This window comes from Lathyrus oleraceus, chromosome 5 (assembly GCF_024323335.1).
Source record: "Lathyrus oleraceus cultivar Zhongwan6 chromosome 5, CAAS_Psat_ZW6_1.0, whole genome shotgun sequence".
NCBI lineage: Eukaryota > Viridiplantae > Streptophyta > Magnoliopsida > Fabales > Fabaceae > Lathyrus > Lathyrus oleraceus.
This window is the reverse complement of record NC_066583.1, coordinates 222915749-222987837: the sequence shown is the minus strand read 5'-3', so window position 1 is coordinate 222987837 and position 72089 is coordinate 222915749. Positions and strand designations below refer to the sequence as shown.

The following is a 72089-nucleotide window of genomic DNA, read 5'->3' as shown; positions in this document are numbered from 1 at the left end:
CACATGTTGTCAGAGGAAGTTGAATATTTGTGGGATAATACATGTTAGAGACTGGAGGCTGTAGGTACCGAGATTACTTGGGTTATTTTTAGAGCGCGTTTTCTAGAGAAGTGATTTCTTGAAGACGTGCACAGTAAGAAGGAGATCGAGTTCCTTGAGCTGAAACAAGGGAATTTGAGAGTTTTTGAATATGTTATGATGTTTGAGGAGCTGATGAAGTTTTGTCCACACTATAGTGGTGCGGCTGCTGAGGGGTCGAAGTATATCAAGTTCGAGAGTGACTTGAGACTTGAGATTAAGCAAGATATTGGTTATCATGAGATTCTCTGATTTTTTGTGCTAGTGAATAAGTGTAGAATTTATGACGAGGATAGCAGAGCCCAATCTGCTCACTATAAGAGTTTTAGTGGGAAGAAAAGGAAGGATTAGAATCATGGGAAACCGTATAGTGCTCCAGCTAACAAACGGAAGCAGGAGGTTGATCAGAAAGATGCAGGTGGGAAAGTGCGAAATGGGGGAGAGGCTCTTACTTTTGTGAGATGTTTCAAGTGTAATGAGTTTGGATATTATGCTCCTGAGTGCAAGAGCACAACTGTGAATTGCTTTAAGTGTGGGAATCCAACTCACTGAGCTGCTGATTGTAGGAATAATAATTTGACTTGCTTTAATTATGAAAAGCAGGGTCATATTAGTACCCAGTGTGCGAAAACTAAGAGGCTCAGTCTGGAGAGAAAGTTTTTGCTTTGAGTGGAAAGAGACTATCACATATGATAATTTGATTTGAGGTACGTGTCTTATCAATAATATTCCTTTGATTACTATTATTCATATGGATGCGACACATTCATTTATATCTATTGAGTGTGTGTCGAGGTTGAATATGGAAGTGTTTGCTATGAGTGGTAGCATTGTCATTGATACCCCAGTTAATGGTTCAGTGACTACTTCGTTAGTGTGTCAGAATTGTCTTTTGACAAATTATGGTAGAGATTTTGGGATTAACTTGGTGTCTTTGCCTCTAATTCAACTTGATGTTATTCTGGGAATGAATTGGTTGGAGTTCAACCATGTGCATATCAATTATTTTGATAAGTCAGTACTGTTTCTTGAATCCAAAGAGAATGCGAGTCGAGTTCATGACCGTGAGACAACTAGAGATGTCATTGAGTGAGAGTGCTAAAGTGCTCATGGTGTTCACGTCCTTGAGTGGGGTAAGTGAGAGAATGATTACAAACCTACCTTTTGTGTGTGAGTTTCCTAAAGTGTTCCCAAATGACATTAATGATTTTCCACCAGAGCGTGAGGTGGAGTTTGTTATAGACTTAGTATCTGGTGCTAGTGTTGTACCAATGGCTCCTTATAATATGTCTGCTTTAGAGCTGAGTGAGCTGAAGAAACAATTAGAGGATTTGCTTGGAAATAAGTTTGTTCGATCGAGTGTTTCACTGTGGGGAGCGCTAGTGTTGTTAGTTAAGAAGAAGGATGCTAGCATGAGGTTGTGTATTGACTATCGATAGCTGAACAAGGTCATTATTGAGAATAAGTATCCACTTTTTAGGATTGATGATATGATGGATTAGTTGGTTGGTGCCTGCATATTTAGCACGATCAATTTGCATTTGGGTTATCATCAGATTCGTGTGAAGTCCGATGATATTCTGAAGACTGTGCTTAGGACGAGGTGTGGTCATTATAAGTATTATATGATGTCGTTTGTGTGTCTAATACATCTGGAGTGTTCATGGAGAACATGAATAGAATATTCCATTCGTACTTAGATCAGTTTGTGGTTGTGTTAATGGATGATATTTTGATATATTCCATGTCCGATGAACAACATACAGAACATCTGAGAGTTGTATTACAGACCTTGAAAGATAAGAAGTTGTATGCGAAGTTGACTAAGTGTGAGTTCTGGTTGAAAGAAGTGAGTTTCCTTGGTCACGTGATATCTAGTGGTGGTATCGTAATGGATCCATCGAAGATAAATGTTGTGTTGTAGTGGGAGACTCTAAAGTTTGTTACTGAGATCATAAGTTTTATGGTTTGGCTGGTTACTACAAGAGGTTTATCGAAGGCTTTTAGAAGTTAGCATTTCCTTGACTCGGTTGACTCGAAAGGGTTAAGCTTATGTGTGGAGCGTTCAATGTGATGAGAGTTTTCAGAAGCTCAAGAGGAAGTTGACGTCTACTCCAGTTTTGATTTTGCCAAGTCCAAGTGAATATTTTGTTGTGTATTGTGATGCTTAGAAGATGGGTCTAGGTGGCGTGTTAATGCAGAATGCTCAGGTTGTGGCCTATGCTTCTAGGCAGTTGAAAGTTCATGAAAAGAATTATCCTATGCATGATCTAGAGTTGGCAGTCGTAGTGTTCGTGTTGAAAATTTGAAGGCATTATTTGTTCGGTTCTAAATTTGAAGTTTTCGGTGATAACAAGAGTTTGAAGTACTTGTTCGATCATAAAGAGTTGAATATGAGACAAAGGAGATGGCTTGAATTTATGAAAGACTATGATTTTGGTTTGAGTTATCTTCATGGTAAGGCCAATGTCGTAGTTGATGCTTTGAGAAGAAATTTGTTGTATATGTCAACGTTTATGGTTCGGGAATTGGAATTGATTGAACAATTCAGAGACATGAGTTTGGTTTGTGAAGAGACCCCTAATAGTGTGAAGTTGGGCATGTTGAAGCTGACTAGTGGTATCTTTAAAGAGATCAGCGAAGGTCAGAAAGTCGATTTGGGATTGGTTGATTGAATAATGTTAGTCAATCAAGGTAAAGAAGGTGATTTCAGGATCAATGAGTATGATGTGATGAGATTCAGAGACAGAGTTTGCGTACCTGATGTTCTAGAGCTTAAGAAGAGTATTATTGAGAAAGGTCATGGGAGTGGTCTGAGTATTCATCTGGTGCTAGTAAAAATGTATCAAGACTTGAAGAGAATGTTTTGGTGGCCATGAATGAAGAATGAAGTAGTTGAGTTCATTTACGCTTGTTTGACTTTCTAAAAGTCAAGGGTTGAACATCAAAAGTCGTATGGTCTAATGCAACTGTTGAGTATTCTTGAGTGGACGTGGGACACCATTTCCATGAATTTTGTGACAAGTTTGTCGAGGACAACGAAGGGATGTGATTCCATATAGATTATTGTTGATAGACTGGCTAAGTCGGCTCATTTCATACCGATTAAGATCAGTTATCCTTTGTAGAAGTTTGTCGAGTTGTATATCGAGAAGATTGTTAGCCTACATGGTATTCCATCGAGTATTGTGTCAGAGTTTGCAATAAGCGATGGGTATGAAGCTCAAGATAAGTTATGCTTATCATATGCATATAGATGTTTTGACATGGAGGACTATTCAGTCTTTGGAGAATTTGCTGAGAGCGTGTGTCATGGAGCAGGGAGGTAATTAAGACAGTTATTTGTCGTTGGTTGAGTTCACCTACAACAACAATTTCCATTATAGTATTGGAATGACATCATTCAAGGCGTTGTATAGAGGGAGGTGTATGACACCTTTGTGTTGGTATGATTATAGTGAGAGTGTTGTGCTTGGACCTGAGATAGTTCAACAGACTACTGAGAAGACCAAGATGATTCATGAGAAGATGAAAGCTTTGTAGAGTCGTCAGAAGAGTTATCATGATAAGAGGAGGAAAATACTTGAGTTCCAAGAGGGAGACCATGAGTTCTTGAGAGTTATTCTGGTAACTGGTGTTAGTTGTGTGTTGAAGTCTAACAAACTTACGTCGCATTTCATTGGTCTGTTTCAGATTCTTCAGAGAGTAGAAGAGGTGGCCTACCGAGTGGCGTTGTCACCATATCTTTCAAATCTTGATGTGTTTCATATGTCTCAGCCGAGGAAGTAAATTTTTATTCTTTCTCATGTGACTCAGTTGGATGAGTACAAGTTAAAGAGAAGTTGACAATTAAGGATTTGCCGTTGAGGATTGAGGATCGTGAAGTGAAGCACTTGCGAAGCAAGGATATCGTTTCATTGAAAGTTAGTTGGGAAGGTCCTACTGGGGGTAGTGTGACATGTGAGCTCGATAGTAGGATGAGAGAGTCTTATCCAGGGTTTTTCCCGTCAGGTAATTTTTCAGGGCGAAATTTCTTTTAAGTGAGGGAGAGTTGTAACACTCCAACTTAATTAATCGCTTATTTATTTATTTATTTATTTGATTTAATGGAGTGATTTATTTGAATAGTTATTTGTGTGATTTTGTGTGGTTTGGCTAGTGAGTGATAATTTCAGAGAATTATGCTTAATTATTTAGTTTTAGTGAGACTTAATTAATTAAAAAATTAGAAATTAGTAATATATGAAGAGTTAGGCCAATTATGTAAATTGAGGGAAGTAAGTGATGAGTCGAGAGAAGTGGAGTTTTAGTTGGACAAAATAATAATTATGAGAAGAGAATTAAATTATTATATAATTAGAAAAATAGGGAAATAAGGATTATTGGGGAGTTGTTAGTGAACGTGAAAAGTTGGAGAGCAAGAGCATTGGAAGGGAGAACTAGGGCTTGAGAGAAGGAACCCATAAGAACTTACTTTTGTTGTTTTTGTTGGAATTATAAGGTAATGGAGGAGATTATTCATTTGAGGGTGCCTAGTTCATGAAAGGATAGAGAGGTTTTCCTTAACCTCTATTAGAATTTTGCTTCCTTTCCTTTGATTATGTTGTTGATGAATTATATGAATGCAATGTTGTTTTATGCCATGATTTGATTGCAAATTTGGGCTTGGTAATTTTTGTGATTGTTGCATATGCCAATTGTTCATAAACATGACGTTTGATATGAAATTAAGGGTTTTAAAGCATTACTGAAATTCTAAATTTTGTGATGTCAGATTAATAGGAAATAACATGTTAATGTGTGATAATCATATATGTGATGATTTTGGATTGTTTGGCAATGTTTGGGATTGAATTGGAGGGGTTTGGGAGGTTATGCAGAAGCAAAATCACGTTTTTAATTTTAAAGGTCTGAACGATCCCGCTTAGCGAGAGTGAGTTTTCTAAACGAGCTTCTATGTTCGCTGGAGCGAGGATAACATGGTGAGGGTTCTGGGTTTCTATGAGTCTCTCTTAGCAAGCGATTCGTCGCTCAGCGAGTAGAGGTCTTGCTTAGCGAGAGTGACAATGTAAAGTTGATGTTTTTGTGTCGAATCGTCGATCCGTTTCTGATTCCAGCGACTGTTAGTTGTTGTTTGGGTGTGTTCAATAAGAGAAGTTGACATGATTGAGTGTTACATGAATCTATGTTCAACGTGTGGATGTATGTTATGGATTGTATATATAATTGTATGAATTACTATACATGTTTCAATGATTTATAAGGCTAATGATTCAGAATGAGAATTACTCATATTGTGTTTAATGCATGATGAATTACAGTCAGAGTGAGGTTGTAGTCTTTGCTATGTTGTTGTGTGATAGTTTACAGTCATAATGGGGATGTATTTGTTGTTGTGTATTATCATTGCATTATGATATGACATGTGTCATATGTTGTTGTGTTGTGAAATATGCATGTTTTCTAGTTCAAAGTGGGGACTAGTGATTTATCCAAAGCTCATAGTGGGGGCTCGGGGTTCACATAGATTGGAACCCGCTTCGTATGAAGAACTAATTGTTGAGTTGGTACCGCATGCATATAGAGTTAAGTTGTGAGTCTGGTTCAGAGTAGGGACCATGATGAACATGAGTTAAGTCAACTGTCATATTGCATTATATTATGATTGTGAAAATGAGATGCTTGTGTGTTAATGAATAACCAGGTATGATTGTGAGAGTTAGACTTCCATGTGGGTGAGTTATGAATACATGATATTTGAGGTGCTTATCTCTACGTGTATAAATCTATAGTGTATGAATCTATCTGATAGATTATGCACCGTTTATTATTTGAATGTATTCTCACTCCCTTTTGTGTTGTTGCGGTTGTGCTCTTCCAGAGTAGAGATAATCAGGGTCCTGAGTAGGAGCTTAAGGTTGAGGACGGTGTTGTACCTCTTTAGTTTCTTATCGATCGAGTCTTATAGTTGGAGTCGCTCTAATACGTAACATGGGGGAACTGGTTGTTCTTTAGTTATTTATGTTACGTATCTTTTCCTTTGATGTTATTTTATGATGAACCACTTATCAAACTAATATTGTTGTTAAGGTTTTTATGTTGTGTATTTCATAATTCTGCTGCTTATCAAATGGTTTCAATTTTCAATTATGTGATTCAAATATGAGTTTTTTGTATGTCGAGTAACATTTTGCTTGATGGATTTATGTTTTATTTAATTATTTGTCGAATCGGGAAGTAGGGTACTATACATGAAATTATACCTTGTACGAAACAATCCTTATTTTCTTAATAATTGGGTAAGGACCAAAATATCTAGGAGCTAGTTTCTGATTAACTCTTCTTGCCACCGCTTGTTGTCGATGAGGTCTTAATTTCATAAACACCCATTCTCCCATTTCTAAAAATACATTTCTTCGCTTCTTATCGACACATTTTTCTTCATTTGTTGTTATTTCAATTGCCTTACTGCCTCATCTCTATCCACTAATTTAACTGCTATTGCATCCACTCTGGTTTCTCCCTACGAGAATCGAATTAACGGAGGGTGTTTCCTTCCATAAACAACCTCAAAGGGTGTTGCTCCAATGGAAATATGGTAGAAAGAATTATACCACAATTCTTCCCAAGAAACCCAATAACTCCAATTCTCGAGTTGCAGGGTGTTTCTCTAGTGGAAATATGGTAGGAAGCATCATACTACAATTATGCCCAAGAAACCCATTAACTTCAATTCTTGGGTTGCACTTCTTTTGATTCGCCTGAATGACATTACTAGAAACTCATAAATCCCTTCATGTGTACGAAACATCGTTGTATGTATATCTTCCCCCCTCACCCTTATTTGGTGGTACCCTGACTTCAAATCAATCTTAGAAAAATACCTTGCCTTGTGTAGCTCATCCAATAAATCCTCCACTACTGGAATAAGGTACTTATCAAGAATAGTCACCTTATTCAATTGTCGATAATCTACACACATTCTCCACGTATTATCTTTCTTTTTGACCAAGATTACCGGGCTTGAAAAAGCACTAGAACAATGTCTAATAATATCTTGTTTCAATATCCATTGAACTTGCTTCCTTATTTCATCCTTATGGTGATAAGGATACATATAGGGTCTAACACTCACCGACCCAAATCCTGGTTGTAGCTCAATAGAATGTGTCATCTGTCTATTTAGTGGAAACCCTTCTAACAAGTCCATCTTGGTTCCTATCAGTATATGATTGTAGTAGTTGGACAACAAAAGAAGTCTCCAATATGATTGTAGTAAAAAAAAATAGTTTGCCAATAAGGCTTCAAAGTTTGGCTTCATATTCATTAAGAGGTAAATTATGGTTATGAAGTTTTAGGAACATGTTGTTAGGAGTTATGACAGGTTTAGTAGCACGAAAGCATGTGTCTTCAAGAAGTTCAATAGTCTACTTTCTTTGGCTTGGAAAAGTTTCTTTAGTATTGTAGGTGTTTAATTGGCTGCATTATATGGTAAAACACTAATGTCTTGACTGATGTCATGACAGGTATATGTGACTACATTGTAGTTACTGCAGGACTAGCTAACACAGGATTATTGAATGCTGTGACATTCATACCTGTCAACAGATACTAAGGAACAGAAGTTCTGTTAGAACTTAGTATTCATTTGCAGTCTGGTTATCAAGGAAGAACCAGACCTGGCATAAGGCCTACTGACTGAATGTCAAACTGGATGTTGTGACATTCATCATTGACAGCAGCTACTGAAGATTAGGCAGAGTGGTGTTCAGCTATACTTCAGCATAAAACTTAGTTTGTTCTTCAAGAGAATAACAGAACTAACTTAAGGCCAAATGTATAAATGTTAAGTTGGACACTTTGACATTTATTAATGTAAGCTGTTACTGTAGTATGGTCATTTTGATCATGTACAGGTCAGCAAATTGTACAGTCTGTTTTCTGGAAAAACAGACTCAGCATATGGACCTTGATGTCAAGCTGAATGTCGTGACATTCGTGCCTGACAGCATATGCTAAATTGTAGGTTGTTCAGTTTTCTGTTTCAGCTTTTTCTCAGGCTATTCTTTAGGGATTCAACAGCTGAGAGAAAATCCAGGAAATCAACAACCAAGCTACATTCAATGAACCTAACAAATAGCCTATTTGTTAGCAACCTAAATGTTGAATTTGAGGGAACTTGTGTGACCTAAAATTCAGGAAAATACAGGTGCAAAAGCCCAGGTGCTGCAATATAAAAAGGAAGGCATTCCTTCATTCTTTTTCGGGGATTTTGAAGCGTGAAGAGTCAGTGTGTCCATCATACTTCACTGCTGTATTTTGTGAGTCTTGTATTAGACGTATCTTGTAAGCCAAGCCATTATCAAGTAGATGATTGCTTTGGCATAGGGTGTTCATTGAGTTGTAAGTGTTGTGTCACTCAAAGCTTTTAAGCGTGAGTGCTGTGTATCTTGATTTAAGCTGTGAAGCATAATCAAGAGTTGTTTTTGAAGTGTGACTTCAAAGTGTCTTTAATATCACTGAGGTGATTGAGGGGGAGTGAGTAGGAACTCTGATCTTAGGTTAAGATTGAAATTGCATTGGGTAGGGATTAAGTGATAAGTTGTAAACGGGTGAGTTTAGCTTTGAATTGATACTACTAATAGTGGATTTCCTCCCTGGCTTGGTAGCCCCCAGATGTAGGTCATGTTGGACTGAACTGGGTGAACAATTACTTGTGTTATTTACTGCACTTACTGTTAAGTTCTGCATAATCCCTGTCTGTGCAGAATTGGATGTCATAACAACCAGTGTGACATCCAAAGTCTGATAACTAGAATTTCAATTGGCATCAGAGCAGGCACCCTGCCTGTGAAGTTCTGGGTGAGATCTAGGGAAGTTACTTTCTAGTACCATGGACAAGGATTTAGGACACTCAAACAGACCACCCATGTTGGATGGATCTAATTATGATGACTGGAAGCCTCGCATGATAGCCTTCTTAAGGTCTCTAGACAGCAAAGTCTGGAGAGCTGTCAACAAGGGATGGGAACATCCAACGAGGACTGATGAAGATGGAGTCAGTGTGCAGATTCCCGAAGAAGATTGGGACAAGGAACAAGAGGCATTAGCTCTTGGAAACTCCAAAGCCTTGAATGCACTGTTCAATGGAATCACTAAAAACATCTTCAGGCTGGTGCACCATTGTGAACTAGCTAAGGAAGTTTGGGATACCCTCAAGGTAACTCATGAAGGTACTTCCAAGGTGAAGATGTCCAAACTTCAGATGTTGACAACCAAGTTTGAAAATCTGAGGATGAAAGAGGATGAGACTATTCATGACTTTCACATGAATATTCTTGAAATTGCAAACCCCTCTGGTGGACTAGGTGAGAAAATGACTGAAGAGAAACTTGTAAGAAAGATTCTCAGGTCCTTGCCTAAGAGGTTTGCTATGAAGGTCACTGCCATAGAGGAGGCTCAGGACATCAGCAATATGAAGGTAGATGAGCTCATTGGTTCTCTCCAAACCTTTGAAATGGGCTTAGGTGAGTATGCTGAGAAGAAGAAAAGCATAGCCTTTATATCTAATGCTGAAGAGGAGTCAGAAGAAGGATATACTGGAGGTGATGAAAGTATATCAGAAGCCTTAGCCATGCTTGGGAGACAGTTCAACAAGCTCATAAAGAAATTTGATCAGCAGGGTAGATCCAATGTCAAGAACGTCCCGTCTGACATAAAGAAAAGATCAACTCATGAAGTAAAGGCCAACCAAGGCAAGGGAATCCAGTGCCATGGATGTGAAGGATATGGTCATAGTAAGGCTGACTGTCCTACCCTTCTCATGAGGCAAAGAAAAGGGCTATCTGTCACCTGGTCAGAAGAAGACACTGAGAGTGAATCTGAAGGAGAATCGGCCAAACGAGTCACTGCTCTAGCCAGTGTTTGTGCCTCAGAGGATAACTCAAGTGGAGATGAACTCACATTGGATGAGCTTGCTGTCTCATATAAAGAATTATGTGTTAAAAGTGCAGAAGTTTGCATCCAAGGAGAAAAGCATAAGAAACTCATCAAAGAACTAGAAGCTGAGAAACTAGAGCAGCTGAAAGTCATAGAGGGCCTGAAGGGTGAGGTTTCGTTGCTGATCTCTAAGCTAGACCAAATGACCAAATCCATCAAAATGTTGAATAAGGGATCTGACACCTTGGAAGAAATCCTGAAAACAGGACAGAAGTCTGGAACCACATCTGGTTTAGGCTTTGGGAAAAGATCCTCAACTGAACGCAAACGCCCAAAGGCTAAAGTTCAGAAATCCAAAGGGAAGTCTCATCCAAAGTCACAACATCGAGGAACCAGAATGAACAATCATCAGAAGAAGAAATTCAAGAGATGGAAATGTCATTACTGTGGTAGATTCGGTCACATAAAACCATTCTGCTACAGGCTGCATGGTTACCCAAACCAGACCCCTCAAGGTAGGCCCAAGAAAAAGGTGTCTACGTATAATGCCCCCATTAAGAAACCAACATGGGCGGCTAAGCAGACACCACAGGTCAATCCTAAGCAACTGGCATCTAAGATGCACTTCTCACCTGAGAATCAACAGTGTGTTGCTAACCTTGCTCACACTTCTTCAAGGGGACATATCAGACAAGATTGGTACCTTGATAGTGGCTGCTCAAGGCATATGACTGGGATGACCTACCTAGTGGTGAATCTACATCCCTCTAACACCAAGTCTGTGACATTAAGTGATGGAACTAAAAGAGAAGTCATGGGTGTTGGGAAGCTGGACTGTCCAGAAACTCCAAAATTGAGTGATGTATTGTTAGTAAAAGGACTAACTGTGAACCTCATAAGCATAAGCCAGCTGTGTGACCAAGGATATAAGGTGGTATTTACCAAGGGAGGATGTGTGGTGTTGAATGGGTGCAATCAAGAAGTGATGAGAGGAGAGAGATCCAAAGAAAATTGCTATCTATGGAAATCTAAAGACTCTATCAACCCTCCCAAGTGTCTTTTGGCCAAGGGAGATCAGGAAGGGAAGGTGGGACATGGAAGACTTGATGCCCCTCAGGTAAAAGGAGTGAAGAAGAGCATTTCCAAGGGAGCTATGAGAAGAGTCTCATATCTGTCTTTAAATAAAAGGACAGACTATGGAAAGTGTCTGCTCAAAAGTAATGAGCCCTTGGTTCCCATTGGCCATCATACAACTGATATGACAGCAAGGGATAGACAGAGGTGTGGGTTATTGACGACTGCAGAAACTCAGTACCTTGCTTGTGGAGGCAGGTGGTCATCTCTAGTTTGGAGGAACCTGATGCAGACAGAGTACAATGTCACCCAGAATGTCATGACATTGTACATTACTCAGAGTGAAAATAGTAAGGACAAAAAGGGAATGCGTGCGTCTGAAAAGTTATAGCAACTAATGAAGTTAGTTAGCTACTGTTTAATAAGTCAAATTATTAAACAAATGGTGAGCGCTGAGTGGTCAAAATCTAATAGACCTTACTCCTGCAAAAAGCGTTTCACATTCAGTCGTTTCATTCTCCACTCGTGCAAACCCTCGTCCAAAGAAACGATTCATCTTCCCTCTCAGATTTTCAGCATGGCTCGTCAATCCGACACCTCCTCGTACACCACCATGTCTGATTCTCACAGCACCGAGTCACACCACCCTACCCGGGAGGATCCAGTTGTTGACGCAGCAACTTCGTCCCATGCAAGAAGACCTAAGGAAACGGTCACCGGGTTTTCATCAGAAATCGCTCTTGATGAACACACAAGGGAAGGGTCAAGGTATGTACATAACTCCATTGCAACTATCGTCACTCAGATACTATCAGGCAATCGAGATGTTCCTGGGGTTTCTGTTCCCTTGAACACAATCATTCCTGACATTGCTGCATGTCAAGATAAAGCTGTTGTGTTGAGAAAAACTGTCACTGACAATGTTGAGCAACCAGATGCTCATAAGGGATCAAAGGTTGAAAAACCCTCAGGCAAAGTGAGAGGTGAGAAGGCCAATGTTACTCAAAGTGTTGAGGACAATCCTAGGGCTGAAACGATTAACGTGGAAGAGCTCTCAGACAATGAACTTCTGGCTACAGTTGTCCCTAGGATAGCCAAGAGAGTTAGGACCAGAAGGGAGAAAAAGGCAGTGGAGCTGAAGTCCCCCTCCAAGGAAGTTGGTGAAACAAATCCTCACAAGCAACCAGAGTCAGAAAGTGCACAAAAGAGGAAAAGCTATGGACCTACGAAAGCTTGGAGCAAAGAGGTGCCTAAGAAGTTGAAGACCAAAGCGGTGGTGGTTGAGTCTGAATCTGATGCCCCATGTGATGTCACAACATCCATGTCCAGGAAGAAGCCCTCTTCCAGTAGGTTGGCAACCAGTGTCCCAGAAGTTCCCATTGACAATGTGTCCTTCCACTTTGCCTCCAGTGTTAACAGGTGGAAGTATGTATACCACAAGAGGCTGGCATTGGAAAGAGAACTGGCACAGAATGCATTGGACTGTAAAGAGATTGTGGATCTCATCAAAGAGGCAGGTTTGATAAGAACTGTGTCTCAACTTCCTAAGTGCTATGAGACCTTAGTGAAGGAGTTTATTGTGAATCTGTCAGAGGAGTGTGCTGATGGGAGATCCAAGGAATTTCGAAAGGTCTATGTGCGTGGAAAATGTGTGACCTTTTCCCCCTCTGTGATAAATCAGTATCTGGGAAGAGCGGATGAAGAGCAACCTGAGCTTGAAGTGACTGACAATACAGTCTGTCAAGTCATCACAGCCAAGCAAGTCCGAATATGGCCTCTCAAAGGGAAGCTAGTAGCCAGCCAACTAAGTGTTAAGTATGCAATGCTACACAAAGTTGGAGCAGCCAACTGGGTCCCCACTAACCACAAGTCAACTGTGTCTGTGGCATTAGGGAAGTTCATCTATGCAGTGGGAACCAAGGCAAGGGTGAACTATGGTGCTTACATATTTGATCAGACAATGAAGCATGCTGGGAGCTTTAGTGTGAAGGGACCCATTGCCTTTCCATCTCTCATATGTGGAATTGTGCTGAATCAATTTCCACACATCCTGACAGATAATGACTTCGTGAAAAGAAGAGAGAGTCCATTGGCCTTCAGCTACAAACTGTTCCTGGGCAAGCATGTCCCTGACATTGTCTTGACATCGGGAGAGACTTCCAAAGCTGGCAACCAACCAGACAAAGCTGATGTTATTACAGTTCTCAAAGAGACCTACAAAGAGCTGGGAGCTAGAAAGCATGCACTGGAACAGCTCATCTTGCAGCTGGAGTCTACTGCTGAGGACACGGATGGAGTTGAAGGGCAAATGGCTGAGGAGGAGGAAGAGGCCAGCTCTGAAGAGCAGGATGATGAGGAGGCTGATGATGAGGCTGAGGATTAATCACTTCTTTTGTGTTTTTCTGTCATGTGTGTAATTCATATTACTATTTGTGGATCTGTAAATTAAAGTGTTGCTTTAGCAACATTTTTGACAAAAAGGGGGAGTGTCAAGTGATACCCCAGGACAACAGAAGTTTACATTGCTAAACTTTATTAAAACAGGTTCCCATTCATGACAGATTGAAGTTTTCCCCTACTACAGCTGCTGTGTGATGAAGTGTGTATTTCTGTGTGTATGCTGTTGTATGCCTCTGTGTGTATGCTGATATGTGTGTGAAGTTTTTATTTAACTTCCCCCCCTGCAGCTGATGTTGAAGTTTAGGTGCAACTTCTAATATGTGTGTGCTGCTATGCGAAGTTTTTATTTAACTTCCATGTGTGTGAGTGTGCTGCCACTCTGAGTGTATTAGCTAGTAGTATTCCGCTGCCATGAACTCTGTTATGGGGATCAAAGTGTTTTAGCCAAAAATTTGCCAAAGGGGGAGTTTGTAGGTGTTTAATTGGCTGCATTATATGGTAAAACACTAATGTCTTGACTGATGTCATGACATGTATATGTGACTACATTGTAGTTACTGCAGGACTAGCTAACACAGGATTATTGAATGCTGTGACATTCATACCTGTCAACAGATACTAAGGAACAGAAGTTCTGTTAGAACTTAGTATTCATTTGCAGTATGGTTATCAAGGAAGAACCAGACCTGGCATAAGGCCTACTGACTGAATGTCAAACTGGATGTTGTGACATTCATCATTGACAGCAGCTACTGAAGATTAGGCAGAGTGGTGTTCTGCTATACTTCAGCATAAAACTTAGTTTGTTCTTCAAGAGAATAACAGAACTAACTTAAGGCCAAATGTATAAATGTTAAGTTGGACACTTTGACATTTATTAATGTAAGTTGTTACTGTAGTATGGTCATTTTGATCATGTACAGGTCAGCAAATTGTACAGTCTGTTTTCTGGAAAAACAGACTCAGCATATGGACCTTGATGTCAAGCTGAATGTCGTGACACTCGTGCCTGACAGCATATGCTAAATTGTAGGTTGTTCAGTTTTCTGTTTCAGCTTTTTCTCAGGCTATTCTTTAGGGATTCAACAGCTGAGAGAAAATCCAGGAAATCAACAACCAAGCTACATTCAATGAACCTAACAAATAGCCTATTTGTTAGCAACCTAAATGTTGAATTTGAGGGAACTTGTGTGACCTAAAATTCAGGAAAATACAGGTGCAAAAGCCCAGGTGCTGCAATATAAAAAGGAAGGCATTCCTTCATTCTTTTTCGGGGATTTTGAAGCGTGAAGAGTCAGTGTGTCCATCATACTTCACTGCTGTATTTTGTGAGTCTTGTATTAGACGTATCTTGTAAGCCAAGCCATTATCAAGTAGATGATTGCTTTGGCATAGGGTGTTCATTGAGTTGTAAGTGTTGTGTCACTCAAAGCTTTTAAGCGTGAGTGCTGTGTATCTTGATTTAAGCTGTGAAGCATAATCAAGAGTTGTTTTTGAAGTGTGACTTCAAAGTGTCTTTAATATCACTGAGGTGATTGAGGGGGAGTGAGTAGGAACTCTGATCTTAGGTTAAGATTGAAATTGCATTGGGTAGGGATTAAGTGATAAGTTGTAAACGGGTGAGTTTAGCTTTGAATTGATACTACTAATAGTGGATTTCCTCCCTGGCTTGGTAGCCCCCAGATGTAGGTCATGTTGGACTGAACTGGGTGAACAATTACTTGTGTTATTTACTGCACTTACTGTTAAGTTCTGCATAATCCCTGTCTGTGCAGAATTGGATGTCATAACAACCAGTGTGACATCCAAAGTCTGATAACTAGAATTTCAAGTATACTTCACAATTTTTAATCTCACTTATTATTTAAGGGATCCTAGATATTTTTTGGAACATTGATCGAGGAAGCTTTTAAACCTTTTTTTGCATTATCATAACATGTCAAGAATATATCATCGACATAAATAAAGTAAAATTGTAAAATTGGTATCATTAGATTTTTTGAACAAATAAGATAAGAGAATAAGATGATTTGCAGATCCATTGATTGCTTGCCTGATTAAGGCCATATAATGATTAATGCAATTTACAAAATTTAGGATCATCATAGTTTTTAGGAATAATGGAAATTCAAGGGGTAAAAACATATAAACATCTTTATTTAAATCACCATGAAAGTATGAAATAATATGTTGTTCACTTCTAATTATTTTTGTTATTACAGTTGGATTGACATATTTTTTTGTAGCAACATGTTTAGCAAAATGTCTCAAATATTGTAGAGATATTTTGGTGAGATATCATATCTTAGTTTTCCCAGTTATCTGATGGAGTAGTTTTTTTTTTAAAAAAGATTTATTTTTGCTCGTTTAAATTCATATTTAATTTAAAAAGATCTATTTCATTCATAATTATTCTATTATGTTTTGGATAGATTTCTTTTGAGTCATTTTTCTGATTCATTAGATAAAAGTTAAAAACCATGGTCATCCAAGATCACTTGACTCACCAGATTTTAGATTTGTTCTAAATCACTAGATTTGTAAGTATCTCTTGTCAAGTTAAATTTATACCATACAAAATTTCTCACATCTCATAAGTGAGAGCATCACATAAACCCATTTTTAAGTATATACCATCATCCAATTCTATGAAGAATCTCTAAATAAACCTTTGAAACTATTTGTGAAAGTAAAGTTTTTTATAAGTATTGTATTTGCAAAGAGTGCATTATTTGTGAATTTACCTGTGATGTACAAGGAAATCCTAAATGTGAGTGATCAGTTAAATCAGTGATGTCTTCCTTCATTCTCTTCTGGTGTATTTATAGTCATAACTTTTTACTCATAGTTTCATGGTCTTAGTGCTTATGATTGTTATATCATTATGGACATTAAGAGTCTTGCTCTTTTGTTTGAGCATTAGTTGTGTAATCCTTATCAAAATCAATATATGACTCAAAGATAAGTCATACCCTTGAAGCCTTGCCCCCAAAGAAGAATTGACCCTCTAATTGGATGACCTTGTCCATACAAATATTATGGCGAGGTAACTGGTGCGCTTTATCACGTACATCACCTTACCCATGTTGGTCTAAGTACCCTTCAAGGGTTCAATGAGTTATAGAGTAAAGAGGAATAGGTCCGCTAATGATAAGTGGGATTAGGTTATTGGAGAGATATCAGTTTAAAATATATGATAGTCCATAGTCCATGAAGCTCGGGCCTCTAAGGAAGAATTGATTACACATATATGACGATTCACAATCCCTCAAGCCCGAGACCGCTAAGAAAGAAATTAGATATAATTCATTTCAGTTTACATTTAAGTCTAATTTAGCTTGCATTTGAATTTGCATTTGATTTGATTAGTATATAAACCAGGTATTGTTTTAGTTTGCAACAAATTTGATCCATAACAGAATTTCAATTTTCTGTTAGAATTTAGTTAGAATCTTTTTTCTCTCTCTTCCGTCTTCATCATCTTCATCTTCTTCCTCTTGTGCACCAATAATTGATATCTAGAACTTCAGTTCAGATCCACAAGAAACACCAAGGAAAACACTAGTGAATATGAGGTGTGTGTGATTGATTTCGTTCTTAAACTCGCATTAAATTACGATCGAAATTGGAACATAATCACATTTCTTGATTTTGAGGGATTGGGAAACTCAAGTGTTTGGTGAGATCTGAGTGAATTCTTGCACAAGATCAAAGATGAATGGTGGAAATGGTAGTTTGAACACGAAGATTGCAGTTTTTTATGGAAAGAATTAGAAACGATGGATGATTCAGATGCGTGTGTTGTTTACCGCTTAAGATGTTCTTGTTAGATGATAGGCTTAGATCTATAGGGGGTGAATAGATCACTAGTTAAAAACTTTGATAAAAAATTGTTTTGAAAATTATATGGCGCATGGAAGCAAGTGGAAGTATCCCAAATCAAAATCGTCTAACCGAACCCGCTATCAAAAAGTTCGGATATGCGTAACAGTAATCACGGTATGATAATGAATCACAAATTTACCAAACACAATTAATCACAACTAGTTGAATACAAAGCAACAAGAATAGTCTACTTCCAATGATAATTCAGACAAAAAGAAGTTGAGACAATTTGTCGAACACCTAATGTGCAACCGATATTGTTTGGAAATTTATGTGGTATTGTTGATCTTAAAACTTAATCACAACCTAAGGAATTTTGATCAACTTAACAACACCAATTTCAAAATGTAATAAAAAATATTATCCAAATAAACTGATCACACGATTGATGAAATCAACAATTTGTAAAATGGAAAATAAAAGATATATATATATATATATATATATATATATATATATATATATATATATATATATATATATATATATATATATATATATATATAGAGAGAGAGAGAGAGAGAGAGTAAGATTACACAAGGATTTGTTTAGGCTGTTCCCCAATCGACCTCGCTATAGGTACGTCTGCCCTCAATTCAAACTAGAATTGAGACAGTGTAATTAACCTTACTTCGCAAAAAGCGCATACAAGAGAAATGTAGAAATCCAATCAAAGATTGATCAAGTAACCCAATAATATAACTTTGATTCACTATCTCACGCTACTTCTTTGCAAGAAAGCCCTTGTTCTTCAAAGCTTTCACTCGACCAAATTTAAAATGCACAATTGTTGTAACCCAAGATTTACTAATGTGTTCCACCGTCCCACGCTACTCCTTTGCAAGAACCTCCCGTTCTTCAAAGACTTCACTTGATCGAATCTGGATTATGTAGTCTTATTTAAAACCTTTAAACCCTAAACGATCTAGAAGGAAAACCCCAACTCAGTTTTCTGATTTGAAACCCTCAAAGATCTCAACCCAATTTACAGTAAAATAAACCTAAATTGGACGTTATCAACCCTAATTATAGATGGAACCCAATCTAAAAATGATTATGTGTAGTTTGATTGTGTGTATGCATAGAATGAGTCGACCTGTAGAGGCGACATATCTAACAGAGAGTACCGACTTTAAAACCGTAGAACATGAGTCGACCTATAAAACGTATGTTTCAACCTGTAGAAGAAATTTTCTTTAGGTCGACCTATAATGCGTATGTGTCGACCTGTATGTTGTTTTTCACACAAAAACGAGTTTTTGATGCACAAAAACCTTTTCTTGATGCATGAATCTTTTCTAAACCAATTCCAAACATGTTGTCATGCTTCTTAATGCTAAAATTCACAACTAGACTCATATGATATCGTCCGATGTACATAAACGCTAAAGTATCATTGTTTTGACATCATACAAAATACATCTAACAGAAAGTTGCACTCATAGTTCTTGATCTCGTCAATGACGGTTATGCAGCGGTTGCAGTAGATGCAACTGAAGCACAAAGGAATCCGTATAGAGAGTTAAGGAAGAAGGATCAGAAATCTTTGTTCTACTTCCATCAGTGTGTGGATGTGAATATGTTTGAGAAGATCAATGATTCAACAACGACGAAGGCTCTGTGGGACATATTGGTACGTTGCTATGAACATACTGGTACGTTGCTCTAGATATTAGGGTTATGTATCAGTGAAGAAGGTGAAGCTTCTGAGCCTACGTAAGCAGTACAAAAATATCAAGATGAAGAACAATGAGAAAATACCATATTACATTCCAAAGTGATTCTAATTATAAATGAGATGAAATATTATGGAGAGACTCTTTCTAAATAACTAGTCATAGAGAATGTACTGATATCACTTAATCCTCAGTTTGATTACATTGTTGTAGCAATTAAACATTCTAAGGATCTGAGCAACATGAGAATTGAAGAGTTGCAAAGCAGTCTAGAGGCACAAGAGTTGTGTTTGATTGAGAGAAACTTAGAAAGAGAGGTAGAGCAGGATCTGAAGGCATCTTCTGGTAAGAAGAATCAGAAGTAGACTTGGTCAGAGGCCAAGAAGAAACACGGTGGTAGTTATCAAACATCATAAGTCTCTAACTCTGATGAGAAGAAACATCAAAAGGGAAAGGAGATGTTTGACAAGTAGAAGGTTAAATGTTATTGTTGTAAGAAGTTTGGTAACTTTGTTGTTGATTGTTGGTCAAACAAGGAAAGGAAATCAGAAGAAGAAAATATAGCCAGGGGAGAATCTGATGATGAACATGTTTTATTGATGGCTTCTAATTTTGATGGTGGATAATTGGTGTACTGGTGGTATATTGGCTGCTCAAATCACCTAACTGGAAATAAACAATGGATGATTAATTTTGACTCTAGAAAGAGGACAAAAATTAGATGTGTTGATGATAAATATCTTAATGTTGAAGGAGTGGGAAATGTCAAGGTCAGAGTGAAGAATGGAAAAACTGTTTTGATCAAGGATGTTTGGTATGTTCCGGGCATGAAAAGCAATATGATGAGTGTAGGTCAGCTAATTGAGAAAAGTTTCTCAATTACTATGAAGGACAACCTCTTTAAGTTGGATGATTCTGATCATAAGATGATTATGCAGTCTGAATAGGGAAGCAATAAAATGTTCAAGGTGAATGTGGAAACAACTGAAAATAATTTCCTTATGGTAGAAGGTGCTAAAGGTGATAATGAGTTGTAGCAAAAGAGATGAGGGCATATGAAATTCAAAATCATAGGACATATGAGTTATAAAAAGTTGGTACATGTCATTTCTAAGATTGTGAAGCCTAAGAAGTCATGTGAGATATGCATGAAAGGTAATCAGCCTAGATATCCATTTGCACCAAAAGTGGCTCAAAGAGCAAAACATGCTTTAGGAGTAGTACATTTTGATGTATGTGAACCATTTGAAGTAACTTCACTTGGAGGACATAAGTATTTTGTGTAATTTGTGGATGAGTTCACAAGAATGACATGGGTAACACTCATCAAGTTTAAGCATGAGGTGTTTGTTGAGTTTCGAAAGTTCAAAGTGAAGGCTGAAAAATAGAGTGGTCAGAAGCTAAAAATTATCAGAACTGATGGTGGAGGTGAGTATAACTCTACAGAGTTCAGAAGGTTCTGTGAGGAGAATGTAATTGAACAAGGGATTACTTCTCCATACACTCCTCAACATAATGGTCTTGTTGAAAGAAGAAATAGAATTTCTCCAGATATGACAAGGAGCGTGATAAAGGAGAAGGAGTTACCTCACACCTTGTGGGGAGAAGTTGTTTCCACTGCAAGATATGTGCTCAATAGATGTCCAACTAAGAAGTTGAAGGAAATTGTTCCTTTTGAGAAGTGGACTGGAGATAAAAAAAAGTGTGGGCCATCTGAAGGTGTTTGGTTTTGTTTGTTATAAACATGTCCCAGATGCTAAGAGAATGAAGTTGGATGACATAAGCAGAGCTATGTTGTTTGTAGAGTACCATGGTACAAGTTCTTATAAGCTCCACTATCCTGTCACTAACAAATTTGAATTCAGCAGAGATGTCATTGTGAAAGAATCAAAAGTGTGGATTTGAACAAGTATCAATCCAATATCGGTGCACTGTTAACACTTGAGTTAACTTCTGAAGACATTTCACACTTAGAAGAAGAATTTGCCATTGAAGGAGATTCTGAGTCTGAAGACGAGTTAGAGTTTGAAAGTGAATTTGAGGCTGAAGAAGTGTCTGAAGGCGAGTCTGACTTTGAAGTTGAATCTAATTCTGATCCAGATTTTGATGATGATCCAGAATCTGATGGTAATCATGCCTCTGAAGATAGTACAACATCTGAAGAAGATTCTGAACAAGTTCAAAGACCACAAAGAATCATACAAATACCAAGAAGATTTGCAGAGTTTGACATATTGCAAGATACTGAGATAGAATCTGAAGGGGAAGTCATTCAGTGTGCCATGTTGGTAGACTCTGAACCACTCAGTACAAAATAAGCTCTCAACAAAGAAAATGTGGTTGAAGGCCATGAAAGAAGAACTTGAGGCTATAGAAAGAAACAATACCTAGGAGTTGATTGAGCCTCCAAAGAAGAAGAAAACCATTAGTGTAAGATGGGTTTACAAGGTGAAACTAAAGTCAGGTTGATCAATTAGAAAACACAAATCAAGGTTAGTAGTATAGGATTTCCACAAAAATCTGGACTACATTACTTTGAGGTGTTTGCTCCTATAGCTAGACATGAAACAATCACACTGATGATTGTTATAGCTACTAACAGGAATTGGCTTCTGGTGCACTTAAATGTGAAATTTTTATTTCTTAATGGTCCTTTACTTGAGAAAGTTTATGTATCATAACCTCTTGGATTAGTGAAAAAGAATCAGGAATGGATGGTATACAAGTTGCATAAAGCCTTGTATGAACTGAAACAAGCTCCTAGAGGCTGGAATCTGAAAACTGATTCATTTTTCAAGCTTGAAGGATTCAGAAAATGGAGATGGAGTATGGTGTTTATGTTTAGCATACATCTTATAACAATATGATTTTGGTGTGTCTCTATGTTGATGACATATTGCTAACAGGGAGTTGTTCATATGAGATAACTAAGTTCGAGAAGGTGTTGATAAATGAGTTTGAGATGACTAATCTAGGAAACATGACATATTAGGATAGATATCATCTACTCCGAAAAAGGTATAATCTTGCATCAACTAAAGTATGAACTTGAGCTTCTAAAGAGATTTGAGCTGATGAATTGCAAATTTGCAATCACACATGTTGAAACAAATCACAAGTTAGATTATGATGTTAAGGGTGATGATGTAGATGCTACAACTTTTAAATAGTTGGTAGGTTCATTGATATATCTCTGCAATACTAGACCTGATAATTGTTATGCAGTTGGAATGGTGAGTAGGTTATGAACAAACTAAAGTGGTCACATTACCAAGTTGTTGTCAGAATAGTGAGGTATGTTAAAGGGACTCTGAAGTATGGAGTTTTGTTCCCCTCTGGTGCTAAATCTGATTAAGAGTTAATGTGTTATTTAGACTCTTATTGGTGTGGAGACAAAGTTGACAGAAGTACTTCTGGATATTTTTTCAAATATCTGGGAGGTCCAATTTCTTGGTGCTCCTAGAAAAAACTGATGGTTACATTGTCAACCTGTGAAGATGAGTACATTGCAGGTGTTTTGACTGCTTGTCAAGCGGTTTGGATTATGAACTTGCTCCGGGATTTGAAGATCAAGGTGAGCAAACCTGTGAAGTTGATGATTGATAACAAATAAGCTATAAGTCTTACCAAGAATCCAGTAATGCATGGAATAAGCAAGCATATTGACACGAAGTTTCATTTTCATAGAAATCGGGTTCAGAATGAGATGCTTGAAGTTGTGCACTATAACACTTAGAAGCAGGTGGCAGATGTTCTGACCAAAGCAATCAAGACTGAACGCTTTATCCATTTGAGGGATGGAATTGGTGTTGTTGATTTTGATTAGCTGAATATGAATTAAGGGATGGTGTTTTATATAATTTATTTTGATTTACATTTAAGTTTAATTTAGCTTGCATTTGAATTTGCATTTGCTTTGATTAGTATATAAACCAAATATAATTTTAGTTTGTAGTATATTTGATCCATAACACAATTTTAATTTTCTGTCAGAAATTAGTTAGATCCATCTTCATCTTCTTTCTCTTGTGCACCAACATAAACATATATGACAGTTCACAATCCCAAAATACGAGACTTGTAATGACTAAGTGATTAAGTAAAGATATGACAACACTGTCACTCAAGCATGAGACCATTAAAGAGGAAAATGATTAAAGTAAGACATGAAGATTCAAGTACCATCATAATTGAATTTAATCCAATTGTTACACCAGTGATAACAGGGAAGATGTCGTATCTTTGGCCTCGACACTGTAACATTTTTCTGCATAAGCTTCTCGTGCTCGATGTCTCCCACTTGATACAAGATTGTTTCTCTTGGCATATCATAACATTATTATTTTAGTAGAGGAAATAACATTATTTCATTCAAATAATCTAATAATATGGTTTCAAAGAGACGGTTGAAATTCAAAAACAGATTTAATTGTCCAAAAAAGTATCATTAAATTAATATTTATAATTTTTTAGATAAAAATTATGTATGTTTTTTGGTATAATTGTAAGACTAATTTATTCGAGTCGGAGAAGATTACTTTATAATTTAAATAAATATTATTAATAAAAATCCTATAGGTTTTTTTCTAAAAGTCATAATCATATAACCGATGGAAAGCATCCGACTTCCGAAGTTGGAGTAACAAACCGAAAGGCAAGTGGACACGTTTCTTTTTTGTGTGTTTGTTGTACCTTTTTATCCAATAAAATAGACCTTTTAGCGGTGGATGTGAGACTCACTCACCCAAACATGGAGCAAGATCGGAGGCTAGAGCTCATCGACCTCGCTATTCAGAAACATATTCACGACAATTATCATAACCTTAAAGACCACGAAACTCAATACCAAAACACTCTCTCCCAACTACTCTCTGTCTCTAAGGTATTTTTGCAATTCATGTTTTCTCTAACATTTTTTATTTATATGTCTCTCAAAGAAAACAGCTCAATTTAATTTATTAGGAGTTGGAATCGTCAAAAAAAGACGAGACAGTTGACCAATCTGAAGTTTCTAGTCCTTCAGAGCATGTGGCTTCTGTAATTCAAGAAAAAGAAAGTGAAACTGTGGTGGAAGGTGGAGATTGCAAGGAAGAGGAAAAGGAAAATGATGAGATAATCGAAGAGGTGAAAAAGGTGAAGAGGCAGAATTTTGTGACTCATTGTCTTCTTTCAGTGATGATTGTTCTCACCGTGGCTTGGCAGTTATCAGAAGTTTCACTTATTATGAAAGTGAAGGATGGAATAAACCACCCATTTAGATCCTTTGGGAATATGTTCCAAGAGATGAAAGAGAAAGCCTTTAACAATAATGGTCAGGATGCTGATGACAAAGAAAACAATAAATCTCTGTCTCTTCCTTCTACTATTAAGGTTCCAGATATGACTAAAGTGGATGTACCAAATTTAGGAGAGAAATGAAACTTGTCATCTTCTTTCTTTAAGTGGTTGAACTTGAAAGTTAATCTTCAAACGAAAATTAAGGAACATTTTAAGCGATTTCTTGTAATGGAAAGTGTCCATTCCTAGTTTGTATGAGCATTTGCTAGTTTACTGGTGCTACTAGGTGTTGGTTGCTTTATCTTGTAATATTTACTTACTCAATTTGAGACCTCTATATTTGTATTGTCGCTGTGCATAAATTTTGAATATTTAAGAGAAGGAAATTGACCAAAGAGGATGACAGAGCAATCATTTGCAATGGCTAGCACACACTTGTGCTGAACAAAACTTAAAGAAAATTCAACATTTAAAACCAGCAATGTAAACAAAAACTCAAGTATATAATAAAAACATTGATACATGCATAAACCAATTTTTAAATGCAAATTGGATGGATGTTTGGAGCCTGTATAAAGTTTTCAACCCCAAAATTTCATTGATCTTCAACAATTTTTTCTTCAAAGTTTTAATCGCAATTCTAAACAGGAGCCACAATTAAGAAATACCAATACAAACCAAAAGAGCCAATTTTAAATTTCAAATGTCTGAAGCAAAACAGCTGTAGGCAAACTTATACATTCATCTGTCTATGTTCTTCATGCATAGTTCAACCGGAATACGTCATTCATCACATAATAGCTTCCTTGCGGTGTTGGTATCAAATGGAACATCTGCAAAGATTAAAAAAAAAGTAGTTGAGTTCGTAAATCTTGAATGAGATCAGAAAATAGGTAATTATTAGTATAAGACAAAAAGAACAAGAAATGATATTGATGACCATCAAGTGATATTGATACCTCTATTCTCAAACAGTCTCAGTTCTATTTGGGCAATAATAACTGGTAAATGCACTAAAAACCCATTTAACAATATGAAAAAAAAACAGTAAATTTGGAAAAAAACTCTCTAATGATTAGTTACAGTAACCCCCTAATGCCAAGCCACACAGGCTATTTTCCTCCGGCAACTGGCCGACTATGAGCCAACATCAACAATCAAGCCTTATCCCACTAAATGGGGTCAGCTACATAGATCAAACTATTCATGATGTTCAATCAAATACTATGTTTCTATCCAACTTATTAATAACGAGATCTTTCTTGAAAAATTCTCATAATTTTTCGATGTTTTACCATCTGATTTACCTTCCTTACTACAAAATTCACATATCTTCTCTCTACATGTTCAAACCACTTAAACCTAATTTCCACTATAAGTCTACCACGACACTCTAATATTCTCATTTCTAATTTTATCTTGTTTAGCCTTACAAGACATCCAACACAACATCCACATCCACATACCGTTTATCCAGTAGTTAATAATTTCATCATTTTACCATCCTACTTGAACCATGTTCTTCTCAACACCATCTCAGACTTTGATTTCTAGAGACAGCATTAGAGCCTTCTTCCAAATGGTAACTAAGTTATGAAGATTTTTTTTATTCACCTTTAGCCCTTTCAGTATTAACTATTCTAACATTTGGCATTCGTAGATACTTCACTTAGATTTCAATAATTTATACAAGTAGGATGGTCCTAAAATATGAGTGAAGTAGTAAGAAAGCGCATGCATTTTTTAAGGCATTAGACTTTGGACTTTGGTGAACACAAACTAGCATTAGACTTTGGTGAACAAATCAAAGCAATAAAGGCACAATTTTTAAGGCACGGTGGCATTGAGATTTGAAAAGCAATGTAACACCAGCAGGACCACAAACACATCCACTACCACACCAAATAAATTTTCAACATCAAGTAATCAACGATACCCTAGAGAAAACAAAATTGATAAATGAAGGAATCTCCATGGAATTATTAATGAGTGAAGTTCAGTAAGACAAATCCATCCTAATAAGAAGAAATAAATACCCGATTAAGTCCCTGAAATTGTAATGATGTTTCAACATAATCCCTCTACATTAACAATTTTCCAAAATTATCACTAAAATTACAAGATGTCAATCAAATTCATCTCTTTGTTGGTCTGATCAAGGACTCTAATCTATAATGATATTACATTGGTGATGTTAGAAATGCATTTGGAACTATGTGAACCATGGCTATGGTGCATTTCACAATAGATCTAACAAGGGACAAATCTGATTAACATTTTACAAAAAATAATGATCATTTTAGAATACTAACAATAATGAGCAAAATTCAGGAAGCAAATTAGATATTCACTCCAATAGGTACAAAAAACAACAAGACACGTTTGGATAAATAGCTTAATTTGCAACTTATAGCATAAGTATTTATCATGATAAGTGCATATAAGTTATTTCTATGACCAAAAACAAATTTAATTCTTTTCGTATAACTGCAAGTTGTTTGCATAAGATATTCTGAAAAATTAAGAAAATAAGCTGAAACATGCCATAAGCTATTTTCATAAACTATCTTGAAAAACCTATGAAAATAAGCTGAAACATGTGTCATTAGTTGTTTTCATAAACTATCTTGAAAAACTTATGAACATAAGCTGAAACGTGTCTCATTAGTTGTTTTTATAAACTATCTTGAAAAACTTATGAAAATAAGCTGAAACACATGACATTAGTTGCTTTCACAAACTATCTTGAAAAACATATGAAAATAAGCTGAAACATGTATCATAAGTTGTTTTCATAAACTATCTTGAAAAACATATGAAAATAAGCTGAAACATGTATCATAAGTTGTTTTCATAAACTATCTTGAAAAACTTATGAAATTATGAAAATAAGATGAAACATATGTTATAAGCTATAAGCTGTTTTCATATGTTCTCCAATATGACATAGATAAATTCAAATAAGTCAATCAAACAAACCACAACCGTGAAATCTAGATAAATTTGAATAAAATCAATCAAACAAACCCCAAATCTAAAAGCAAACCACAATCAAATTAGCAAATAATCAAGGCCACAGAACAATTAAAACAAACTAGAGATCCAACAAAATCACACAAAAAAACAAACTCACAGATCAAAAACCTAAACCAAATAAATTTGCAACACTTAAATACTGTAATCAAGTAATACCTAATAAAATTGAGATTTCAAAAAACCTAGATCCACCGTATCAGAACAAAATTACTAATCCAAAAATCTAAACAGCACAAAAATTGTTAAAAAAAAAAACAAAAAACCCTAAAATCTAGAATTATAAAACCCTAGATAGAGAGAGAGAGAGAGAGAGAGAGAGAATGATACCTGACTGAACTTAAGGGTGTGTTGTTCGCCGGCGAGCTGGAGATTCCCGCTGACGAAAACAAGCATTCCACCGTTAACGCCAGATGGCTGACAATCAACGGTTGTGATGGAATGATGACACTGCTGAAAAGGGAGAGAAGTGAGTTTGGCAACGATATTCTGAGAGCCCTGAATCTTCTGACCTTCGAAGGTGAGCATGGAAGCTTCCTGGTAGAGAGAGGCGAGACCGGGACGGTTAGTGTCGAAGGTGGTGTAGTAATGCTCGACGAATGCCTTGGCCAACGCGTCTGGATCCATCGCTTCCGATTCAATCGCCGCCGCTAATGATCTCTTTTTTCTTTGGGTTTTTGATTTCTGCTTCACTCTCACGCACACTTACGCCCTCTTAGTATAAATACGCGCTCTCACTCCTCCCTTGATGACCCCTACTTTTTCATTTTTCTCCAATTTTTTTTTTCCTAAACAAAAAGAATATTTATTATTTTAAACCTCTATTTTTATGTTTTTTATCATTTTTTTTATGAATCATGAAAGTTAATAAAAAGAATAATTCAAAAACCAAAGACCGCCTCCACAATAAGAATGATATTTCTTGGATTATTGACACGGGAGCCTCAAACCATGTGACAGGAAATTTCTCTTGTTTGACTAATGTAAAAAATATTGCAAATACACCGATGGGATTGTCGGATGGGAAAGATGCGACTGCTATAAAGGAAGGTAATGTGATTTTGGACGGTGGATTAAGGCTCAATAGTGTTCTTTTTGTGCCTCAATTAAATTGCAACTTAATTTATGTAACTCAACTAATCGATGACTCTGATTGTATCGTTCAGGTTACTAATGCATCGTGTGTAATATAGGCACGGACGACGAGGACGTTGATTGGAGCAGGTGAACGGATCGATGGACTTTACTTTTTTCGCGGTGTTTCGAAGGTGCATGCCTTGATGGTGGAAGGAGATTCAACAGTGGATTTATGGCATAAGCGTTTGGGTCATTCGTCGGAAAAGGTGTTAAAGTTCATTCCTCCTGTAGGTCAGCTTAGTAGGAGCAAGAATAATAGACCTTGTGATGTTTATCCTCGTACCAAACAGCATAGGGATAGTTTTCCATTAAGTGAGAATAATGCAGCAAGTTTGTTTGAATTAGTTCATTGTGACTTGTGGGGATCTTATCGAACTCGTTCCTCGTGTGAGGCACAATATTACTTGATAATTGTTGATGATTATTCGCGTGCAGTTTGGGTCTATTTGATATGCAATAAAACTAAGATTGAGACTATGTTTTTGAATTTTGTGGCAATTGTTGATAGACAATTTGATAAGAAAATAAAGAAAGTTCGCAGTGACAATGGCACCGAATTTTATTGTCTACGTGATTATTTTTTTAATAATGGAATTGTGTTTGAGATGTCATGTCTGGGTACTCCACAACAAAATGGGAGAGTTGAAAGAAAACATCAACATATTATGAATGTGGCGCGGACACTTAGATTTCAGGGTCATTTACCAATGCAATTTTGGGGTGAATGTGTGTTGGCAGCATGTTATTTGATTAATCGAACACCGTCTAGTGTGCTGAATTATAAGACACCATATGAAAAATTATTTGGTAAAGTTCCTAAATTTGATAACATGAAGATTTTTGGTTGCTTATGTCATGCCCATAATCAACGACGTGACGGGGATAAGTTTGCGAGTAGAAGTCGCAAGTGCATATTTGTGGGCTATCCCTATGGGAAAAAGGGATGGAAATTATATGATTTTGAATCCAAAGAATACATTGTTTCAAGAGATGTGAAATTTTATGAACATGAATTTCCTTTTGCTGTGCAACTAGATACAACTCATTCTACTCCTCCTATTGTTTCTGACATTGAGTATGTTGCTGATGATATTAGTTGGAAGACTTATGATGCATCATTTGGAGGAGGGGGTGCATCAGTGGTCTTGCAAGACAATGGGCAAATGCAGCTCCAGGGGGGTTGTGTGAAGGCTTTAATGGAGTTGTTATGGTAGTTTACGAGGGAGTATGTGTCAGTGGTATAAATGGCGAGGAAGCTCTCACACACGAAGTTGATGGGGCTGGTGTTATGGTGATGCAAGAAGACGATGTGGAATCAGGAGAGCAGGAGGTGTCTGTTGGGAGGGAGGCAATCATGACACTCGAGATGGGAAGGGGGATGAGAAACAAAGTTCCGAATTTAAGACTCAAGGATTTTGTCACCCATACGATACAAAAAGTAAAGTCCTCGAAAAGTTCATCTACCCAAGAACATGCCTCAGGTACTCCTTACCCGATTACTTACTTTGTATCTTGTGAACGATTTTCTATTAGACGTCGAAATTTTATTGCAGTTGTCATGGCAGGGAAAGAACCTAAATTTTTTAAAGAAGCCGTAAAGGATTCTGGCTGGCGTGATGCAATGCGCAATGAGATACAAGCCTTGGGAGACAATGAGACATGGGTTATGGAGAAACTGTCGTCTGGGAAGAAAGCACTTGGAAGCAAATGGGTATACAAAATAAAACATCACTCGGATGGGAGCATAGAACGATTGAAAGCAAGACTTGTTGTATTCGGACACCATCAAATAGAAGGAATTGACTATGACGAGACATTTTCCCCGGTGGAAAAAATGGTCATTGTTCGTACTTTCTTGGCAATGGCAGCAATTAAAAAGTGGGAAGTTCATCAAATGGATGTGCACAACGCATTTCTCCATGGTGACTTGGAAAAGGAGGTGTATATGAAAGTTCCTCCAGGTTTTAATAACACTGACCCAAATCTGGTTTGCAGGTTGAAAAAGTCATTGTACGGTTTAAAACAAGCTCCTCGTTGTTGGTTTGCTAAGTTGGTCACGGCATTGAAGCGATATGGATTTGTTCAGTCCTATTCAGATTACTCACTCTTTACTTTGCACAGGGGAGAAATACAAATCAATGTGCTAGTTTATGTGGATGACTTAATTATTGCAGGAAATGATATTGCAGCCCTGAAAGTTTTTAAAGCTTACTTAGGTGCATGCTTTCATATGAAGGATTTGGGAGTCTTAAAATATTTTTTGGGGTTGGAGGTAGCTCGTAATCACGAGGGAATTTATCTATGCCAGCGAAAATATGCGTTGGAAATTATTGAGGAAACAGGTTTATTAGGGCCCAAGCCTGCGGATTTTCCAATGGAACAACACCATAAGCTAGCATTGGTTTCTGGTACACCAATTAAAGATCCAAAACCATATCGAAGACTTATCGGGCGGTTGATTTTTTTGTCTGTGCCTAGACCAGATCTTGCATATTCTGTACATATTTTGTCTCAGTTCATGCAACAACCATGTGATGAGCATTGGGAGGCAGCCTTGAGGGTTGTTAGATATTTGAAGAAACATTCGGGCCAAGGCATTCTACTCCGGTCTGACAGTGAATTGAACCTAGAGGGATGGTGCGACTCGGATTGGGCGAGTTGTCCCCTTACGAGTCGTTCCTTGACTAGATGGGTGGTGTTACTTGGCCTTTCTCCGGTGTCTTGGAAAACTAAGAAACATGCAACCATCTCTCGTTCTTCTGCAGAGGTCGAGTATCGATCTATGGCGGTTACTACATGTGAGTTTAAATGGCTCAAATAGTTACTTGGTGATTTGGGAGTCAGTCACTCCAAAGGAATGCGATTATATTGTGATAGTCAATCCGCATTGCATATAGCTCAAAATCCGGTGTTTCATGAACGAACAAAACATATTGAAGCTGATTGTCACTTTGTTCGTGATGCGGTGATGGCTGGAATTATTTGTCCCATGTCTGTTCCTACATCGATATAATTAGCGGACATTTTCACAAAGGACCTGGGAAAAGCGCAATTTGAGTTCCTTCTTCGCAAGTTGGGCATTCGAGATCTTTACGCTCCAACTTTAGGAGGGGGGGGGGGTATTAGGATTATGATTATTGAGATATTATTGATATTTATTGTGTTGTTATTAGTTATTGCTATTACCTTATATTTAGGAGTCTTATGTTATATTTAGCAGTTACCTTATGATTGAAATTCCGAAGTCCAGGAGGTTCTGTAACAAATTGTAAACAGATGGTCTGGTGTTGTGCATATATATAGTGATCTTAAAGAATGAATAAAAAGAGAGAGAATTCAGATAATACTTTTATGGTGAATCTTATCAGTAATCCATATTCAAATAATTATAATACTGGAAGAAGAGATAATCTTGCATATTCTGTACATATTTTGTCTCAGTTCATGCAACAACCATGTGAAGAGCATTGGGAGGCAGCCTTGAGGGTTGTTAGATATTTGAAGAAACATTCGGGCCAAGGCATTCTACTCCGGTCTGACAGTGAATTGAACCTAGAGGGATGGTGCGACTCAGATTGGGCGAGTTGTTCCCTTACGAGACGTTCCTTGACTGGATGGGTGGTGTTACTTGGCCTTTCTCCGGTGTCTTGGAAAACTAAGAAACAGGCAACCGTCTCTCGTTCTTCTGCAGAGGCCGAGTATCGATCTATGGCGGTTACTACATGTGAGTTAAAATAGCTCAAATAGTTACTTGGTGATTTGGGAGTCAGTCACTCCAAAGGAATGTGATTATATTGTGATAGTCAATCCGCATTGCATATAGCTCAAAATCCGGTGTTTCATGAACGAACAAAACATATTGAAGTTGATTGTCACTTTGTTCGTGATGCGGTGATGGCTGGAATTATTTGTCCCATGTATGTTCCTACATCGGTATAATTAGCGGACATTTTCACAAAGGACCTGGGAAAAGCGCAATTTGAGTTCCTTCTTCGCAAGTTGGGCATTCGAGATCTTTACGCTCCAACTTTAGGGGGGGGGGGGTATTGGGATTATGATTATTTAGATATTATTGACATTTATTGTGTTGTTATTAGTTATTGCTATTACCTTATATTTAGGAGTCTTATGTTATATTTAGCAGTTACCTTATGATTGAAATTCCGAAGTCTAGGAGGTTCTGTAACAGATTGTAAACAGATGGTCTGGTGTTGTGCATATATATATATATATATATATATATATATATATATATATATATATATATATATATATATATATATATATATATATATATATATATATATATTGATCCTAAAGAATGAATAAAAAGAGAGAGAATTCACATAATACTTTTATGGTGAATCTTATGAGTAATCCATATTCAAATACTTATAATACTGGAGGAAGAGACAATCCTAATGTCAGAATCTAACTTTTTTACTTAATGAATCCGGTTAAATCGGATTTTAAATAAGTCAAACGATAAATATGTGTTAGGCTGACTAATTTATTTTCACTCTTAATTTTTTACTCGCATATCCATTAACTATGACTAGTTGATATCTTCGTTTATTTTAGCGGAAAATATATGTTAAGTTATTCGTCTTGAGCTCGTAGATGATATTATCGACGTATATTTGTATATGCGATTTTTTATTTTGCTATTCATAACATTTGGTTTAAATTTATTTTTTTGTTGGCTCCATTTGTTTTATCTTTAAAAAATATTTTTTCTTTGTACTATTAAGAATGTTTTTTATAAAAATCTTTTCAAAATAGTAAAAGTTTTTTAAACTTATTTAAAATAATTTTAAAATTTTAAAATTATTTTTAATTTAGATAAAAAAAATATCTAAAGTAACATTTTATAAACTTATTTTAAAAAGTTATTGGTAAATTTTATCTTAAAAAAATATATTATTATAAAATCATTTTAAAAAATAGAATTAAAGGTACCTTAATCATTTTAGTTAACTGAAACATTTGTCCTTAATCCCATGTGTTAGAGGTGAAGATGTCCAAGTGGACTATGCTTTTGTCAAATATGTTTCTCATACTTTACAATTTTATTTAAGAGATGCATTGCAAAACTTAAAATCGTCGACAGCAGGGTTCGAACCTGCGCGGGCGAAGCCCAACAGATTTCAAGTCTGTCTCCTTAACCACTCGGACATATCGACTTCTTGTTAAAACAACACTTGAAAATATATTTCTATTAAAACATAACATTGGCGACACATAAAAAACACATTAAATTGGTATTCTAGTTGACATGTCAAACATCAATTGCTGTCGGCAAACTCTGTTGTCCATAACCACAAATAAAGTAATGCGAATAAAGACGTGTTCTTTAGTACTACACAAGTATACAATTATAATTAAAAATCAATAATTGGCCAACTTAATATGACAGTTTAGTTGATGATAAAACTATATTGCAAACATCTTAAAAGTTTAAATCAAACTAAAGCTTCAAAAAATTGGGTTTTATAAAGTTCTTTTTATAGATAAATGCATAAAATCTAGAGTTAAGATTAATTATCTCAAATATTTGTCAAAAAAAAAATTATCTCAATTATTGTAATTTTATTTGTGGATTATTACATCACAAGTTAATTGAAATAAATAGTATTTATTTTATTTTTATAAAAAATATTTTAAAGAATTCTAATTATAATAGTATTTTGTAGTAAAGAATCCAAGAGAATAATATTAAAAAAATGAATAGGATATCTATAAGGCATTCAAAATATCACAACATGAAATTCAGAATTACAATGAATCACTTGAATATAATTTTAGAGAAAATTAAAAAGTATTACATCAAAGAAACAAAGATGTTGACATTACAATTAATGATAAGCTATATGAAAGTGTAACAAAGTTATAATATAGCTTACAAGATTTTTAGTCGGTTAAAACAATTGATATGAGTTAGTTACTTATAATATAAGTTATGATATGCTACATGCAAGTATAACTTAGATTTGTCTGAATTAGCCACACTATTAATAGACTTGTAATGATCATAATTTACTAAGAGAGTTATATTTTTGTTTTCACTTCTTTTTCATTTTTTTTAGACTTTCTACAATTTTCATGCAGAATTCATTCTTTCTTCTTCGTTTATTGATTTATTGTTTTCATTTTTGTTCATCTTCATCGATCCCTTGTAACCATGCCTATGTGCACATAACCATGCCTATGTGCACAGGTCTAACTATCTTTCTATAGATTAATTTGGATTAGCCACACTATTAGTAAATTTGTAATGATCATAATTTGTTAAGAAAATTGCATTTTTCAAGATCTCAATTCTATTCTATAATATAATATGATATTACTTTGAGAATTTGTTACTTTGTTTTTAAATCTTAGTTTTGAACTTTTGAAAGTTAGTTGAAGTTTTCTCTTTTTTTCATCTTTTTTCTTTGGACTTTCTATAATTGTCATGAACAATTCATTATTTCTTCTTCATTCGTTGATTAATTGTTTTCATTTTTGTTCATCTTCATCGACCCCTTGTAACCATGTATATGTGCATAATTCAAACTATCCTTCAACATATCTTGCATTCATTCAATCTTTTATGTTCATCTAAGGGAAGGTAAGAACTTTATGACTACTGCTTCTAAGTTGATTGGATCAAACTAGTTAGTTTAGAGAAGATCAATGTAAAGAGTTTTAGGCGAGAAGAACAAGTTTTGATTCAAAAATGGTTTTATAAAAAAAAAATCCTCCCTCCCTTGATGATCTTAATCGAAACTAATGGGATTAATGAAATCACCTTATTCATTCTTTGATATTGAATTCTATTTTTGATACTGAATTCTATTTTTTCATCAGATTGCTTCAACAATCGTGTTTCATGAAAATGTGATTGATGTTTGGCATGATTTGCAAGAAAAATTATCTAAAGTCAACATGACTTAAATTTGATTTTTCAATCATCATCAACAATTTAAAGTAATAAACAAAAATGGTGATGGATTACTCCATTGAATTAAAATCGCTACGAGAAGAGATTAATTCCCACCGTTCTTTGCATGTGTGTACACACATTTATTAATTTTGTTGCCTTATTATGCAGCTTGTTCAAAATTATCGCCTTGACGACCAAGTCATCCAGTTATTGACAAGTTCGAGTGATTACCTTTTAGTTGTGAAAACTCAAGTTATTTTGATGGATCCTCTACCATCAATTAACAAGGGTTATTCTTTAACGATTCAAGAGAGAGAAATCACAAGCTTCTGATTTATTTTGATGGTTCCCCCATCTTGATCAATGTTGCACATAAACCTGACTTTAAAGGCAACGTTGTTGGAAATGGTTCAAGCTCTAAGAATTCAAATAGGCAATGCACCTTTTGTCATCTGAATGGAGACATTGTAGATTTCTTCTATCAAAAGCACGAGCATCCTAGTTTTGAAAAAAGCTAACCATCTAGTAGTGACGGTATGAATATTTCTCATTCTTCTATTGATACTAAGGTGGTTGTGTCCTCGAGCAATGATTCTTTAATATCTCAAGAGAAATATGATCAACTTGTGTTATTTTTCTAACAAGTGAATTTACTTCCCTTGGCTTAAGAAATTAATCCCTCAATTAGCAGCAATCAAATTTATGTTTCGTTTATGACTCATGGTCATCCACCAATTGAGTCATGATTAGGTATTGTTTGTACTACTTCTAGTTCCTTGTATGATAAAATTGGTTTTTGGATCTTAAATTTTGGTGCTAATGATCATGTTTGTTCATCAACTTAATTTTTTGATGCGTGTTATAAAACTAATTTTGTTATTGTGACCTTAGCTAATGGTAATTCAGTCTTAACTCATTATGCTAGAATTTTTTTAAACCATATATTTACCTCACCAATATTCAATATTCAACAAATTTTAATCTAAATCTAATCTCAATGTTATGTCAATCAATGCAGTCTTTCATTGATTTTCTTGCCAATTAATGTGTTTTCTAGGTTTAAAAAACCAAAAGGATGATTTCTTTGAATAATCAAGTTAAATGCATATATAGTTTGCAGATAGATGCACCATTTCTTGATGTTAATGTTATTCGAAACCACATGCCCAAGTCCATAATATTATATGTTGGAAAATATATTATTTTCGATTTTATTATTGCATTTAATACTACCTTTATTTTTCTTTATTCTCCACTAAGGAGAAAATCAAGTGTAATAATTGTATCTTCACTATATAAACCAGCATAAGGTTGAGGATTAAAAGACAACAACTTTTACCTATTTTTTCTAATATAGTATCAGAGCACTGGGTTAGGGGTTACTATAAAGTTTTCCACAACTAGTGGGGTTCGGGGCGTAGACTTGGAAAAAAATTTAAAGGCTCAACTTTGGCTACTAGGAACCTTGACGAGGGAAGAAGGTCAAACAAAGTTCATTGGTGTGATCACTGCAAATGCAAATGGCATACACATGAAACTTGATGGAAACTCAAAGGCAAACCTCCTAAATGGAAGAAGAAAAATGGCCGTGCATTTTAGGCTGGTAATTCTGATCAAGGACAACAATCTCATTTGTCTCAGTTTTCACTCACTACGGAGCAACTAGACAGGATGTACAAACTCCTCGAGTCTCCAACCTCTTCTTGCTCTATAGCAACAAAAGGTAATTTTGCATTTTTTTAGTGTCAGTACCCAACATACTTGAATAGTAAATTCAGGTGCCTCTGATCACATGACAGGCGAATCTACTTTATTCTCTTCATATAGTTCATGTGTAGGTAATAAAAAAATAAAAAATCTCAAATGGCTCTTTTTCAGCCATTGCGGGTAAAGGGTCAATTGTGTTGTCTCCATTGTTAACTCTTAAAAATGTCCTTCATGTTCCCAACTTATCTTGTAATTTAATGTCCGTCAATGAATTAGCCCAAGATATAAATTGTCAAATTATTTCTTTCCGATCTCGCTGTGTCTTTCAGGATTTGAACTCGGGAAAGATGATTGACAGTGCTAAGGATAGTGGAGGACTCTACTACCTTGACATTGGATATGTATCACAACTACCTTCAAAAACAATAAGTTTCTGCTTTGAGTCTTTTTATGTTTTGAATAATAAAGATGACAATATTATGGCATGACATTTAAGATTACGTCATCATAGTTTTCGTTACTTAAAACACTTGGTTCCTAAGATATTTCACAATAAGAACTTTTCTTCATTTAATGTGAAGCATGTGAGTTTGCAAAGTATCATCGTTCCCAGTTTTCAATACAAGCTTATAAACCATCAAAACCTTTTTCTATTATTCACAGTGATGTTTTGGGCCCTAACCGTACAAGTACAATCTCTCTCAAAAAATGGTTTATCACACTTATAGATGACCATACAAGAGTATGTTGGGTGTACTTGCTAAAGGGGAAATGAGATGTTTGTCAGGCTGTAAATAATTCTTTTCGATGGTGCAGAACCAATTTCAAACAAATATCCAAGTCTTTAGAAGTGATAATGGCAAAGAATATTTTAACACTGTCCTGGATGATTTTTTTCTAAAAAATGGGATTGTGCGTTAAAGTTCATGTGCTAATACTCCTCAACAAAATGGAGTGGTCAAAAGGAAAAATAGACATTTACTAGAGGTTGCTAGAGCTCTACTTTTTTCGAATAAAGTAGCAAATTATTTGTGAGGCGAAGCTGTTTTAACAACTGCGTATTTAATTAATAGAATGCTCTCCAAAATTCTTAATTTTCAAACTCCAATTAATATCTTCAAAGAATGTTTTCATAGTACTCGTGTTTTAACTGATTTGACTTTAAAAATCTTTGGTTGCACAACCTTTGTTCATGAACATAGAAATGTTGGAATACTTGAGTCATATGCTATAAAATATGTCTTTGTTGGATACTCTCCAACCCAAAAAGGATATAAATATTTTGATCCAAAAAATAAGAAAATGTTTGTCTCTATAGATGTTACATTCTTTGAAAATAAACCTTTTTTTATGACACTCATCTTCAAGGGGGGAGATAAACGAAGACTCATTTCAAATTGAGGACATGAGTTTTTTAAATAACTTATTTTTGCCAATATCACAAAATTGTGAGACTTTACACCTACACCAACAAAAAATGGTCATGATTCTTTATCTGATCCTACTCATGTTATGAGTAAGGAACCTTTTGAATCCGAGCCTATATTTTCTCTTGTACAAAACAATGAGAATCCTGAAAATGATGATAATGATTATCTAATTAAATGCCACAAAATAACAAGCCACTTCAAGAAAACAAATTTGAATTAGGAAACAGGACTTGGAAAGGAAATGTTTTTGTGAAAAAGCACCATAAAGGAAGGGACCAGTCCACATCTCAACATTGCCAAGAACCTGAATCAGAGAATGATCAACTTTCTAACAAAAGGAAAGGTAAGTCTATCACTGTTTCTGAAATTCGTAGTTTGTATCATGATATAGATGATCATGTTGCCATTAGAAAATCTGTTAGATCCTTCACTAAACATCACATATCCAATTTTATATCATATTCAAATTTGTCTTCATTTATGTCTGTCTTCACCTCAAAATTGTCTAGTGTAGAAATTCCAAAAAGTGTACAGGTTGCTCTAGAAATTCCAAAATGGAGGGAAGTTGTACTTTAGGAGATGAAAGCTCTTGAAAAGAACAAAACTTGAAGTGTTACGTCACTACCAGATGACAAAAAGATAGTTGGATGTAAATGGGTGTTAATGTGAAGTATAATTCAGATGGGTCAATTGAAAGGTACAAGGCTCGCTTGGTGGTTAAAGGCTTTACTCAGACCTATGATATAGATCACTCAGAGAGATTTTCTCCTATTGCAAAGTTGAACACTGTCAGAATTCTTTTGTCTCTTGCTGCTAACATGGATTGACCTTTGCATCAGTTAGATGTTAAGAATGCCTTTCTTAATGGTGATCTAAAAGAAGAAGTATATATGAACATTCCTCATGGTTTTGAAAACAATTTTGGATCAAATGTGTGCAAACTAAATAAGTCTTTATATGGACTAAAACAGTCCCCTAGAGCTTGGTTTGAAAAATTTACTCAGTCCATGAAGAAACAAGGGTACATCCAAGGACAGGCTGACCACACCTTATTCACAAAGTTCTCCCACGATGGAAAAGTTGTTGTCCTGATTGTTTATGTTGATGATATTGTCCTTACTGGAGACGATACAGTGGAAATGATAAGAGTAAAAGAGAAATTGACAGTAGACTTTGAAATCAAGGACCTGGAATTCATGAGATATTTTCTAGGTATGGAGGTTGCTCAGTCAAAGAATTCTATTGTGGTTTCACAATAGAAATACATTCTAGACTTATTATAAGAAACATGAATGAGTGGATGTAGTCCTGCAGATACCCCTATGGATCATAATGCTAAACTTTGAGGAGAAGATAATGTTTCTGTTGATACTGGAAGATATCAAAGATTGGTCGAGAAACTGATTTATTTGTCACACACCCGACCTGATATTGCTTTCTCAGTTAGTGTAGTGAGTAAGTTTATGCATTTTCCTTTCGAGGAACATCTTGAGGCAGTCTATAGGATACTGAGATATTTGAAGGAAAATCCTGGAAAAATATTATTTTTTAAGAAGACTAATGAAAGAAATGTGTTTATCTTCATCGATGTCGATTGGGCAAATTCAGTCACAGATAGAAGATCAACCTCTGGATATTGTACCTATATTTGGGGTAATCTTGTGACATGGAGGAGCAAGAAACAAGGAGTTGTAGCAAGGAGTAGTGCAGAGACCGAGTTTAGAGCTATGTCTCAAGGTATTTGTGAAGGATTATGGATCCTTAGAGTCCTAGAAGAACTTAAGATGAAAATTGAGCTCCCATTGAAATTATATTCTGACAGTAAAACTATTATTAGCATAGCTCATAATCCAGTTCAACATGACATAATCAAGCATATCGAGATTGATTGACACTTCATAAAGGAGAAGTTAGATGATGGAATCATATGTCTACCCTTCGCGATTTCAAGTTAGCAAATTGCGGATATCCTGACCAAAAGTTTGGCAAGACGTACTTTTGAGTATTTGATAGACAAGTTGGACATGATAGATATCTATGCACCAACTTGAGAGGAGGTGTTGGAAAATATATTATTTCCGATTTTATTACTGCCTTTAATACTATTTTTATTTTTCTTTATTCTCCATTAAGGAAAAAATCAAATGTAAAAATTATATTTTCACTATATAAACCAACCTACTTTTACCTACTTTTTCCAAAACCATAGATAGTGAAAAAATGTCATTCCTTTTCAATTGATAATAAATCTACATGTGATATTTCCTATTTTTCTAAACAAAAGAAGCTTCCCTTTTACTATTAGTAATCTCATTACAAATACTAAATTTAAATTGACCACTTTTGACATTTGGGGACCATTGCTTATGTCCATAACCACAAATACTTCCTCACAGTCTTAGATGATCATACAGGATTTGTCTGGATTGTCTTACTTAAATTCAAATCAAATGTTTATGCACAAATGTAAAACTTTGTAACCATGTTATGTACTCACTGGAAATACAATAGTTGAGAGAAACAATATGCTCACATGAAATAATTAAAGACTTTGTATGTGTGAATACAATAGTTGAGAGAAACAATATGCTCACGTGGAATAATTAAAGACTTTGTATGTGTGTTAGGTTTTTGTGGAATTAGTGAATGGTCCCTTTCTCAATTCTGAGGTTGGGATACCTATAGCGGATCCTTAGGTCGGGTCATAGGAGAAAACAATTTGATCTATTCTAATCAGCAACAAGTAGAGGAAGACGGATTCTCCCTCAAAACTCAAAACGTGGAAGAGATAGTTTTTCTTTTGATTGATATTTTCAGACTGTTATTCCTTAGACACCTCACATGCCATGTATGTTAAAAGAGACGGATCATGGATTCCGAGCCCATGGATTCTGAGCCCAACCCTATCAAACGACTTGCAATTCACTTCGGGTGTTCCGGTCGACAAACTCTACTTTAGGTGCTCCATGCGACCAACCTTGTTTCGGGTGTCCCAGGCGTCTAACCCTGCTTCAGACACTCCCAACAATATTTTACAATATTTTATAGTTCATACTATTTTATAAAAGATGGTTCCTTTCTAGGTCTAACAAAATAATCCCTAATCCAAAACACAATATCATATCACACCCAAAACTACAAAAACAGAAAATGAAATTGAATTTTTGCTAACCAATTTCTATGCCTCTAAAGGCATAATGAACCAAAAATCTTTTGTTGAAATTCCACAACAAAATGGTAGAGTTGAAAGAGGAAACGTTAAAATCTACTTAATGTTGGAAGAGCACTCTTATATCAAACCAAACTGCGCAAAACTTATTGGTGATATGTCATTCTATATGCCACATTCATTATGAATATAGTCACCACCTCACTGCAAAACCAATCACCCTATTAAAAATTGCATGGAAAATTTCTTAACATTAACTCATTCAAAGTATTTAGATCATTATGTTATGCATCCACTCTTTAAATACAAAGAACCAAACTGGATCCAAAAGCTGACAGATATATTTTCCTAGGCTGGTATGAAATACTATGTTCTGCTTGACCTTGAATCAAGGGAGCTATTTACATCAAAGAATATCTCTTTCCATGAACATATCATGCCCAATCACTAACATAAACAACATCATGGAGTTATTTTCCTTCAAATCCTCAATCACTATACATGATCCCTGCAACTCAATCAGTACCCGCGGAAACTAAAGTGAAATTCACTATAATCAATCTAGATTTTCATGAAAGAACAAAACATTTGGAAACTAATCGTCATCTGGTTGGTACAAATATGATGGAAGCTCTTGCCAATAACTTCAAAAGATAAGTTGACCGACTTCTTTACCAAACCGTTGCTGCCACAATCTTTCCATACATTGCTATCCAAATTGAAGATGGTAGAAATTTACCAACCTTCAACTTGCAAGAGGATATTACATCCCAGAAATATAGATGCTTGCACTACAAGTAATGATGAGCTATGTGAAAGTGCAACATAGTTAGAATGTGGCTTACAAAGTTGTTAGTTGCTTACAACACAAACTGTACTATGCTATGTGCAAGTGTAGCTTAGACTAAATGTGGATTATCTACACAGGTAGACTTGTAATGATCATAATTTGTCAAGAGAATTACATTTTTCAAACTCCTCATTCTATTCTTAGTAAAAGGAAATTCAAAGAAATCCAGAACTTAAAATACAAAAATCGGCCAAAAATGGTGGATCACTCGAATATAATTTGGTGTCAATTACATGTTTGAAATCCAAAGGAAGTAAAGCTTACATGGCTCCGCGCGATTAGCGATTAACTACCTTCGTTGTTTGTTGTAATTCACATGAATTTTCTTCTCTCTATTGGGATTCAATCAATCTCATATACATATAATCATATACATCAATACTCATAACAAAGTAAGGTGAATAGAGTACTCTAAGTAGTAACATTACATGCAGAACAGGATGAGACAATTCCAATTTGCACTTACCATGGAAATGGAATAGACTCAATTCCAATTTCCAACCAATAAAATTTTGCTCCTATATGTACATTCCCTGCCACAATAAAACTAATATTATAAACCAAGATTCTATATTATGTACTATATTATATATGCAATATGCATTTCATAACTGTTGAACTGAACTTACTATGAGCTTAGGAGATTTATGAACTTATGTATTCACATCTATGACCTATCGAGCAGACGCTGATGCTTCCATTGTATGGTTACGAACAGCATTGTATATTTTTTTTCTCATGATGATTGGAAAAACTTTGAAACCTCTCTATAAAGTTGTTCCGCTTCAAATGGTTTCGAAACATATCCGTCCATCCCATACTTTAAGCATTCTTCTTGTGTAGCCTGCATCACGTCTGCTGTCATAGCCAAAATCGGTAGATGAACATACAATTCTTTGATGTTCACATTGTTTTCAATCTTTCGAATCCGCTGTGTGGCTTCAAACCTATAGGAAAATGGTTGTGTATTAGTTATCTTTGTGTTAATATAGAATGAAACTTCGAAATTCATTTCAGATGATAGTTATCAAGACGTTAGAAGAAAGAATTCAAGCTGCATACCCGTCCATTTCAGGCATTTGAATATCCATGAAACATGCATCAAACTGATGAGGTGGTTTCAAGATAGAGATGGCTTCTTTTCCACTGCTTACACAAACCACACTAGCTCCATATTTTTTCAAAGCACCAGCGGCTACGGTGCGGTTCACACTATTATCATCTACAATAAGAATCTTTCTCCCGGAAAGAAGATGGTGGAGAGACAAACCCTGATGTTCTCCATTTCGAGGATTTCCTTTGTTCCCAACACCCATGGCTCTTTGTAGCGAAGCTGCTAGCATACTTGCTCTCAAAGGTTTTGTGACGACTGTTGGATTATGAACACATGGAGTCACAGAAGAAGTTAGTCTAAAAGAACTAGTTGAATTAACAAGAATAAATAGTTTTGGAGGAATCCCTTTATCAACTTCAAGAATTTTCCTAATGTTATTCACAAATTGCGATGAAATGCTCGTGTCTCTTTCCCAAACCTCTTGTTCAATCAGGACCATATTGATAGCCACATTCCCATCGGTTACGGTGGACAAACCTTGCTTCAAATCTGATTTTATTTCAACATGAATTCCAAGCCGTTGAATGTGATATCTCGATACTTTAGCTCGAACGGGTCTCGGATCAATAACTAATGCAGCCATACCGTTAAACTCTGAGGATGCAGGATGAGGTTGGTTGCTGATTTTCTGAGTGTTAATTTCATTTGAATCAGGACATGCATTGGTGAAACCGGCCGTAAATGTGAAAGTGCTTCCAATGCCCGGTTCACTCACGAATCCGATTTCTCCCTTCATGAGGCCAACCAAACACTTGCTAATGCTTAAACCAATACCAGTTCCACCGTGTTTTCTCGAGATAGATGGATTTACCTGCATGAATGGAGTGAATATCTTCACCTGAGACTCTAGAGGAATACCTTCACCGGTATCCTCAACCGATACAATCAAATTGATGAGATCAGTGGAGGACGGGGACGAGAAAGAGCCAAGAGGTCCCTCGTGACTGAAAGCATGGAATCCTTCCCAGCTTCGACGACCATCAGCAACCGGGAAACCACTTAATGTATCATATGTTTCTTTAGTGGTTTCTCGCTCAACTTCTATTGAATGGAAAACCTCCTCAACAAGATGGATAGTGACAAAGATATGTCCATTGTCTGTGAACTGCCAAACGAACGCATAATTCAGTTTTCACAAAATGAATTGAGTTGAAAGAGGATTGATAGGACTTGATGGTATGTATTGTCTTTATTTGAATCCAATAGACTTACCTTAATCGAGTTACCCATGAGATTCGTAATTATTTGCCGAAACCTTCCTGGATCACCTATAAGCTGTTGAGGAACCTGATCCGAGACATAAACTGCTAACTGTGCTCCCAAAAAAGAATATAACCGAACATGAAAAGCTTGTTAAGTTATGATTCCGAAAATCTCAACAAGGAAGTGGAAGCGCATCAGAAGAATAGACAGATGCATATATTACCTCTACTCCTTTTCCTTGAGATTTTTCAGAAAATAGGGACAAGACATCATCCATGATTGCACGTATATCGAACATCACAGCCTCGAGCTCTAGCTTACCAGAATCAATCTTCGCCTGGTCCAAAACTTCATTTATAATTGACACCAGAGCTTTTCCACTGCCTTGTGCAGTTCTGACATATTCCTGTTGTGTTACGTCGAGATCAGTGTCCATGAGCATATTCATCATCCCTGAAAATTCAATTTAAGAGCACGGTCACGAACACGGTCACGGATGAAGAAACCATGGAATTGATATACTTTGGATATTATGCATACAGAAGGTGAGTCGAAACTCACCTAAAACACCGTTCATTGGAGTTCTGATCTCGTGCGAAACAGTAGCAAGGAACTGCAATGTTGGTAATTGATTCAGCTCATATGATTATGCAACTTACGCTCAAAAAAATCAGAATTTAAATGCGACAACAAAAACTACATACCTGAGATTTAGCAACATCAGCTGCCTCAGCTAGTTTTTTAAGCTCCGTCATCTTACGGCAAGCGTCCTCTACGTTGGCAATTCGATTCACAGTTGCATGACATATATGTCCAACAAGGAGCGCAATTACAAGGATGCCAAACGATGTAGTTATTGCCAACCACGGCCATGGAGGTTTCTGCTTGAACCTGTGTCAGCATCAAGCCTTAATATCACAACAGTTCTTAGATAGCATATCTTTAACTTATTTTAAGACAACAGTTCTTACCTGCAGTGCATCTCATGCTTCCTGAAAGGATCTCCGAAGTTAAGAAAGCTCACATGATAGAACTCATCGCCTGATACATCAGAACCATACATGGGAATTGAATGTGTATGATTTGTTGTATCATACACACTAACAATCACTGTTTGCTTGCTAGCAAGTTGCTGAAGCAATTTCTCGACTAACGATTCTATTTCAAACACCCCGCCAAGATACCTGCATAACAGTAAGTTAAATGATCAGAATGATTATCCCTAACAAATTATCAAGTTCGTGAATTGTTTAATATGAAGCACTAATATAGACATCGACATCGACACTGACGTGAAGACACCGGTAATAATTTGAGAGAATAGAAATGATTGAATGTAACCACATTTGTCTGTATCTGACAGAGACACGTATCGAACATCAAACACGCTAACACAGATTTAACAATTTCCAAAACTCATACACACCCATCAGTGGCTTGAATCCTTTCATTTGGGGTAGCATTTGGTGGAAGATCTCTCTTGTAGACCGCAAACGTGAGGATAACACCTAAACGGTTTGTTTTCAACAGCCTGAAGGGAGCAGTTAAAACCCCTTTGCCTGATTCTCTCGCCCGCAACACATTTTCACGGTCTTCCTGTTGATGAACAAGTTAACAACAATAACGACTAGTACAAACCGTAATTCCACAACGAGAAACTTACCTTTCCTGAAAGCACATCAATAGATATGACATGTGAAATTGTATCTTGTGCAAAAATGACAGGAGCATATTCTTCATGGACAGGTGACGGTTCCAATTCATCTGGTACATAATCATCCTCATGAACCGGGTTCTGCTCCATCGTATCCATCCTCTTAATACTCCACCCTTGTTGCTTCTCAAATTGTTCCCTTTCAGATTGAAGCACCCTTACAGCATACGCAACACCACTTGTAAGCGGCCTCTCAAAAGCCGTTCTTTCTGTATACTTCGCAAACGTTCTCTGCAAGTTTTACAAGTTATTACATTCATTCGTTAACATCAAACTACCGATATATTAGCTTCAAATAAAAAAGATACATTTACTTCATTCTATTCAAAAACAATAATTTGGTAAGTTAAGTCACGCAAAGTCCCGTTAAGCCAACTCAGTTGGTAGCCGTACAGAAACATCCAACTGCGAAGCCGCGGGGACGAACCCGCGTCATCCCACTTATTCACCTAAGGGCTAGGCTACTAGACCAATAAAAAAAGTTAAGACACACATAAAATGGTAGTCAATTGAATTATATCTTAATTGCAAGAGATTGAAGAGAGATTAGGTGTACCTGGTCAATGGCAGAAGGATTCTTAGCATGATGGAAAGTCGAGATCAAAATCGACATGGCTTGAATATGATTCATACTAACATTAAACTGATCTTGTAGCATCCTAGCTCTTTCATCACACATACTAGCAAGAGTCTCTTTCCTCTTCTCAGTGACTTGCAAATTCATAAAACAAAAGATCCACAAAGACACAATACACCAACCCAAAACCCATGTCAACAACAATTTCCTCCACAACTTTCTCCTAATCTTCTTAGACCCAATACACTGATAATACTGTTGATGAATTCTACACACACTCCCCAAGATCTTCTCCCACCATTTAAGCCACATCTTGCCACCATCTCCTAAAAATCCCATCTTTGTGTCCATACTAATGAACCAGTTGATATAAATGATAGATACAATCCAGCAACATAGCACTAAAAGTAGATGCCCCACTTTTAGACCAAACCCAATTACATGGAGCAAACTCATCCACAACAGTTCCAAAGAATCTTCACAAGCTGTGAACTTCTGAAGAATGAAAGCTCAATAAATGAAGCAGCAGTGAAGAGAATTCTTGAAAAATAAACAAGATTTCAAAGTGAACAGGAGAGGAACAGGAGACATGACAACCTTGTTGACAAGATGCTATCTTATCCAACCAGAATGGTAAGGTAACACAACACTAGAATATGAAAAATTCACACACGCCTTTAAAAGAATCAAAGAATCATCAGTAAGAGTTTCTAATTCCAAACATAAATTGATACTTGTTGTTATCTTGTCAGCCACAAGCTACCAAACCAAGAAGTGGAACAAAAAAAAGAAGGGCCAAAAACAAAACCTATAAAGATTCGTTTTTTAAGCTACCAAATCACTAATTTTCAATAGTAAACAAAACCCACCACAACCTCAACAGTGTTTCTCACCTCAGATTTTCAAAACCAAGCAACAGAACCAGAACAGTGTTCAAGTTCAAGTTCAAGTTCAAGTACAAGTTTTGAAAGGTTTTAAAAGAAAGAACTTATTGGAGAATTTGCAAAAGACAGATAATAAGAATATGATAGCAACAACAAACAATGTTTTCAGGTATTGGCCATTATCTCTTTTCAACTATCCACTTAAAAATAAAAATATATAAAAAGAAAAAGAAAAATATTCAATAAATATTATATATGCACATTGTTGATATGGAAAAAGTATATAATAAAATAGTAAAGAAGAGAAGAGAAGCAAAAAGGTTGGGTTCCACTTCCACTTAGTAGAAAACAGTGCTTTTTTTTTTCTCTTTCTCTCAACTCAACTTTGTTTTGCTTTGTAGTTGTGTTCTCACATATCCCTATCCATCCATCCGTGCCACTAGACAAGTTCTACACGCTAAGTCGTTAACTCTGAGCCTTCTTCAGTGTGACTTTAACTTGTTGCATAGCTGTATTTTTTGTTGACATAAATGACCCTGCATGGAACAAGAATTTCAACAATAAGTATAAGCTTTTTTTGTGCAGAATGGCATTAGATACCTCTTACTTTTCCTAAATTGCCATGAGACACAGTATCAAATGCTAAAAGTAGGTAGGGAGTTAATAATGGCATTGTCATATCATATTGGTAATCATGTTTGGTGCTATTCTATCAAGGTGTTACCATCTTCATATTTTACTTTTACTTTTTTTTTATACATCCTACAATCTTGGTAGTCTTTAGACAATTATACAAATACAAACATCTTAAAAAAAAACTCTTTCAAATAATCTAATAGTTAAAATTCACGGTATATTCAAATTCGCTTGTATTTGATATCTTTCCACAATTTTAAATAAGTTGGCTTAACAAAACCAAACATTTTAAATTTGTATTTTAATATTTTTTATAAACTTGATTTGAAGTGTTGTGAAATGTAATTGATTATTTATTTGAAGAGTGTTAGAGATGAGAGTCAATGTGTTGTAAGAATTTATTTTAGATAAAAATATAATTTTTTATCCTTTAACTTTATCTCAGGATCTATTTTGGTCTCTTAATTTTAAAAAATTCTAAGTTAATCCTTTAATTGTTCAACTAGTGCCACAGTAGTCTTTTTCGTCCATTTGACTGAAATGAGCGTTTGTTTTGGTATGTGTGGCAGCTGACGTGGATTTTATATTTCATCTTCTTCATTCCATCCTCTTCCTCTGTCTCTTGTTAGGTTTTTTCTCAATTCGATTTAGGGTTCTTCAATTTGGAGAGGTCTACACTGAAATTGATTGTGGAAAATGAAACTATCATCATCAGTGAATTTTGGGCGCTTTTCAAACAAATCTAATTTGAAGAGCTATGGTAGTTTGGATTTTAATTTGCGATGGAAACCCATATGTCGATATGGAGACATGAATGTTCTTCGCATGTCCTCAACTGTTACGAACTTTGAGAAACAATTTTAGGGATGTCGTTATTATAAGGTGAAATTCTAGTTATCAGACTTTGGATGTCACACTGGTTGTTATGACATCCAATTCTGCACAGACAGGGATTATGCAGAACTTAATTGTAAGTGCAGTAAATAACACAAGTAATTGTTCACCCAGTTCAGTCCAACATGACCTACATCTGGGGGCTACCAAGCCAGTGAGGAAATCCACTATTAGTAGTATCAATTCAAAGCTAAATTCACCCGTTTACAACTTATCACTTAATCCCTACCCAATGCAATTTCAATCTTAATCTAAGATCAGAGTTCCTACTCACTCCCCCTCAATCACCTCAGTGATATTAAAAACACTTTGAAGTCACACTTCAAAAACAACTCTTGGTTATGCTTCACAGCTTAAACCAAGATACACAGCACTCACGCTTAAAAGCTTTGAGTGACACAACACTTACAACTCAATGAACACCCTATGCCAAAGCAATCATCTATTTGATAATGACTTGGCTTACAAGATACGTCTAATTCTAGACTCACAAAAATACAGCAGTGAAGTAAGATGGACACACTAAATCTTCACGCCTCAAAATCCCTGAAACTGAATGGAGGAATGCCTTCCTTTTTATATTGCAGCACCTGGGCTTTTGCACCTGTATTTTCCTGAATTTTAGGTCACATACGTTCCCTCAAATTCAATATTTAGGTTGCTAACAAATAGGCTATTTGTTAGGTTCATTGAATGTAGCTTGGTTGTTGATTTCCTGGATTTTCTCTAAGCTGTTGACTTCCTAAAGAATAGCCTGAGAAAGCTGTAACAGAAAACTGAACAACCTACAATTTAGCATATGCTGTCAGGCATGAATGTCACGACATTCAGCTCGACATCAAGGTCCATATGCTGAGTCTGTTTTCCCAGAAACCAGACTGTACAAAACTGCTGACCTGTACATGATCAATATGACCATACTACAGTACCAGCTTACATTAGTAAATGTCAAAGTGTCCAACTTAACATTTACATAGTTGGCCTTAAGTTAGTTCTGTAATTCTCTTGAAGAACAAACTAACTAAAATGCTGAAGTATAGCAGAACACCACTCTGCCCAATCTTCAGTAGCTGCTGTCAATGATGAATGTCACAACATCCAGTTTGACATTCAGTCAGTAGGCCTTATGCCAGGTCTGGTTCTTCCTTGATAACCAGACTGCAAATGAATACTAAGTTCTAACAGAGCTTCTGTTCCTTAGTATCTGTTGACAGGTATGAATGTCACAGCATTCAATAATCCTGTGTTAGCTAGTCCTGCAGTAACTACAATGTAGTTACATATACATGTCATGACATCAGTCAAGACATTTGTGTTTTACCATACAATGCAGCCAATTAAACACCTACAAACTCCCCCTTTGGCAAATTTTTGGCTAAAACACTTTGATCCCCATAACAGAGTTCATGGCAGCGGAATAAAACTAGCTAATACACTCAGAGTGGCAGCACACTCACACACATGGAAGTTAAATAAAAACTTCACATAGCAGCACACATATATTCGAAGTTGCACCTAAACTTCAACATCAGCTGCAAGGGGGGAATCTTCAGATCTGTCATGAGAGTCTGTTGTAGAGACCCACTCTGTTTGTCAGGGGTATTGGTGGTTATTACTCCCCCTTTTTGTCACAAATGTTGCCAAAGCCAACAACATAGTCAGAGCACAATGACAGAGTTCCAGACTTGGTTTTACTTCACAGTTTCAACCAAGTTCACATCCACTTGATCTTGCTTCACAGCTTCGATCAAGTGATCACCCACTTTTGCTTTACAGTAGGTACCACCATATCAGATGCCATGATGTTGTTTCTAACATCCAAAACCACTCCTGCATGAACATCATCCTTGAACTCCTGCAGATACAGTGGCCTTCTCTCTGTAGGGTGCCTCCTTACCCTCTTGTATCCACCCTTGTTGCAAGCAGCATAGCTATGATCTGTTGACCAATCATAGCCTAGTACAAATTGTTTAATAGGCAGAGATATTAAACAGTTTATCCCAAACATCAGTGATTGCTATAATGTCTCAGAGAGACATATTCCCAGTTTGCTCCTTAAGTTTTCAAACTGAGTAGCATCCAGAGCCTTTGTAAATATGTCAGCCAGTTGAAGATCCGTGGCTACATGTTCCAAAGTGATCACCTTGTCTTCCACCAGATCTCTGATGAAGTGGTGCCTAATGTCAATATGTTTGGTCCTGCTGTGTTGGATGGGATTCTTGGAGATGTTGATGGCACTGAGATTATCACAGAACAATGTCATGACATTTTGAGTGACATTGTACTCAGTGAGCATTTGTTTCATCCAAACCAGTTGGGAGCAACTGCTTCCAGCCGCTATGTATTCAGCCTCTGCAGTGGACAGAGAGACACAGTTCTGCTTCTTGCTGAACCACGATATGAGGTTTTCTCCTAAGAAGAAACATCCACCTGATGTGCTTTTTCTGTCATCAGCACTTCCAACCCAATCAGCATCACAGTACCCAGATAGGACAGGCTCAGACCCATGTGAGTACAGCATCCCATAGTCACATGTCCCATTGATGTACTTGAGGATCCTTTTGACTTGATTCAAGTGACTCACCTTGGGCTCTGCTTGATATCTGGCACACACTCCAACTGCATAGGAAATGTCAGGTCTACTTGCAGTTAGATACAGCAGACTACCTATCATGCTTCTGTACAGGCATTGATCAACACTGGGTCCTCCATCATCTTTGGTTAATTTCAGATGAGTAGGAGCTGGAGTCCTCTTGTGCCTGGCATGATCCATACCAAACTTCTTAACTATGTTCTTGGCATACTTGCTTTGGGAGAGAAACATGGAGTCCTCCATTTGGTTTACTTGCATTCCAAGGAAATAGGTCAGTTCTCCCACTAGACTCATTTCAAACTCAGATTGCATCTGGTGAACAAATTTTTTAACCATTTGTTCTGACATTCCACCAAAGACTATATCATCCACATAGATTTGAGCTATCATGATTTTGCCTTCCTCATCCTTCACAAACAAGGTTTTATCTATGCCACCCTTTCTGTATCCATTTGTGGTCAGAAATTCGGTTAACCTTTCATACCAAGCTCTGGGTGCTTGCTTCAACCCATACAAGGCTTTCTTCAGCTTGTATACATGCTCAGGTTGGTTAGGATCACAAAACCCTTTGGGTTGTTCCACATAGACTTCTTCATTCAGGTAGCCATTCAAGAATGCACTCTTCACATCCATTTGAAATAGCTTAAACTTCAGGATGCATGCTACCCCCAACAGCAATCTGATGGACTCAAGTCTAGCCACAGGAGCAAATGTCTCATCAAAGTCTACTCCTTCAACTTGAGTGTATCCTTGAGCTACTAGTCTTGCTTTATTTCTAGTAATTACTCCTTTCTCATCAGATTTGTTTTTGTAGATCCACTTGGTACCAATGATGTTGGACCCTTCAGGTCTTGGAACCAGCTCCCATACTTCATGCCTTGTGAACTGCTCGAGTTCCTCTTGCATGGCAATGATCCAGTATTCATCAGTCAGGGCTTCTTTTACATTCTTTGGTTCAACCTTGGAAACAAAGCAGGAATTTGAGTTTATTCCTCTTGACCTGGTAGTTACACCACTGGTGGGATCCCCTATGATAAGATCCTTAGGGTGGTCTTTCTGAATTCTGATAGATGGCACTTTGGTAGGTGCTTCTACTTCACATTCAGGAGGAGGTTCCTGTATTTCTTCAGGCTTGACTGGACTGTCAGTTGGACTATCAAGGAATGTTTCAACATCCTCCATGACATCGGTTCCTTCCTCTTTATCATCCACAATGACATTTATGGATTCCATCAGGACATTGGTCCTGTAGTTGAACACTCTATAGGCTCTGCTGTTCGTGGAGTATCCCAGAAATACGCCTTCATCACTTTTGGGATCTAGCTTCCTTCTCTGTTCACGATCTGTGAGAATGTAGCATTTACTTCCAAAAATATGAAAGTACTTCACAGTGGGTTTTCTACCCTTCCATATTTCATACAGAGTGGAGGAGGTTCCTTTTCTCAAGGTGACTCTGTTGTGAACATAGCACGCCGTATTCATTGCTTCAGCCCAAAAGTGCATAGGGAGCTTCTTTGCATGAATCATTGCTCTGGCAGATTCTTGAATAGTTCTATTTTTTCTTTCAACTATTCCATTCTGCTGAGGAGTTATAGGGGAGGAGAACTCATGGCTTATTCCTTCAGATGAGCAGAACTCATCAAACTTGGAATTCTTGAATTCAGTGCCATGATCACTTCTAATCCGGACCACACAACTGTCCTTTTCTCTTTGAAGTCTTATGCACAGATCCTTGAAGACATCAAATGTATCTGACTTCTCTCTGATGAAGTTTATCCACGTGTATCTGGAATGGTCATCAACCACCACGTAGGCATACTTCTTCCCACCAAGACTTTCAACCTGCATAGGTCCCATTAGGTCCATGTGCAACAGTTCCAGAACTCTGGAGGTTGTGGAATGTCCCAGCTTTGGGTGTGACATCTTGGTTTGCTTGCCCACTTGGCATTCTCCACAGACTCTTCCTTCATCAATCAGAAGCTTTGGCATTCCTCTGACTGCTTCCTTGGATATGATCTTCTTCATTCCACGTAAGTGGAGATGGCCAAGTCTTCTATGCCACAGCTTCACCTCCTGTTCTTCCTTGGCTGAGGAGCAAGTTGTGGAAAAGTTAGAGAGGTCAGGTTCCCACAGATAGCAGTTGTCTTTGGACCTGGTTCCTCTCATAACTTCCTGATTGTCACCATTTGTCACAATGCACTGCTCCTTATTAAACTGAACATGAAAACCTTGATCACACAGCTGACTTATACTGATGAGGTTTGCAGTTAGTCCTCTTACTAACAGCACATTGTTCAGTTTTGGCACTCCAGAACAGTCCAGTTTGCCCACACCTCTGATTTTTCTTTTGGCACCATCACCAAAAGTCACATAGCTGGTGGTGTGAGGTTGAATGTCTACCAGTAGATTTTCCATACCAGTCATATGTCTTGAGCATCCACTGTCAAAGTACCAGTCTTCTCTGGAAGAAGCCCTTAGGGCAGTGTGTGCTATCCTAGCATACCATTGTTGCTTCTTAATGGGAACACATCGCTTGCGTGTGTTATGCTTAGGTCTGACAGGTGAGGCTCTGTTAGGGAAGCCATGAATCCAGTAGCAGAAGGCTTTTATATGTCCAAGCCTGCCACAGTGGTGACACCTCCAATTCTGGAATATTCTCTTCTGATGATCATTCATCCTAGCTCCTCGATGTTGAGACATCGGTTTTGACATCTGCTTGAACTTCTGAACTTTAGCCTTTGGGCGTTTGTGTTCAGCTCTTTTTCCAAATCCTAGCCCAGATTTGGTTCCAGACTGCTGTCCCACCTTTAGGATTTCTTCCAAGGTGTCAGTTCCCTTATTCATCATTCTGATGGATTTGGTCATCTGGTTCAGCTTGGAGGTCAGCAGGGCTATCTCATCATTCAGCCCTTCTATGGCAGACAGTTGTTTCTGTCTCTCATCTTCCAGTTCCTTGATGAGTTTCTTCTGCTTTTCACCTTGTGCACGTACTTCTGCACTGGTGGTACACAGCTTCTTATATGCTGCAGCAAGTTCATCAAAGGTCAGCTCATCTGCACTTGTGTCATCTTCAGAGACACACACACTAGTTAGTGCAGTGACATGTTTGGCAGATTCTCCTTCAGATTCACTTTCAGAATCTCCTTCAGACCATGTGATAGCTAGCCCCTTATTTTGCAATTTGAGGTAAGTAGGACATTCAGCTCTGACGTGTCCATACCCTTCACAACCATGACACTGGATTCCTTTCCCATGGTTGAACTTTTCTTCAGAAGTTGATCTTTTCTTAATGTCAGACGGGATGTTCTTGACATTGGGTCTACCTCTTTGATCAATCTTCTTCATGAACTTGTTGAATTGCCTTCCAAGCATGGCTAAGGCTTCTGATATACTTTCATCACCTCCAGTATATCCTTCTTCTGCCTCCTCTTCAGCATTAGATACAAAGGCTATGCTTTTCTTCTTCTCAGCATACTCACCTAAGCCCATTTCAAAGGTTTGGAGAGAACCAATGAGCTCATCTACCTTCATATTGCTGATGTCCTGAGCCTCCTCTATAGCAGTGACCTTCATAGCAAACCTCTTAGGCAAGGACCTGAGAATCTTTCTTACAAGTTTCTCTTCGGTCATTTTCTCACCTAGTCCACCAGAGGTGTTTGCAATTTCAAGAATATTCATGTGGAAGTCATGAATAGTCTCATCCTCTTTCATCCTCAGATTTTCAAACTTGGTTGTCAGCATCTGAAGTTTTGACATCTTCACCTTGGAAGTACCTTCATGAGTTACCTTGAGGGTATCCCAAACTTCCTTAGCTAGTTCACAATGGTGCACCAGCCTGAAGATGTTCTTAGTGATTCCATTGAACAGTGCATTCAAGGCTTTGGAATTTCCAAGAGCTAATGCCTCTTGTTCCTTGTCCCAGTCTTCTTCGGGAATCTGCACACTGACTCCATCTTCATCAGTCCTCGTTGGATGTTCCCATCCCTTGTTGACAGCTCTCCAGACTTTGCTGTCTAGAGACCTTAAGAAGGCTATCATGCGAGGCTTCCAGTCATCATAATTAGATCCATCCAACATGGGTGGTCTGTTTGAGTGTCCTAAATCCTTGTCCATGGTACTAGAAAGTAACTTCCCTAGATCTCACCCAGAACTTCACAGGCAGGGTGCCTGCTCTGATGCCAATTGAAATTCTAGTTATCAGACTTTGGATGTCACACTGGTTGTTATGACATCCAATTCTGCACAGACAGGGATTATGCAGAACTTAATTGTAAGTGCAGTAAATAACACAAGTAATTGTTCACCCAGTTCAGTCCAACATGACCTACATCTGGGGGCTACCAAGCCAGGGAGGAAATCCACTATTAGTAGTATCAATTCAAAGCTAAACTCACCCGTTTACAACTTATCACTTAATCCCTACCCAATGCAATTTCAATCTTAATCTAAGATCAGAGTTCCTACTCACTCCCCCTCAATCACCTCAGTGATATTAAAAACACTTTGAAGTCACACTTCAAAAACAACTCTTGGTTATGCTTCACAGCTTAAACCAAGATACACAGCACTCGCGCTTAAAAGCTTTGAGTGACACAACACTTACAACTCAATGAACACCCTATGCCAAAGCAATCATCTATTTGATAATGACTTGGCTTACAAGATACGTCTAATTCTAGACTCACAAAAATACAGCAGTGAAGTAAGATGGACACACTAAATCTTCACGCCTCAAAATCCCTGAAACTGAATGGAGGAATGCCTTCCTTTTTATATTGCAGCACCTGGGCTTTTGCACCTGTATTTTCCTGAATTTTAGGTCACATACGTTCCCTCAAATTCAATATTTAGGTTGCTAACAAATAGGCTATTTGTTAGGTTCATTGAATGTAGCTTGGTTGTTGATTTCCTGGATTTTCTCTAAGCTGTTGACTTCCTAAAGAATAGCCTGAGAAAGCTGTAACAGAAAACTGAACAACCTACAATTTAGCATATGCTGTCAGGCATGAATGTCACGACATTCAGCTCGACATCAAGGTCCATATGCTGAGTCTGTTTTCCCAGAAACCAGACTGTACAAAACTGCTGACCTGTACATGATCAATATGACCATACTACAGTACCAGCTTACATTAGTAAATGTCAAAGTGTCCAACTTAACATTTACATAGTTGGCCTTAAGTTAGTTCTGTAATTCTCTTGAAGAACAAACTAACTAAAATGCTGAAGTATAGCAGAACACCACTCTGCCCAATCTTCAGTAGCTGCTGTCAATGATGAATGTCACAACATCCAGTTTGACATTCAGTCAGTAGGCCTTATGCCAGGTCTGGTTCTTCCTTGATAACCAGACTGCAAATGAATACTAAGTTCTAACAGAGCTTCTGTTCCTTAGTATCTGTTGACAGGTATGAATGTCACAGCATTCAATAATCCTGTGTTAGCTAGTCCTGCAGTAACTACAATGTAGTTACATATACATGTCATGACATCAGTCAAGACATTTGTGTTTTACCATACAATGCAGCCAATTAAACACCTACATAAGGTAAGAACGAATTTGAATATTTTCTTCGTAGCTGGTTGTTCTGATATAGACCATTTGTCAAATACACAGGATGCAATACAAGTTGATTGTGGATATTTTGATTGGTTCTATGAGGATGTGATAGATGAGAAATACCAATTTTTGAATAGGCAAAATAGTAGGTTGGAGAAGCTAAAAAACGAATTTGATGCAGCAAAAATGGAGGTAGAGTATCTCAGGGCTACAAAAGAAGGACTGAAGCTACAGTTGAGGAAATTACAAATTCAAATGAAGAAGATGGTGAAATGGGAAAAAAATTGGAAGAGCGTGTTTTGTATTGTTTTTGGTGTGGTGGTATTTAGAATGTTGTAACAAGTGTATGAGATTGAATTAGTTTGAATATGTTTGTATCAGTTTGAATGGTATAATATTTTGAACATGTTGGTATCTGTTTGTAAGAACATACCTCTTAATATTAGCAATTGACATCAGTTAATATGTGTATCAATTAATGTGTTTCAGTTTATTATGTAGTAATCAATATGTGTTAGTTTATGAATTGTGTATCAATCCATTATGTATCAGTTGGTTTATACCATAACAAATAAAACAAGCCACTAATATTCTGCATTACAAGACACACTTGTGTATACCAATAGTTGTGTATCAGTTGGTTTATACCAAAATAGATAAAACAAGACACTTAAATATTTTGCATTACATATATGGAGTAAACCACTAATATTATGCATTACTAATATGGTGTAAACCACTAATATTCAACATTACTAATACGGTACAAAACACATTGCATAGGTTCAAAAGGAATTGCATAGGTTCAAAACACATTACATTTTCAAAACACATGTTCAAACTTAAACTAACAATTCTAAACTGAGTTCAACAGACAACGTGACAAACAACAACTCTAAGTTAAACTAAATTTTCTAGTTTAATGTGGATCTCTTAGTTGGTGTTGTCCTTCTTGTTATTGGTCCAACTGCAGTTTTGGATGCACTCAATCTAGTTGTAGGTCTTGGTGGTACAAATGGTGTTATCGGTATTATTACTGATAGCTTCTCTGCCCTTCCATGAATTAAGTGATGGGATGTTTCAATAGCTGTTTGAGATGCTCTCTTAATTGGTTGCTTATTTGTCCTTCCATGAGTTGGCTACTGGGATGTATTAGTAGCTGCTTGAGTAACTTGTTGGGACACTTGTTGTGATGCTTATTGGGATGCTTGAGTAGGTGTCTGTTGGGATGCTTGAGTATATGCTTGTTGACTAGTTGGTGTCACCTTACAAGTAAGTTTGTTGTGATCTGGTTTCTTACATCTACTACACTTGATAATGAAACCAATTCTTCTCACTTCCATATATCTTGATTTCCTATAATACTCAGGGATGTAGTCATCAACCTTATTGTTTCTATTCTTCATAGATGAAAGTGCATGAACACAAGGTAGGCCTATTAGTTCTCATCTTCTACATGAACATAGGTTTCTTAAGATCTTTTATGCACCACTGTTAAGTGTTATAGTATAGATTATGCTTTGATGCCAGCTGAATGTGAGAAAAATACACAAGAAAGGGGGTTGAATTGTGTATGTTATTTCCTCGGCTTATTTGCAATTTCGATCCCTCTATTTTGTCTTTTTTTGGGTTTTTGTCCCCTCATTTTAAAAATCATGATTTTGGTCCCTTTTTTTAGTTTTCTGTTGGATTTTGGTCCCTTTTTAAGGACTAAAATCCAACACAAAAACTTTAAAAAGGACCAAAACCATGGTTTTTAAAATAGGGGAATCAAAATCCAAAGAAAAAATAAAATATAGGGACCAAAGTTGCAATTAAGACTTTTTTTTATACTTCTGATAAACCAGCTTTAGAATATGAACAAGTTTAGAGTTTGAACATAGAGTTAGTTTGCAGCGGAATGATAAACAATCAGAAGTAAGAGTAAAACACATGCATATAATTTATCCTGGTTCCTCTCCTAAACTGAGATTAGTCCAACCCTCTTGTCCAACAAGAGATTTTCACTATAATCAAATTGATTACAACTTTTCTTGATCAAACCAAAAAGAGACTTCAACTGCTCAATCAAACCATAAAGAGACATTCGCTCAACCAATCCTGCAAGAGAATTCTGCTCAAGCACACATGCAAGAGGTTTCACTGCTCGAGCACACAGGCAAGAGACTTCACTGCTAAAGAAATCTTGCAAGAGACTTTCTATACTTTAAACAAACAATTTAGTATAAAATATTACAACTATACTTTGATGTTCAATCAGAAGTATATAAGTTTACAATAACCACAATGTTTCTTAACACTTAAGATTTCTAAGATATACAAAGATAAGAAATCTTACGAGCTTTGTGCAAATAATCAGATAAAAATTTAGCTCAAAGTTTATAATCAATTTGTTATGTTGGATTGTCTGATAGTTTTTAGTGAGTTATTAACCTTCATTCAAATCTTCAGCTCCCTTTTATAGAGGCAGAAAAAGATTCGTTGGAAATTTGTTTGCACATGTGATCTTTGAAATGCAACAGCTCCAAGAGAAAGACGTTGGAAGATGAATCATATTAAGATCTTCAACCAAAATGTAATAACATAGTACACTGCATCTTTATCATACTAGGTATAAACCAGATGAGAAGGCGAACTAGAGAAGTCACATCAACTTTTCTTGAGCCTTGCCCTAAGAGAATCTAGTTGACTTTTTCCATAAGTCTGGTGTTGACAAGATAGGTCTGCTGTGATGGGTTAATAGTGATTTACTTTTTTGGGGATAAATAAAATACTTTAAATGATATTAATCATGATATTGATTAATTTTAAAAAATATGATATTGATTGACTAATTTTTAGGGAAGAGAGAGATTCTAAATTGTTTTATTTTAATCAGTTAAAATTTGTTAATAGTTAGTATTAATAAATATTTTGTTTGAGGCCTAAAATTTTTTTTTTGGGCTTTAGGCTAATGCCTAAATAACCTTGCATCTTGCACGACCCTGGTTGTGGAGACAGGGTACGGACTAGAAGCTCAGAACTACAAGTTGAGGTCTCTAGAGTCTGAGTTGTCACCAGAGGTATGAATACCATGATCAGAGTATGAACCTTCAAAAGCTGAAACACCATGTTTAGAGTCTGATCCTTCAGAGGCTGAAACACCACTACCAGAGTCATCAAATTCAGATCCATCAAAATCTAAGACTACAAGCTTCTCAACAAATGCTTTCGACAAGGTCAATTCTGAGTTGACTTTGTAAGATTATGATCCTACACACTTGAACATATGTTAGTATACACAATTGTTCTTTAAGTACTTTGTTATCATCAAAACCTAAGGAATATGAACAATTTTGTTCAAACATTATTGTCTTCCTTTTATAGGATTTCCACATTAACAATATGTGAGTCATTTTTCTCTACTACAATTGTATTGATTTTGGAATGAATTGCGTTGAGGTATATTTGGAAATATTTTTTTGTTCAATATCTTTTTTATTCGATATTTATTCCTTGTGTACGATAATTGTTCAAAGAATGATAAATTTATTGACACTATTTGCAAAAACAATGGGAGTTTCTCATAATTTAGATCAATATTAAAGGTGTAATCTTCTGTTTCTACTAAAATAAAGTTAGGCAAAATAATCTCAAAGGTCAAGATCGGCCAATGTTTTAGCAAAATATCTAAAAAGAAATTGCTACTAGTGGCTTCATCCAATGCTAGAGGAACTCAAATACCTCATTGCAATAGCAAAGGGAACTTTAGGCCTTCAATATTCAAGAGGGAGGTCGTGAATCCTAATCCAACATTAAACATTGGTGTTTTGTGTCGAGTTTGAGTTGAAATCTTGTGTTCAAGAACCAAATGAAGTATTCCCAGAGCAAGATTCCAAGCCCCGACAACAAGAACACTGTGTAAGTATTCAATAGATGAAAAGAAAAAAATCCTTACTAATAGGTGTGAGGGACCATTTTCTAAGAAACTTTCAAATATTATTTAATTTGTCAGGAAAGTCATATAAAGCAAGAGAAGTCTCCCCTTTCTTCAATAATAATCTTTCTTGAATGAAATTCTTGCAACTGACAACCCCAATAGCATACTCAAATTTCATATTTTAACGACAATTGCATCACCTTTAAAGCATAGTGTATGCAATTGGTTTGATGGTATATCAAAAATATTCTTTAAGGTTTGCTTAAATATTTTGCTTTAACATTCTGATATACCAATTGTCACATTATCATCTTGTTGGGTGTGAATAGGGAATTAGAAAAATGGTGTATAAGGGGTGTATAGAACCTTATTAAAAATTCATCCGCTTTTTCAAAAAGAGTATCATACTTTTTCAAAAGATGCGAGCAGAAGTTTTGAAGCAAAAATATGAAAATTATACGTTTATTGAAACTTGATCATGTTAATACTAAATCAATTCACAAACACCATAAGTGGTTTTACGATAATACACAAAGGTATTCAATTGATTCAGTTATATATTCTACAAGGCATGTTTATACAACGATTCAATATTAATGATTTTAACCTCAATTGTTTCTCAGGATTTAATCACCAATTCAGCTCATTTAGATACTAATTCTAACAAAAACTAATCTTATGCAATAAATCCCTATTAATTGAATAAATGATAAACTACACTAGAATTGAAATACCTAAGCATGGAAATTCTACGAGAATTAAATGCAAGAGTAAGGAGAGAGATAACACCAAGATTTATAGTGCTTCGACGTTCGTCATCGCTTTACGTACGTGTATTCTTCAATTGTTTCCCATTGGAACTTCCATTTTTCCTTTTTATTTGACAAATATTTAAAAGAGTCCATACAATAATGAATCCACAAAAATGTTGAGAATTATAAAATCTCCTATCAGGATCTTGACTTGTATAAAGCATAATTCCAAACCCTTCTGCGTAATCTTTACTCGATTAATTTTTATTGAATCTTCCAATATCACCAACCTGCTTCAAGCCTTCACGTGTGGAAACTAACCATTGATCCTATTGATTCCTTGAGCGATTAATTGTCTGAATATTTGAGAAGAATTTTGCCTTATTTGTAGCTTTCCACACAGTCACTACTAAGACAATTAGGATAGAAGAACCACCTTCTTTTAACTATAATTTCTCATCACCAATGACAACAACCTCAGTCTTGCAAGCTACTTGGAAATCTCAACAAAATCTTCAAGAATGATTAGTTTCAAGAGAGTGTCTCCTTCAATCAATTACAAATCTCTCATTATCAAGATCTTGAATCAAACTAAAGTTGGAGATTTAAGAGTTTTGTTGTAAGAACTTTGAACTTTCAAAAAACAAAGGGTGTTGATTTTTCACAGAATCACACAAAAAAATGATTATGAATTTTTTGAGTTTACATGAAAAATGATGACAAAAAGGTTTTATATGTGCTTGAGATTAAGCACAAAATATGGTCGAAAAGTTAGTTATATTCAAATCAAGAGCATTTCATGATTTGAATCAACTGAACAAGTGAAGTGGAATAAAAGAAAAGTAGAGTTTTTACCCATTTTCCAGTTAGTTCGAAACAAGAACAAAGTCCGATTCGAATCAAAGACCATACAATTAAAATCAAGTGTTAATTTTGATTCAAATCAATCAAGCTGAGCCAACAGAAAAATATGGAAAATTTGTCTGATTCGAATCAGGTGTAAAGTTTGATTCAAATCAATTCTAGAAGAGGTGACCCAAAATTGGACGATTTGAATCATGTTTATATTTTGATTTAAACCAAATTGTTTGAAATTTTCTGGTTTGCCTCTGCCCAAAGTGATTTGAATCAGGATATGTGTTTGATTCGAATTAAACACACAAAATCTCAATTTTTCATTATTTTCAAAAGACTTTTAAGATTTTTCTTTTCACCTAACTTGAATCAATGACATATATGACTTTTATTCTACTAACTCATGCAATTGATTAAAAACATTATGATCAAATTCAAACCTAACCAATGGTTTATGCATGCTAAAAACGAATCATTTCAAAGCTTGATTCAAAGAGGTGCAATCATCAAGGAGATTAAATAATCGAAAGTAAATCAAAATGAAAGCGATAAGACAAGCAACAAAATAATCAATATTGGGGTGCTCCCCCTGAATCTATTAGGGACATGCAACTACATTCTCCCCCTTTTTTATGCTTGGCAAACTTTCACTTGGAATTGGGTGGAATTTGAGTAAAACACGAAGAAGAAAAAACGCTTATGCCCCCTAAAACATTGCACACAAACTATAAAATAAAAATGCACAAAACAATTCTAGACTCACATTAAAATTTCTCCCCATTTGATAACATCAAAAAGAGATAGTTTTAAATGTGTCTAAAAACCAAATAACCAACCACAAACAAATAATTCCAAATGAACATATTAGCTAAACAACTAAGAAGAATATACAACAAAAAAGATTGCATATTGAATACGAATATAGACATGCCACATGCAACATAATGCAAATAGACATGCAACACCAACATTCAATAGCAAATAATTAAGTGATTACAACCATTATGTAAAAGAATTCATTAGCAATCATAAATAATGCATGAAAAATTACGCAAATATTCAAATGCACATAATTAGCAATACACATTTAAAGAGACTTAAATGCAAAGTTGATCAATGAAGAACATTTTTTAGAGATGAATGAGCGAGGTAATGAGGAAATAAGAAAACCAGTGCACAACTCCATAACAAACATATAAAATGATATAAAATCAGATACAAGAGTTTAAAGACATACTAATGCAGTCGGCAAAAACTATGTTTTGCTACAAAATAATGTTAGAGACATACCTATGAAAGTAAGCAAAATCCTCATTCAATTTAAAGCATGAAGAGTCCAAGACTCCCAAATCCCTACAAATTTTGTGAAAGGGGTCTGATGACAATGGTTTTGTAAAAATTCCAGCAAGCTGACTTTTAGTGTCAACATATTCAAAAATAACATCCCTTTTTTCCATATGATCTCAAAGAAAATATTGGATCTCAATGTGTTTGGTCCACGAATAAAGTACCATATTCTTAATAAGGTTATAGCACTAGCACTGTCACACTTAATTGTAGTGCAACTAAGTTTTAAATCATAATCTATTAATTATTGCTTTATCCATAAGACTTGCGCACGACAACTACCAACGGCTACATACTCGAACATGGTAGTAGAAAGAGCAACGCTATGCTGCCTTTTACTGTGCCAAGAAACTAAATAGGTTACAAATAAGTGACATGTACCACCACTACTCTTCTTATCCAACTTGAACCCCACAAAATCTTAATCAGAAAAATCTATTAAGCTACAAGAACTACCTTTAGGATACCAAAGACCGTGATTGAAAGTTTCGTTAAGATACCTCAAAATCCGTTTTACGATTTTAAAGAGGGATTCCTTAGGTGATGTTTGATATCATGCACACATGTACACACTAAACATGATATTTGTCCTACTCGCAGTTAAATAGAGTAAGGATCTGATTATACCTATATACCTGGTTACGTCAAAATCCACTCATATTTCATCTTTGTCAATAAGCATATTTGATGCCACGAGTGTTGAGATACTCTTTGAATCTTTCATATCGAACTTATGGAGAATCTATAAGAATTATTTCATTTGAATTATGAAAGTGTCTTCTTTGGCTTGCTTGATTTGCAATCCAAAGAAATAGGTTAACTCTCCCATAAGAGACATCTCAAATTTTCTACGTCAAACTAGCAAAATCTTGACAAAGAGATTCATTAGTGGTGCCAAATATAATATCATCAATGTTAGTTTAAGTTAAATATGATTTGCTTATGCTTATGAAAAAAATTTAATGCGAAAATAGTTTGATACAAGGAGAATTTAATGAAAAATAGTTTAATGCAACTAAAACATTATTTTGATGCAAATGAAAAATAACTTTAATGCATATGCAAAATAATGTTTGATGCATGTGAAAAATAGTCTTGATGCGTATGAAGAATAATTTTGATATAAATGAAAAATAGTTGAATGATCACGATGTAATGAAAAAAAAATTAAAAGCAAATGAGATAAATAAAGTGCAACTACACGAAGATAAAGGAGAATTAAATGACCATACCAATTACAATGATTTAGGACTAAACTTTCTGTACAAGTAACATTAGCAAATAACAACACTAATAAAATAAAAAGAATATAATACGATAAAAAATATGATTGGATACATCTTCCTTCACTTGTCTTGAGAATTCATAAATATTCATAGATACTTCTGCATAAAATAACAATAGATAGAACTAGGTACCTAATTTTAGTTGGGTCCTTTGGGGTTAGTCGAGGGACACTTAGGAATCCATGTCATTTTTCTATTAAGAACTTGGACGTTCCTAATATGACAAAGAGGCCTAGTGTAACCCTTATTTTCACAATAATGGAAAATAGCTTTAGATGAAATGCTTCTTCTATTTCTTTTAGCGACATGAGGATTTTTCTTAAAAATCTTCCCTCTTTCACTCTGAGAACTAGAACAAGTACAAGATAGTGAAGTAGCGTGTGTTAGTTGTCTTTTAAGAGTTTCAATTTCAAGTTTTAAAATTGGGCATTCAACAAATTCCATAATTTCCACCTTTTAAACTAAAGTATCTGAAACATTAAAACACTCATCAACTAGAGATGTATGCACTTCTTTAAGAGATTCCAAAGCGCGATTAAGATTATTTATCTTCTCTGCAAATTTTAAAATCATTTCTTTTTGGAGAGAGACATTCTTAAAAATCATTTATGGAATCAGCGTACATATCATTAAACGCTTTAGACAATTCACTATAAGAATACTCATTATCGGAATCAGAATTATATACCTTTGAAGTTTCACCTTTCTTATGTGCCATCAAACATAGGTTGACACACTCATCATTTGAACTTGAACAAGAATCATATAAGGAGCTCTCACCTTCTCTTACCATGCTATATAGGTTCTACGACCTTTAGAGCTTTTTCCTTTCGTCTTGTGGAATTTCCTAGCTTTATTTTTATGATGTTTGGTGATATTTGGACAAGTGGTTCTAAAATGTCACGATTTTCCACGCTCGTAACACGTAATACCACCATCATTTTTCTTGTGTTCTTTCTTAGGTGGGTGAGTATTTCTGAAATCCACTAGTCATTTGTCACTATGCTTGAGCTTATTTCTCCTTAAGTATCTATTGTAGCGTCTGCTGAATAAACCCATATATCCCTTTTTAGAAAATTCTTCATCAGAGTTGTCACTTTCTTCCTTTGATTTTTTACCTTTAAATGACAAAACTTTCAAATAAATATCTTGTTTCTCTTCTTTCCCTTTAACTTTATTTTTCGACTTTAATTTGCTATCGGCGAGTCATTCCACCTCATTCTCATGCTCGACTAACTTTCCAAATAGTTTTGTAATATCCAAAATATTAAGATCGTTAGATTCTTTAATAGCGGTAACATTTAGTTGCCACTCCCTGCACATAGATCTCAATATGTTGTTAGTAACATCTTTGTTATAAATGGTTTTGCCCAAGTTGCGTAATTTGTTGATTAAATTAAGGAATTTAGTTTGCATGGAATCCACGGATTCTCCGGGTTCCATACGAAATAGTTTAAACTTCTATGTAAACATATTGAGTAGAATACTTTTGCGTTTAAAGTGGAGATAAGTATGTTCCTCGCTTTCAAATCATATGAAGACTTTTTTGTAACATCATTTGTCCAATCCTTATGATGTTTACCAATGTCTCCATCGTCCTTGGGAATAAATGGTCCGTCGGTGATGGCACACCATAGGTTTTTGTCAACTGATAACAAGTGTACATCCATGTTCACTTTCCAATAATTATTATTTTTTACTTTGAAAATAAGGGCTCTATTATATGTTCCCTTAGGATCGTCATCGCCCGTCATATCCACAACTTTTGAATGCAGATTAGACACAATTAAAAGACCAACTCTTTAATAGAACCTTATTAAAAATTTAACCGCTTTTTCAAAAAGAGTACCATAGTTTTTCAAAAGATGCGAGCGGAAGGTTTGAAGCAAAAATATGAAAATTATACGTTTATAGAAACTTAATCACGTTAACACTATATCGATTCACAAACACCACATATGGTTTTATAATGATACACAAAGGAATTCAGTTGATTCAGTTGTATATTCCACAAGGTGTGTTTATACAACTATTCAATATCAAAGAATTCTAACCTCAATTGTTTCTCATAATTTAATCATTAATTCAGCTTGAATAGGTACCAATTATAACAAAACCTAATATTACGCAATAAATTACTATCAATTAAGTAAACGATAAACTACGCTAGAATTAAAATAACTAAGCATGAAAATCCTAGGAAAATTAAATGCAAGAGTAAGGAGAGAGATGACATCGAGATTTATAGTGTTTCGGCGTCCTCGCTTTGCCTACGTGCACTCTTCAATTATTTCCCATTAGAACCTGCATTATTCCTTTTTATTTTATAAATATTTGCAAGAGTTCATACAATCACCAATCCACAATAATGTTGAGAATTATAAAATCTTCTATCAGGATCTTGACTTGTATACAATGTAATGGCAAACTCTTATGCATAATATTTACTTGATTAACACTTATTAAATCTTCCAATATCACCAATCTACTTCAAGCCTTCGTGTGTAGTAATCAACCCATTGATCCTACTGATTCCTTGAGGGATGAATTGTCTGAAGATTTAAGAAGAACTCCGCCTTATCTGTAGCCTTCCATATAGTCAAGCCAAGGTAATCTAGAGAGAAGAACCTCCTTCTTTTCACTGGAATTTGTCAGCACCAATGACAACAACCTCGATCTTGCAAGCTAGCTGATAATATCAACCAAATATTCAATAACAATTAGTTTCAAGAGCGCGTCTACTTCAATGAATTACAAATATATCATTATTAAGATCTAGAATCAAACAGAAGTTGAAGATATAAGAGTTTCGTTTGCAAGAACTTTGAACTTTCAAAACAGAGGGTGCTAATTTACCACAGAATTACACAAAAAAAGGTTATGAATTTGTTGATTTGTTACATGAAAAGTAATGACAAAAAGGTTTTATATGTGCTTGAGATTAAACACAAAATATGGTTGAAAAGTTAGTTAGATTCAAATCAAGAGAATTTCATGATTTGAATCAACTGAGCAAGTGAAATGGAATAAAAGAAAAACAGAGTTTTGACCCATTTTTCAGTTGATTTGAATCAAAAACAAAGTCTAATTCGAATCAAAGACCTCGTGGTTTGAATCAATCAAACTGAGCCAACTGAAAAATGTGGAAAAATTATCTGATTCGAATTAGGTGCAAAGTTTAATTCAAATCAATTCTAGTAGAGGTGACCCAGAATTGGCTGATTCGAATCATGTGTAAAATTTAATTAAAATCAAATTTTTTGAAATTTTTTGGTCTGCCTCTGTCCAAAGTGATTCGATTTAGGATATGTGCTTAATTCGAATCAAACACACAAAATCTTAATTTTTCATAATTTTCAAAAGACTTGGAGATTTTTCTTTCCACCTAACTTGAATATCGCTCTTATTCCATTGAAAGCATGCAAATAAGATCCCTCGTACAACCGAAGCTTTTAATTCTTCATTCTTGTTTTTCGAAGATTTCAACATACATGAAATCGAAGGAACTTTTACCATCAATGTGAAACCTATAGACACCACAATTGGCCATGATGGCTATTATGACCAAAAGGAATATATCACTCAAAATTCCCCCACTTTTTTGTTGTCTACGAATTCGAGGATAAGCCTTTCTAGCTTCTTTTATGAGATTTGTCCTTGTTCATTACTAACAGTCATCATCTCGACTATCTGCCTTTTGACAGTGCCCATCAAAGGGTTGTTCGGTCACGGGACACTGCCCGTTACATAAGAAATTTACAAACATTTCCCCCCTTTAGTCGCCTTATTCTCCACCAACCATAAATTTAATCACCTTTCTCAGGGATGTCTCGTCCTTTTGGGAAGTCTTCTTCCTTTTAGTTTAATCTTCTTGATTTCGGGTGTTCCCCATCCCTCCCTAGTTATTTTTCCTACTATCGTCCCAGATGTATTTGGTCAGGCGTCCCTTCTTTATCACTTCTTCAATGGCATCTATAAGTTGGATGCAATCATTAGTGTTATAGTCGTGTCTTTTGTAGAAACAACAATATTTCAATTTATTTGTTTTTTTGGACTCTTTAAGCAGATAAAGAACCTTGATCCTGACCTCTTTTCTATTTAAGTGTTCAAAGGGGTATAAGACAAACCTCTCAATCAAAACCCTCGTTCCACATCATCTCTCTAATGGTTAACATCTTTCTCAACAAAAAATCCATACATGTGACTATTCCCCGAGATCCCTTGATCAACTAGGAGTTATTCCTAGTGTTTGTATGGTCGAGCCTTATTCAACAACTCACTCATGTTGTTTGATCCTTCTAGCACCAACTTCTCTTAAAAACATACAATATGCTCCCAAGCCCTTCTTAGAGATCCAACACTTTAAATTATCTTCCGCACCTCCTATCTCCACGACCACTTTGGTGAACCTATCAGTGTATCCTAGAAGGTCTCTTTCTTGTTGTGTGTAATTCCACTAGGTACTGCAATCGTGGTAGGCTTCTTCTTCTGCATGGTAAATTAATAGGTGAAAATATCATAAAGGTCCCCCCACAAGTTTATACTCCCGTCAAGGAGAGACTTGAACCACTTTTAGACAGCTCCAATGAGGGTTTAGAAAATGAGTTTACCCTTGACAGGTCCTTCAACGTGATAATAATCCAGCCAATTATAAACATGCGATATGCCTATCAAGATCCTAGTCCCATCATAGTCAGATAACTTCAGAGGCTTCTCCAACAATCTCGGTATCCTACTTCCAAGACTACCAGACAATCTATTTCTCCTTTGTTATGCTACTGGAGTAGCTATCTCATATGTTTACTTTTCCATTGTAACGGGAACCAAGGAACGAGTTGGATGAGGAGATTCCACTAAAATATTGTTTCCTCTTTTTTCAAATGAGCTAGGAAATGTTTTAAATGTATCTCGCTCCTGTGAGGCCAGGTAGATGGTGGAATTTCTTCTTGTACCATAGGCGCTCTGGTCGGGGTTTGATTTGGAATGACTTCATGATGACCTCGTGAAGCTGCCTCATGTACTGTATTTCCCTAGTGAGTAGTGAGCTATATGTTTTCTTTTAATCTCATAATCCTTTTAGTCATGAATTGAGAACTTTGTTACTGTATCATATTATAAATGTTATTCATTAGATAAATTATTCCTTATACGCTTAAGTTTCCTTCCAACAGTTGGAGATCGATAAACATCCTTGGTGCGGTCATCAAAGGATGAGGTAGCGGTTGATAAGGTTGAAAAATTGGGAGAGGTTGAGATATTCAATGAAAGACTCTTGGAGGAATCGTGGTTGAGTCAACTCGACCTGATGGTGAAGTTACTAACATTGGATCATTCGATCATGAAGAAGGACTAAGAGGAAGATTCATGTTTGCTTTCGCCTGTGTAGCGGCAATGGATTTGGAAGATCTAATGGACTTGGAATTGACCATAGTAAGAGCCGGAGAATTTCAGATTTCAGGTGAGGAAAACAATAGCTCGACAATCAAAGATTTGAGATCTGAATCTTCGACGTAAGAATGAAGATTTCTTGTTGAAGTTTGTAGGAATCAAAAGTCAATTTCCACAAACAACACCATTGTTTCGTTAGAGAACCATAAATGTGAGATGGATCAGTGCGTTTGAGCTGCCTATGTGGTGCACTAAGCTTTCTAATATGGAGGTGCAAAGGTGTACCTGCAAAGTTTGCACTTCGACACCAAGTTAGTGAAAGAATAAAAAATGGTGAATAATGGAGATTGATTTGAATTTACTTGTAAAATGACATGTTCTTCTCTTTATATAGCAAATGTGGTTATAACCGCTTCACGTGGAAGCAATTATAATCACTTTTGCTATATAAATAGGGGAGCACACCATTATTGAGGACCGTCTAATTGATCTGGACTATGTGTAATGAGTTAGGATTGAAATCGTCAATGTTTAAGAGAACGAAGGTGTTACTTTCTTGTGTGTGGTCACCAATAGTGTTCTCTCTTTGGACCTCTCTTACTTCGCCTTTTGGACGGTCCAAAACAATCTTGAATAATAAATGATTCTTTTATGAATTAAATAAAATATAAAATATTTATTTTTAAAATTATTTTCAAAAGTATATGAATGGAAAAAAATGGAAATTATATTTAAATATTTAAATTAGGTTATAATTAAATAATTGATTTATGAATATTGGATTTAT

General features: G+C 36.0%; 3 protein-coding genes and 1 non-coding gene across 4 annotated transcripts; 1 reads left to right on the top strand and 3 right to left on the bottom strand.

Annotated features, from left to right (window-relative positions):
- The first annotated feature begins 23663 nt into the window (after positions 1–23663).
- LOC127083125 (uncharacterized) lies at positions 23664–24676 on the top strand. The gene is made up of 2 exons (XM_051023366.1): positions 23664–23934; positions 24015–24676. Exons 1-2 carry the CDS (start codon positions 23803–23805, stop codon positions 24468–24470), a joined length of 588 nt encoding a protein of 195 aa, XP_050879323.1. The 5' UTR covers positions 23664–23802; the 3' UTR covers positions 24471–24676.
- A 226-nt stretch (positions 24677–24902) lies between these two features.
- On the bottom strand, positions 24903–28155 carry LOC127083126 (nuclear transport factor 2A). Its single transcript, XM_051023368.1, has 2 exons — positions 27693–28155; positions 24903–25162 (listed from the first exon to the last, which is right to left on the bottom strand). Exons 1-2 carry the CDS (start codon positions 27987–27989, stop codon positions 25088–25090), a joined length of 372 nt encoding a protein of 123 aa, XP_050879325.1. The 5' UTR covers positions 27990–28155; the 3' UTR covers positions 24903–25087.
- Positions 28156–33600: 5445 nt separating this feature from the next.
- TRNAS-UGA (transfer RNA serine (anticodon UGA)) lies at positions 33601–33682 on the bottom strand. The gene has a single exon. It is a non-coding gene; the product is annotated as a tRNA-Ser (tRNA).
- Positions 33683–42758: 9076 nt separating this feature from the next.
- LOC127083124 (histidine kinase 3) lies at positions 42759–48538 on the bottom strand. Its single transcript, XM_051023365.1, has 11 exons — positions 47168–48538; positions 46561–46842; positions 46324–46493; positions 45869–46081; positions 45602–45788; positions 45459–45510; positions 45121–45350; positions 44907–45005; positions 43643–44799; positions 43210–43527; positions 42759–43113 (listed from the first exon to the last, which is right to left on the bottom strand). Exons 1-10 carry the CDS (start codon positions 47642–47644, stop codon positions 43317–43319), a joined length of 3078 nt encoding a protein of 1025 aa, XP_050879322.1. The 5' UTR covers positions 47645–48538; the 3' UTR covers positions 42759–43113; positions 43210–43316.
- Positions 48539–72089: the final 23551 nt, after the last annotated feature.

Coding starts and splice junctions, on each gene's coding strand:
- LOC127083126 (XM_051023368.1), bottom strand. CDS start 27,989: ATGGATCCAGACGCGTTGGCCAAGGCATTCGTCGAGCATTACTACACC. Junction 25,163..27,692: donor ACACCCTTAAGTTCAGTCAG/GTATCATTCTCT, acceptor TAATCTTTGCAG/ATGTTCCATTTGATACCAAC.
- LOC127083125 (XM_051023366.1), top strand. CDS start 23,803: ATGGAGCAAGATCGGAGGCTAGAGCTCATCGACCTCGCTATTCAGAAA. Junction 23,935..24,014: donor AACTACTCTCTGTCTCTAAG/GTATTTTTGCAA, acceptor TTAATTTATTAG/GAGTTGGAATCGTCAAAAAA.
- LOC127083124 (XM_051023365.1), bottom strand. CDS start 47,644: ATGAGTTTGCTCCATGTAATTGGGTTTGGTCTAAAAGTGGGGCATCTA. Junction 46,494..46,560: donor TTGATGTGCTTTCAGGAAAG/GTAAGTTTCTCG, acceptor GTTCATCAACAG/GAAGACCGTGAAAATGTGTT. Junction 45,789..45,868: donor AAGCATGAGATGCACTGCAG/GTAAGAACTGTT, acceptor ATGCTGACACAG/GTTCAAGCAGAAACCTCCAT.